At 43.6% G+C, this 72089-nt stretch overlaps 3 protein-coding genes across 3 annotated transcripts; 1 reads left to right on the top strand and 2 right to left on the bottom strand.

Moving 5' to 3' along the window:
* Window positions 1-15845: 15845 nt before the first annotated feature.
* Window positions 15846-16587, bottom strand: LOC137931707 (glycine-rich protein-like). The gene is made up of 2 exons (XM_068775202.1): window positions 16576-16587; window positions 15846-16288 (listed from the first exon to the last, which is right to left on the bottom strand). The coding sequence occupies exons 1-2, from the start codon at window positions 16585-16587 to the stop codon at window positions 15902-15904; spliced, it is 399 nt and encodes a 132-aa protein (XP_068631303.1). The 3' UTR covers window positions 15846-15901.
* Window positions 16588-21988: 5401 nt separating this feature from the next.
* On the bottom strand, window positions 21989-24455 carry LOC137932531 (defective chorion protein, FC106 isoform-like). The gene is made up of 2 exons (XM_068776169.1): window positions 24378-24455; window positions 21989-24310 (listed from the first exon to the last, which is right to left on the bottom strand). Exons 1-2 carry the CDS (start codon window positions 24453-24455, stop codon window positions 22196-22198), a joined length of 2193 nt encoding a protein of 730 aa, XP_068632270.1. The 3' UTR covers window positions 21989-22195.
* Window positions 24456-46133: 21678 nt separating this feature from the next.
* On the top strand, window positions 46134-49952 carry mdu (meduse). The gene is made up of 2 exons (XM_068771834.1): window positions 46134-46252; window positions 47411-49952. Exons 1-2 carry the CDS (start codon window positions 46244-46246, stop codon window positions 48311-48313), a joined length of 912 nt encoding a protein of 303 aa, XP_068627935.1. The 5' UTR covers window positions 46134-46243; the 3' UTR covers window positions 48314-49952.
* Window positions 49953-72089: the final 22137 nt, after the last annotated feature.

Genomic DNA, 72089 nt, shown 5'->3' with positions numbered 1-72089 from the left:
TTAAATTACGCTTTTGTAGATGTGGAAAAGCACGCGCCAAAATGAAAAGACGGGCGCACCGAGCGCGCGCGTCAGGGGACCCTTGCGGTGACGCGCCTCTTGATGCACGGAGTCGCAGCCGATTGTTTCTGTAATCGTGTCATGAAACGACACACCATTGTGTTGAGGCGCTTATGATGTTGGGATTTAGTGAATACACAGACTGTATGGTACAAAAATATTTATTAACAATACGAACATCTTATTCTAAAATATAAATACTTTACTGAGGTGCTTTGGTTACGCCCTCGCGCTTTTCGTGATTTGTGTGTCGCCCTTGACTCGTGTGGCTCGTGTGTGTGGCGTGGGTCGCACGGTTCGCGTGGCCTCCGCTCAAGCGTGCCACTGTAGACGCCTTGATTGCGCCTCCAGGCGACGAGGTGTGCGCGGCATCGAGTGGCGCTGAGGACGCTGCGATCACGGGCGCAGACAGGGAAGTCAGCACGGGTTCGTGCGAGCTCGGGAGAGAGATTGAGGACAACAAGGGAGCATGGATACTGGGCGGGTTGAGGGGGCTTGGACTGTACAAAGAGTACTCCCCTAGCGCACCGAGTGCAGGGTTAAGACGTAAACCGAGGATTGGGGAGGAATAAAGGGAGTCTGGACCTAGCAGTGACTCTGCCGATAAATGAGTGTTGAGTAGAGGCGACGAGTAGTGAGGCGAAAGTAGATCGGCCTCGTGGTGGTTGTACAGCGGCGAGGCGGGGACGATCGGATGTAGCACGGGGTGCACCTCGAAGGCCTCCGTACCCTGCAGGGTGGGGGGCAGGTCGTGGTGTAGGGAAGGGGACAGGGCATGAGGCAGAGTGTGGAGCAGGCCTGGGTGCAGCGCTGGGATCAGCGCGGGCTCGAGTAGCGTCTCCGCCAATAATCCGCGCTTATCGCGGGGCTGGGCCATCGCGACAGCCAGTAGCAATGTCAGCATCTGCAACAAGGTGGTACTATAGTAAATACAGAAACAAAATTGAGACGGGTTGGGAGCGACGTTATGAGACAAGTCCCTGTGGTCGCTCTACTAACCCAAAAGTGGTTGTAGGATCATTCCTACGGATCCGTAGAGGCCGTCGCAGCCGAGCAGACGGCGGTGAAGTATTGCGCACGAGGAATATTTCGGTTACAGCAATTGCGCAGCGCCCAGCGCGCATCACATTAATCTCGATATATTTCTAAATATGGGGCAACAAATGAGTGCGGCTTACGACAGACGTTTTTGTTATACTAATAGACAATCCAGTTTCGGATCGGTCACGGACCAGCGGCTGCCTCGCGATGGCCGCGTGGCCATGAAGTGTGCGGCCCGGCTCAGCTGGAGCTGTCAAACAGCGTTATTAATTAATATCAAATCGCGCGTGGAACGTTCATCCTTTACCTTAAAATATGCTAATGCTATATGATTTATGTGGCGCTGGGCAATCGCTGCGTCAGTACTCGGCGCAGAGGGCTGACACTTGCTGCGTGTAACAGTGCATTCATGTCAAAGCTCTGAGGTCGTGACGCTCCGTGCCGCGGGCCGCACAGCTGCGTGTTAGCTAGATGCGTCGTGAGCTACACAAGTACGGTGTGTTCTGGGAGCCCATGTACGATCACGCTGTGATCAATAGGCGAGTACGAGTGTTTTTGGTTTTCTATTTATTAACTTAGGTGGCAAGAAAATGGTAAGATTTTATGTTGAACGAAGTAGTTGTAGTCTCTGCGTTTCATAAAGTCAATATAAAACTTCACTAATTTGAAATATGGCATAACAATGTTAGCGATAGAAATAACGACAAGCTAGTCAGTCTTTTTCTAGACTCCTTTGTTGCCTGCATATTGCTGGGAAGGCTTTTACAGTGAAGGTCCTAAGAATCATTAAGCAGAAAATGTTGAAAAGTTTATTTTTAAATCCTGTAACTGTGTTAAGGATTTGTTATTAAAGCTCAATATTTCTAAAAGCGGTTGTTAAAAAATAAAACCTGACTAAAGTCGCTGAGGGCCTTTCTTCGATCAGAGCGCGTTTGAAACCCTCCCAACTTAAAGTTGAACGATACCTTTATAGGGGAGCTCGTTTGGATTCTACTTCCTGTCAAATTGGACTTTTTTGGCATCCCCTTCGACGAACACAAGTGATCACTGCAGAAGATCCTAACGACGTGAATGAAATAATAAATATATTAAAAGTATATTACTTTTTATTAAGTTTTTGGTACTAATGTAAATATTAAAAACAAATAATTCGTCCGATACGGTGTACTGATAATACGGGTACATTATAACCGCTGGGTGCCACCAACTTGATCTACATTTGAATTTTTCCGTTTGACCCCTCGCCCCGGCTGGCCTCGTCGGAGAGCTAAAATAAAATAATACAGCAGTAAACACTCACGGGGGTCTTCATGGTGCTGGTCCGGCAGCGGTGGCCGCCTGCTTGGTGTGGTGTCCACGCGGCGTGGGTGTTCACATTTATACCGGGTGATTATTTCAGCAGCACGAGGGTTGTGCAAGCCCTGCCGCCGGTCAGCGGAGCTCTAAAACATGCACAGATTTCGTCTCGAAATTATAATTCGATCCAAAACGGAGGATCATTTCGTAACAGACAGATGTCAAGGCTCCGCTCACAGTATCAACAAAATAAATTAAATCGATAATACAAGAATGTATCGCAATATTCCCGCGTGTCGTAGCTATTTCAGTTGTGTTTACTAAAAGTATAATTATTAATGCTACACTACTGTACAGTGTCATGTTGTCGTCCAACACGTCGGGTGGGAAACAACCGCACGGCGGCCGGTCTTCTGTCAAGGCTCTGAAATCTTTCGGATCCTATGTCATGCAACAACTTGGATAGAGGCGCCGTATTTATTATTTATTTATGAATCGCGACATCAACACACAATCTAACACGGAATGCTAATTAGGAGTAAATACCATTACTGTTATGCACAACTTAAAAACAATATGTTAGCGTAGCGGGTACAATATTAAAATTAGGTATTTAAAAATTATAGATTCGTCTGTGACTGTTATCCTCTCTTTACACTACTTTTACATATACATGGGTTGGTTTGTAAAGATTTATAAAAATAATTCTGAATTACACAATTACGGACTGCTCAGCGCTCCCGCGCGACGTGTACAGTCTATCCTCATACAGGAGAGGGGGGTGCGGGAGAGGCGCAGACCTTTTTGAAAATCGTGTACTATAGTCAGAACAAACGTGTACATGGAGCTCTTCGCAAGACTCACCTCACAGTCTACTGTCTCCCATGGATTCCTCTGCCTTCGAGGCACGCTCGTGCAGATTCAAGCACCATTCCATGAAGGCCACTACTTCACCCCTCCGCAACAGTCTTGACCTCATTCCCATAGAGCCCATTTATAACCCTGATCAAAAAATTCCTCCTAAACGTGGTGTTTGCTTCGCATAACGCGGCCCAAATGTTTTCCGTGGCTAATTAACAACTGCACGAAACGGTTGCCACTGGAGCTGAACTTGGAACAACATCAGCTCATACAATGGGCCGCCGGGCTCTCTCAGTCCATTTACAAGTTATTGGTGTATGTTGTTAAGCTGTGACGGATTAGTCTCACGTTGGTTCGTGACCGTCGAGTCACCAGGAGTTCGCAATATTCTTGCCACCGCTGGTTTTGTTCCTTCTCAGTTTTGTGGAACGCACTTTATTTTTTTTAGTAAAATCGGCACGGCGTATGAGGACCTCATGTGGACATCCAACTCTATCAATAAGTAAGGATGTGATGTAGTCGCGACTGCAGCGGCGCTGATGGGCGACGCGTTCGTCCTGTGTACGGGCACAGGACTTTCATTTACGTGCTTTTCGAAAGCAGCGCAAAAAGTGTTATCGGCTCGCGTCGAACTCTGTTCTCACGCCGCCGACATCCGCTGCGCATAATATTTTTGTTTATATTATTGAAATCATTTTACTAAGTTAATCATAATTTTTACTGCGCACTGATTTATGTTCAGTAGACGGCCTTACCGCTCGCAGCAACTCGTAAACAATCTTTTGACGGGCATTCATTTTAATATAAAATATATACAGTTGTGCAACTATGATTTTTTTGGTGCTCACGCATGTATTTGACATTTACTATGTTCTACATAAAAAAATCACTTAAATAATACTTTTTTTTTTAAAAATATAATTATGCAAACGTAATTGACCATTTTAATAAATTTTATCTTGTGGTGTGTGCATCTGCAATTAGAGATGCGATGAAAATGTAACGACTATATTTTCATGTAAACATGTGCATGTGTACACACGTACAATGTACATACAACGTGTACACCGTGTTTGGTGGCAAATTCATATTTGCAAGCAATTTTTTAAAGAGCATTAAACTATAGAATATAAATGAAGATTTTATTTTTTGAAGATTATGTCATCTAAATGTCTTTTGTCGAGTTGGACACAATATTCAACACGGAGCCTCATGTTCAGCACCACGCGCTGTAGTAACCTCGGCTTGATTGAGCTGGTTATTCGACAAATATTTACTTTTAAATTCACCCGACTGCGGGCGTTGTTATCGCAAACTCTTTATTCGAGATAGCTTTATAAAAAAACTCCCTGTGGAGGTAAGTCGGGTGACCACCGGTGGTAGCCAGGAGATGTCACCAATGCGACTGATTAGTTTTTGTGGGAGCTTCCCTTAGCAAGTTCATTGAAGCTGTGTGTGACGTCGCACTATCCTGTTAGAACTGTGTTATGATTAAGATGGATGAGCTTGCACGTTCGGCAAAAAAAAAAACAAATCACGTGTCAATAATTACCGCTATTGACGTTCGCCGTCTGACTTCGAACAGTTTCGAATAAAAATGGTCCGCTCGCCCTGTTCGTGGATAAGGGTCCCAAAAAGTGACCCCGGGGCAAAGCGATGGTTTTTTGCAGTATCAGTCGAGGGTCGCTGGTTCTTGGAGACCAGTAACGGATGTTTTGCTTGTTGTTGTGGCCGTTTAAGTGAAAATGAGCCTCGCTGCTCCGAAAAATGAACCAACATGGCTAGATAAAAAAAATTGTGTGAACAAAAATCTCATGGATAATCGCTCTTGGAAGTCTCAGCGAGTCTGCCCTTTTCCGTATTGAAAGTCGTGGATTTTCACCCAAACTGCTTTCATCCATTATTCTGGACTCTGACCACGAGGTGTTCATAGCCAAAGCAATTGCGCGGGTCCTTGCCTCCAGGAAGGCATTAAAATTAACACTCGGTTCATCACTTATCCGTCGAAGACCGGGGTGTGAACAAAGTTGTCATCGATGCCAACGGCACCACCTTTTTGCCGCTCCATTTATAGGTTTTTGAAATATTCGCTTTCACAAAAATATAAATCTATCACCAGACACCCTGTATATTTCTATGCATCGCCGACTAAAGCTTGAGAACAGAAATATTGTTTCAGTTTGCCATGTGCACGGTACACGGTGTATGAATTGTTTGAAGGATCAGAGCGCGCCGGCGACGGCAGCCGTGGGCGCGAGCGGTGCCGTCTAATTATTTAGTTTCAATAATCCGGAGGCCGCGGCAGTTTGGGCGTCGACAACATTCTTTAATCTGTCGGGAAATCCATTTTAGAGAAGGCCGGTACAAAGCCTGCTCTATATGCCTTATAAATATATATGGCATCCAATAAAATAAATTACTTGATGGAAGATTTAACATTTGTCATTTGTATATGTATATATGAGATAATCACTTTTTAATGTAAATATGTCACAGAACAACATTAAAATATTGTTTTATAAATAAAGAAACTAATGATTTATTTAAGCAAATATTGTTTCTTTCGCATTCCTAATCTTCGTAACAACATACCTAGTTAGTATAAAGTGTAAATAATAATTTATAGTCATATAATCTATTGCCCTGACTCACTGGCCCGCGTAAGGTTCATAGCTCCCTGCCGCTATCCTCGGACGGGTCTCACCATCATGAGAAGTGTTAGCGATGCAGCAGACTTGCACTGTGATGGCGTTGGCAAATTATATGTAAAATAATTTTGGACCAGTTTTTAGGAGAACAATATAGGGATTTGTTTAAATATTTTTTTTCTTTTTTTCTTAAATTTTGACTTTTTTCCTTAAAATTAAATTTTCCTTTCCCTAAATTAAATAATATTATTATATATATATATATATATATATATATATATATATATATATATATATATATATATATATATATATATATATATATTTATTGTGGGTTTTCATTGCTGCATCAATTGTTTTTATCACAATTCTTTGGACACGGAACTTGCCTGTAATAGATTGTTGCGCTTGTGTAAAAGTATATCACCTATTTACGTCGTAGACTCCACTGTGTGTAAAGAGGTATAGGTTAGTAATTAAATAAAAAATACTCATGACCTATTTAGTCAAGTATGTGTATAAAATCGAAATGCCGCTGCCCAATCAAAATTATTGGTATAATAAGATACACAGAATAAGTTTGGCCCGTTATGGACAAATGCCTGTAGTTCGAGGCTCGCCCAGAAATTTCATTCCGGGTATCGTCACATTGTTTAGTTCGGCTTGGGTGGTGCTTCGTGGTGATTTTAATAAACCTGTTTGAAAACCGACAGCGGCCACATGTCGGCTAATTCGAAGGCAATATCGGATTAAATGAAGGTGTAAATGAAGCGGCGCGCGCTGCACGAGCGGCGGTGGCGCTGCGAAAGCAGGGGCCCGCGGCCGCGCCGCCGCGTCTCCCCGCGCGGGCCAAGTGCAAGGACCGCGAAGTGGAATCTTCCGCACAGGCCGCACAGGCCGCGCCGCCCACGCCGCCGGCCTCTCTAACATTGTCACCTTGCCCACCGTATCGAGGTCGTACATAATTACAGCAGTTCATTGTTTATTCTAATTTTTTTCACAGCACTAATTAAAGACGACCACAGCACGTAATATAAAAGACGCAAGTCGTCGGTTTAACACGGCAGCAACATTACAGACTCTCGCTTACATGTAATAAAACTAAAAAAAGTTCATTAACAAACGTGAAAAAAACCTTATTGAAATGTAAATTAATTTTTAAGTGACAGTAGAAGTTGGGAACGAACCGCTATTATTAAGGCTATTGTAAATTCATTCATCAATCATTGTAGCTTTTGCCAGAGCTTATTATTTTTGTGGGACCCGAATTAGTTGTAGTTCCTTTCAAATTGGGCTTTTCTAGCGTTCTCTCTTCTCATAACGTCCACGAGTGACGTACTGTAAATGTTTCGAAGTGGACAACAATTTAACTGAACAAATTAGAATAAACGTTCAAACTATAAAAAACTTTCTGGTATTCTGAACGATAGCTAAGTTAGTGATTATTGATCCCAGGTTGTAAGATGACAATCGATTGAAATGAATTCCACGTATTAATTAAAACCTTCATTATTCGAAAAAAGAAATCGGCGGCAAAAGAACTTTCGCAGTCGCCCAATATCTGCAGTAGTTTTGTAGAATTTGAAAAATATCAAAAAGATTAAATGAAAAGATTATCTAACTGACGAAATAAAGTACCCAACGCATGGAAAGTATTTCACCCACAAATATTGTGCTCCCAATCTAGTGCATCACGTCACAGCAGGGATGCGGTATTTGACCGCATACGATCTCACTGTTCCGCAACACAACTATAACTGTGGCAAAAGCTTCACTTGATTCCTGAAATGTGTCACAATCAATCATTAACGTCAAACAAAAAAAGAATATTTCATTTTAGATTTTAAACAAAAGACATAATCATTAAATTAAACTTTATTAAATACATGTAAAGACAACTGAAACAATAATTAACTATTGGTCTTTGAGAGCCATCGTGAGTAGTTGCAGATATGATCTGTGATTCACACATAAACCCATTTAGGTTTCAAGGAAGCTAATAATGTAACTTCTTGTGTCTACATATTTAAACAGTATGTAAAAACTTATGAAGATTATTGAAATTAGTGCGTTTACGATTATAATTGAAAATATGAGCCGTTGCCACCGAAGTGCGAGTTCTGCGTGTTTACATCGGATGTAGTGTTACAGCGCTTTCACGAATATTCTGTTTGATGTTGTTCAAGTAAAACAAAAACGATTTCGGTATGTGATAGTGGACTAATCACGGATGCACACGCCTGAACCAAATAGTAAAAGTCGTTCGAGCCGACAAAAAACTCAAGACTCAGCCGACGAGATTACAGCGCACGTGTTTGTGACGCGCAGGGAATTGTGTTTGTCGACCATCTTGAGAAAGGCAACACTGTCAATAGATAATATAAGACGGCATTCTTGGATCGCTTGAGTGCAGAAGAAAAATAACGACAACTTAAAAGTGCCGTTTCACCACGACAATGCCAAGGTCACGAGCAGATTAAAACATGATTAAATTATATAAATTATACTTCGAGTTATTTCCTAACACCAGAGAAGGAAAATTGGGTCAAATGAAGATTTGATTACCGAAACATTTTTATTTCGCAAGTAAAGACAAATCGTTTTACATGCAGAACATTGGAACGTTGAAGAACTGTTTGAGTTGAAACGTTCCTTATGTTTATAAATAAATATGAAGCCCTTTCCGATTCGGTCGCCACCGTTCATTGTAACTGCCATAGTATTCGTGTAGCATAGGTTTGGGCACTGTTGAGGAGTTGTAGATCATAACTGGTTTTTATTTCCTCAATATGAAGTAGGAAGAAATATATGCGCAGGTGTTTTTTATTAGACCAATTAATGTGCAATATTTATGTGGAAGTGCTGCAATTTACGAGGGTATCGAACTAGGTTTAGTTCGCAAGACAGCTGCGGGAGAAAACGCCTGTTAATAAAAAATAGCAACTTCGTCGAAAAACTAATTTGCTCCAAACATTGTCGTTCACGTCGACATTGTCCTGAATGCTCGGCTGGCCTTCCATAAAATATATAATATAACAGCCTAAGTGTAAACGTAAGTAACGGGAGATCATCAGGAATATCGTCCTGATGATCCCCCGTGCTTAGTAAGTAGGTTGAGGGTAAGCACTCTCAGAAAATAATTGCTCATCTGCAGTGGCAGCGGGCAGAGTGCGTCGCTCGGGCAAGCATCGGCCGCTCGTGCCGGCCGGTATTCGGGTGGCGGCCGAGAGCTGGCAGGTGTGTTGTGTTCAGTTTCCTAATAATAGAGGCTAATAGAGGTGATTGCAGCGATTTTTGTGAGAGGCCTATGCGTTGCAGCGCGTCCTTTGGCTGACGTGATGATGATGATGATGATACGGTGCAGATGGCGCTGCGGCTGCAAGTTCGGTCGCTGCTATTGACTACAGTCCTTATCAGAGTGGCCGCTGTAAGTTTAGGACCTTAATTAAATACTGCAATGACAACGCAAAAGTTACGTGATAATCATATTACGTAACTTTAGCGATAAACCAGAGCCAGTAAAATATACAGCGGGCCGAAATAAACCAGTAATTAGAAATAGTGCATTACTAACGAAATATTAAGTTAGCGTTAAACTTTAAAAACAATTTGGTTAAAAGTGATGAATGTCCATCGTATTATCGATCAAATTCAGCGGCTAACTGTCTGATAAGACCTTAATTGAGAATTAACTGTTCGAAAAACTGGAACTTCTGTTTATATTCCTTTAATCGGTGTTAATATGAAAATTGAAATTAACGTATTGTTCCAGCGTTTGCAACTCAAATCACGTTAAACTACGGTTTACGTGAGATTAATCATAATGTAGTGGTAGAACTCTAAATATCACGTGGTTGCCACGCGTTAACAGAGAGCAATATCGAACAACAATTGTTACATTTCATTTGTCACGTTGGACTTTTGCTACACAGTTTACACAAATTAAAGCAGATGACCTTCTTGAACTGGCCACAAGCCTAAGCAGTTACTTGCCTGTAGTGTCACCTGCTGATCTAGTGTGCAATTAGCGAACATTCGCACTAGAACAACTTACTCCCAAAAGACTTAACGTATCCGTTGTAATATTGTTAATGTCGATTATTATTGAAGTTCCTGGGTTTTCCAATCAGCGCGGAAGACGACCGAGGCTTAAGAGAGTAGAAATTCCACGTTACTCAGCCAATGGCAGATGTAAAGTTCCTAAATTTTCCACCTGACACCAAAGACCGTGGTCTAAAAATGTTTTTACGTTTTACTGAAGCGCTACTGCCTCACCGCCTATTGAAGTATTGAAATAATAACTGCGATCCAATCATGCGCACATTGCGTTGTTCTTGCGCTCACTCTCACTCACTCATCTGCAATATCGATAGCAATTAACAATTATAATAACATTAGTGTAAAACGTTAATAACATGAAGTAACGGCCAACACCAGGAAAACCGACTGCGATCTTCTTTTTATAAGTTATTTCGGCAATGTAAAACTTAACCTTAATATCTCCAGGGACGGCGCAGAAGTACACTGTAACTGTGGTGAGTGTAAAGGAAGATTTGTAGTGGCCACTATCGTCAGGCGGGCCTGGCGCCAGGTATAGCAAGATGCGTGCGCTGTACTTATCCGAATATAGCATAGAACCAACACACCGTAGTAAACGTAATCTATAGTTAACCTAAATAGAGAAATAGACAAACAGCCGCGAAGAATGGGCGACATATTGTTCAGTGCCTTGAAATGGTATTGCCGATTTTTGTAAGTGAATACTGCACGCGGTGTCATTGATAAACAGATAAAGTAAAGTCCAGGGTGCCCGGCTAGTTACCGAAGTGGGTGTTCAGATGTGTGAGCATGTGCGAGCGCACCGGGTGCACCGGACGCACCAGACGCACTGCACGGCTCGCGAGTGCATTGCGCGTGTTCGGGGGCCGCGGAAAATTTTGCGAAGGCGAAAAGAGAAAGGAAAAGTTTATACGCATTACATAACGCGCGCTGGCGGCGCGGAGTGGGCTGGTGCACTAGAAGCCGGCCTCAGAGCTAAAACTAAAAATTTCCACTTGTGAATAACAGCTAAAATCTTCTATCAATTTTATATTCGTGACCTTCGCGGTGGACACAGCGCCATGTATGGATTTATTAAGTTACTCACTACCTTGGCCTTAAACTGGGATGATGTAACTGTATCAAAGTTTTTATTAGATAGATAGAGCAAGAAGGCATATGCTCGGTAGTGCTTTTACAACGCGTGACGTCAGCGCGGCCGACGTCGGTTTCATTATTTAGGCAATTGCTCTTTCTTGGATAAAATACAGTTTTGGGGAATCTATTTTTATATACCGCTAACAGCATCTCGTATCGTCGAGACATTATTCTTGACAGATTCATATGCAGCGGTTCCAACGACGACTGTCCCTGCGACGCCGGAACGCCTCCGTTTATATTACCGACAAGACTCATGTAACATTTTTACACCTTCAGTAATACATTATTATTATTTATTTATTTAACGATACAATATATAGAAAATAGATAAAAATACTCAATATCACCACTAGCCTTGTATTATTGTCTTCAATAACTCGAAAACTCAAAATTCTCTTGAAAATTTCGTCTCAAAGTGATTATATAATAAATTTAAGAATTTCATATAAGAAACTGGTAAATAACGATATATAAATGGCGATAACAGAGCTTGGAAATGAATTGCTCTAACTGTTGTGTCATACAGTAAAGGTGACCAAAAAACCGATCCGAGTTTGTGGTGGGCTCTTCACAGAACAGAACGCGCTTGATGCCTTCGTAGCTTTAAGTTGAAGAATGTCTTGGAGACTTCAATCTGATTCTAGTTTATGTCATGACGTGCACAGACGGTCATTTTAAATGATATTATTTAGATTATTTAAAGCCGTGGTCAAATTGCGACTCTTTGAGTGATTATCTTCGGCTCCGATTGATTGCAGAACTTCTTCAATATGTGAATATAGATAACCTGTGTCAGCTCCCAGGATATCGAAAATTATTGGTGTGAATAATTATTATTATTATTATTCTATCATAAAATTAGCGTAATCCAAAATACCGTTCATGATTATTAACCGGCATCTTAAGTATTATTAGGAGTGCTGTCATATACGTGTGCCATTACGTCTAACTTCAATACATATATGTTGTACTTTTATTAAAATAATTTCAATAAATATGATTCTTGTAAAAAAAAAACATTCTTCTGCGTTCTTCAAATTTCGAGAAATGGCTGGCACTATCAAAGAGCTAGGACACTCCTGATACATGTGTATATATATATAATAAATCTCTATTGACCATATGGCTTCATAAGAGACTAGAAGCGGCTTGCATCCAGCGTCCTCATCATTAAAGACTCGACTTGTAAAATTACTGATAAATACCTGATTTGCGTCAGATCGTATTACAATAAGCAATTACAGCGCCGGGGGAAGCGGCCCGTGCCCGCTGAGGACGCGTACAATTAATGAGCGGCGCGGGTGCCGCAAGAGGTCTGCGCGCCGGACAAAAAGCTCGCGGCGCGCGTGTCGCAACGGACGCCGCGGTTTTTGCTGACGTTGCACAGAGCGACGGCACCGCGGCACCGCGGCGCGCAGCCTGTACTCACAACGCGCGGCCCGACTCCTGAGGAGGGTGAGCTACGGTACATTAATCTTCAAGCAATGTACTTTGCATTTGTCTGCAAAGAGACGACGAGATTCTGTACAATTTAATCAATAAAAGAACTTCATGTCGTCAACTATCTAAATATATCAGTCTGTCTGTTCTATGCAACGTAACCATAGCGCAGTAATTACCATTTTTAAAACTGAGTCCAAGAGGAAACACCGAGGTTCGATCGGTCCGTTATCTGGAGCACATGTTCTCTGCAACACCGCTAGTTAAATAGACGGAGACACACCTAACGATTCTCTTAAAATACGAGTATTTGAAAGTAAAATGGTGCATTACCTCGAACATTATAAAGTTGCAGTTGTGTAATATATTAATAAGTTATAATAACAGCGCACTGGTTTTTTGCTTACTCAATGAGATCTCAGTATTTTCTTTGACGTGTTAACTATAAAAAATATAATTCGTTTGATCATTAAAATTGTAAGCGATTTTTATATTAATCTTGTACATTTAATGTATCACTAATTTTAATTATGGATGTTAAAAGTTGTAATAAATGCTTTTACATGTAATCTATGATTTTTATGGACTTGTTTATCGAATGCACAAATCTTTAAAAATGTAAACGCTAGTAAGCAAGGAAATATCTATTGTTAATTTCTGAATGTTGGCAATGCCTGCCGTTATTATTTACAAACAAGTGCTTAACTTAAACTTTTATACTGTCTTATTTAATCCCCATATTAGTTGTTAAATAGCTTAGTGATCCGTAGTAAATGCATAACATTAAAAAGCATTTGTAAAATAAATTGTGACGTTATGTATGGCAATGTTATGACATGTAAGGTTGTTTATGTAATGTATATCTAAATAAACTTGATTCCGATAGTCACTCCGCTACAGATAGAAGCAGCCGATGCCTTTGGTAAAAGGTTACAAGCAATTACAGATTCTGATTATTTGCAGTAGCTGCTGTGATTTGTTCGAAATAAGAACGATTGTTGATTGGGTTGTGGTAAACACTCCCAAATGGAAGTTAGTGAGTGAGCTGAAGTCGTTGCTACACGAACATATTAGTAGCTAAACACTTAACAGAAATGAATACAGGTTTCTTTAGGAAATTTAATGAATATGTAGCCTTCGTTATAGGCAACTTTGTACGCTTCTTATAATAAACTCTTATGTAATGCCTCAGATTTAAAAATAATGGTTAAACATCATCTCATGATGAAGGATCTCTTTAAATCATTTATAATGTTACAGCTCAGGAATGAATTGCTTCAACTAATGAATGAGGGTCGTTAGTAAAAGTAATCGCAAAAAAATCAGATGAGCTTGTTGTGGGCACTTCTCAGATAACCTTGTAACGTTGTACTGCATGTCGTCGTATGATTAGGGTGGATTTCAATTTTATTCAAATTTCTGTCAAATTGTTGTTTATCGTTGTCTTCTCTCAAAGTATATAAGCGATCCTAAGCTGGAGATAATGTTAATAAGCATTCGATATATTCCCGCGGCGCCGACGCGAGCGGCCGCTGCGTGTGCCAACGTCCGGCCGGCGTGCGCTTGCGCTGCGACGACGGGACGCACGGTCAGACATTGCAACGCGATGTCATGCGTGTGTATCAGTGCTTTACCGCAGGTGTCATAGGCGGCGAACGTCTACTTTGACACCAACACAAACTTAAAATTGTAGCAGCCCCACGAGACCCACGAGACGCAGGAGTCCCGACCGACGTCATCTAACAAATAATTCCATGATAACACTCCGCATGGTGCAGTCTTGCCTTTAATTACACACAGCTAATTATTTCGCCTAAATTTCTCTACACCTAAAATGTATAATGACGCTGTTGCAATTGAGCAAATATGTCTGATCAACTTTGAAGACTCATCGTTATAATATTTTTAGAATTTAAAACATTGAACCCGATGTAATCTGTGGGCCAACTTAAATTGTTGATTTTCATAATGTTACAGGTAACGCCATCTATCGACTTGCTTCTCTCTTAATAAATGTCAATGAGTCATAATAACGTAACGTAACTGTATTGTAAGTTCCATTTATAAGAAATTAACAAACTCAATGTGCCCTAGTTTATTAATATGAACGAACAAGGCGTTCTAACAGAACTTGTCGGTGACGTTATTTAAAATATTAATAATAAAATTTAGACTACAGTATGTTTGTCCGGCCGGGGAGCCGCGGGTGCGCGTGCAGGCGGGGCGACGCCGGCACTTAATTGTAGTTTAAATAAACGTGAAAGTTGTCCCGCGCGCGCTCGCACTTGCTCCACATGGGCCCGCTGCGTGTGTATGGGCTATACATCCGCGCTTAGGTAACAGTTCAGTGGGGGAATTTGTTATGCGGGAGCTGTCCAGTTCGGGTGACAAACGGACCGGGCCGAAGCTTCCCAGGGTGCTCTTAAAGTTAGTTTCTAAATCCAGATTTCGAATAAACGTCCTGTGTGCCATCCCTCCCATCTGCGACAACTATAAATGCTATTAAAACAAACTGTGAGCTTTCATGATAAGAATATCAATAAAAGCAGTGATAGGATGGCGCGTAGTACCCGGCGCTTTGTACCCATGCCACACTTGACGGTACGGCCACGCCGTCGGTAGAGCTAACGGATTACACGAGAGTAGGCAAAGAAATTAGGCGGAGGCCAAGTGGTGAGATTGCAATCATTCTTTGTCGGGAAACACACGAACATTCGATCATTCAGCTGCCGCAAGTGAAGCCGGCAGGTACGAACCGCAAGTGCCAAACTGACCCAATTATGTCAATTGCTTTAGATGCGAAATCAAAATTACAGGTACGAATGTAGTACACGCTGTGTGGACATACTAATCAGACTTTTTTAGCAAGGGAATGGACACTCCCTGCCCCGGCCGCACGACGAGAGTACCCGGTAATTGTTGTAACTCGCTAACACTCCACACGAATGTCGGCTCAGGATTGGCAACTTCATGGTTATCCGCATTTGTTAAGGTTCGAGTCGACCGCTGGAGCGTAAGTTATTATTTTTATTACACATGAATAATTGATTAAAAACCTTCACACCCTGAAGTGACCACGGGACTACACCGAGCAGGCGCACTTGCGGTCTACGCCTGTGAACAACGTTGTTGCTAATCCAATACAGAGGTGCTGATTGACGTTAGGTAATGATAGTAATAAGATAAAAGTTTGTATTTGTATCAGTTTATTGAACTTACAACGAATTAAATCAGCGTACACAGTAATTTGGCACGGGGGACCCGCGCGGTCGCCTTGGGGACATACGGGGTGAAGGAGAGGGTGAGGCGAGCGCGGGAGCTGATGCGTAGAAACTAGTATGTACCGATCACGGGATTCAATGCAGGTAGCCGTGGCCGAGGCCCAGCAGTGGCGCGCCGTAGCTCAGCTTGCCGCCGTACAGCCCATGGTCCAACACGGGCGCGCTGTACACGCTATGGCTGATGACGGGCGCCGCCGCCACGACGCTGTGCCCGTAGCCCAGCCCGCCGTAGCTCAGGCCGATGCCGTGGCCGCCGTAGCCCAGGCTGCTGTAGCCCAGGCCGATGTCGTGGCCGCTCAGCGCCAAGCCGTGGCCGCCAAGCCCGATTCCATAGTCCAAGCCGACGCCGTGGCTGACGATCGGCGCGGAGGCCAGCCCGTAGCCCAGGCCGAGCAGGCCACGCTTCTCGTTCTTCTTCTCCTCAGCGCCGTACGCCACGCCCAACAGCAGCAGTGCACACACCTGCCGACAGCGCGCGCCCTTCAGCCGACAAGAAACCGTACCTCGCAGCGGCTGCACTGCCGTCAGCGTGTGCTCACTCGGTACGGATTCTTATCTTTGACAACATTAATGCGATGTGTGTCTTAAACTACAGACGAATAAAATCGATGGAGCTAAAGATTTAATAAGGATGAACAGGATCGTTGTCGTTACGGCGCGGGGCTCCAAACCCTCTCAGCGACCCTTATCCACTTTTTCGTAACTGTAAAGTTATTAATTGATAGTACATATGTGAAGTTAGAACTTACGATAGCCTTCATATTGCGTGGGTGGTCGCGGGGGATGCTCGGTGAACACTGGATGCCGGCTGAGCTCGCTCGCGGCTTATATAGGCGGCGGGCGCGGGCCCCGGAGTGCGGCGGCTAGATTTAAGGTACTTAGGGCGGATATGTTAGACTCGATAGTGTCGCCGGCCCATGACTCACGCCCGCTCGCCTTACATATTCACTCAAAGTTTCGCACGGTGCCTTCAAATCCGGTAAATGCAGGTGGTAAGGGACCCTTTCGGACGTCGTTCTCAGATCGATTTGCGTTCTCGACTTTCCGAAATAATATACATTAATCAAAATCCGGATAAAAGTTGTATTCACGAGGTGAGGCTGATGACGGTGCCGTCGAATTTAAATACTAAAGCTGAGGTTTCTTCTGAGTGCAAAAAAAGCCACCTGGGTCACCAAAAACGTATGTCGCTCAGTACCGTAGTGTTTCGTCGAGGGCTTCCGGCAATACTACACAGGCACCAGTTTTCAGATAGGTAACGCCAATAATAAAGACAATTTTAAAAAAATGACATATTCAACGTACACGAGATTAAAGAGGCCGAAATAAAATATGAAAAACAATTAAATTTATGCGGGAATGTCCTACTGATTTGAACCCGGCGACGATCCAAATTTATTTATTTTGTTTATTAAACCAACAGTTAACACACGGCACAGTAAATATAGACACATTAAAATATGTAACGATTTACAAGGATTTCATAGTTATGTTACTTAATAATTATAAGTGAAAAAATGAATATAACGCGTCGTCACCGACATTAGCGAAGTTACTTCATAAAGAACGGCTCGGCAGCCGTCGCACGGCAGCAATACTCGCATTAAACGGTCCACGACGAATTTTTCACAAATTGTGTCAAAGCACCTGCTTACTCTTATCAGATAATAATTTTATCCGTGAGCGTTAAAAGTTTTCTCGAACAATTTAATTCTAATAATATTTCTCACCAATTGTGTCCGAGATTTCTCTGCGAGACGGGGACTGCGGGCGTTGGTGATGCGACGCGTACGGTAAAAGTCAGACATGCGATCCGCAGCTTCCTGCTCTCGTCGTCACGCTGCACCGCTTCGCAGTTGACGGAGCGCAGCGTGCTGAACATCGTGTAGATAAAAGGCTCCGGTTGTGGCCTCCAGGTCACCAGCGCTTTCTTTTGATACCGAAACCTTGCATCTCAGAGCTGTGGCAGTGCGGCGGAGTCTTTTAGATGGAGCGGGTGTTACGACGAATGCGACGACTCATTGATGCACTTGTCAGGATGTTCTTGTAATTCATCAAACTCAAATTGAACCCGTTTAAGTGCTCACTGTAGCGGGGGCAACTCGCACAAAGATTTCAAATGAATGAAAATTTCATGATGTACATTTCATTTCATAATGTACATTTCATTTCGTCATGTACACTTTATTTCATGATATACATTTCATTTCATGATGTACATTTTATTTCAAGATGTACATTTTATTTCATGATGTACATTTCATTTCATGATGTACATTTTATTTCATGATGTACATTTCATTTCGTCATGTACACTTTATTTCATGATATACATTTCATTTCATGATGTACATTTTATTTCATGATGTACATTTCATTTCGTCATGTACACTTTATTTCATGATATACATTTCATTTCATAATGTACATTTCATTTCGTCATGTACACTTTATTTCATGATATACATTTCATTTCATGATGTACATTTTATTTCAAGATGTACATTTTATTTCATGATGTACATTTCATTTCATGATGTACATTTTATTTCATGATGTACATTTCATTTCGTCATCTACACTTTATTTCATGATATACATTTCATTTCATAATGTACATTTCATTTCGTCATGTACACTTTATTTCATGATATACATTTCATTTCATGATGTACATTTTTTTCCACATGTACATTTTATTTCATGATGTACATTTCATTTCATGATGTACATTTTATTTCATGATGTACATTTTATTTCATGATGTACATTTTATTTCAAGATGTACATTTGATTTCATGATGTACATTTCATTTTATGATGTACATTTTATTTCATAATGTACATTTCATTTCGTCATGTACACTTCATTTCATGATGTACATTTCATTTCGTCATGTACATTTCATTTCATGATGTACATTTTCCTCTACCGCAATGGTACAGACTTTAATCCATGGGACAAACGAGTTTTGCAGTGTAGTTTTTTTGTTGTATGTACAATTTTTCATCTTACTAATTCTTTGTTTCAGTTTTTAGGTGCAACGCTATTTACTGTCGTCCATTTATCTTATATATATTCTTTGCTCAAATCAAATACTTATTTTATATAGTTAAATACTTTCTGCTTCAGTTGTCTGATGCAGCTGAGTTATGTGCGGCGTTTCCAAGCACCACTCTACTACCCACAACAAGACCTCTTGAAAGCGGCCTGGATCCAGAGCTATCGAATGACTTTAGCAAGATCGTATGTTCAACGTGTTAGAGGAAGTGTTACTTTGTGCTCGTCATGGTCTCACTCCAGAACCTCAAGGCCCAGTGGTCATCAGTTCTGCTCTATGTACTACAACTAATGTCACTTGGTGTTTTGAACATGTATTTTTTTTCTCTTATCGAAACGCTCAGCCGCTGCCTTTTTTACAGTCCTACTTTTAATCAGACCTTCATGGATTCCTCGACTACAGGCTGGCAGGAAGTGATTCGATCTGCCAGCCGGTCGTCGCGACTATCTTCAATGTTTATAATTCTTTGTTATATTTGCTTCCTTGTGCAGTGCTCTTTGTTATTTTACTTGGGAGAAGTGCCTTCACGACTTTACTCGTTCTTGGTTGCAAGAGTGATGCCAGTCAAGAACGAGTACAGGTGGGCCGACACAGACTAAAACCCGACGACGCTGGACATGGGCCGGTCGTTCACCCGATTCGTCCTCCGCGCACTGCTTTTGGGTTTGCGCGTGCATGCAGGTGCGCGCCTAAATCGTATTCAAATGGCGCGTTTGAATTATTTTCCGGACTTTAGCAAAAGGACATTTCCAGTATTGCACGCGTCCCGCGACCGGTTGCAGCCCGCTAATTACCTTAAAGAAACCTTGCCGAAACTCGTTTCGAATCCTAACGCGATGGGGTAAAAACCATTATCACCTGCGTTAGGTAATGAGGCTGTATTCACTTTCCCTAATTACTCAACACCAAAAATAATTAAAGTACCTTGCACTGTGTGCGTATGCACTGGACTCGAATCCCGAGGCCCGGGGCACCGCCGTTTGCTTGATTTTTTCGTTCGCGAGCCATGTCGCTAGTGGCAGCTGCCAAGCACACCACTCGCATACGAAGAACACTTTATCTCCTTTTTTATGCCATAAACTGGAAATTATAGACTGTTGGTAAGAAGTAAGTCGCTCCAATAAATGCGGGATGACAAGAGTCATTACGTTGTAGCAGTAAGTTTGATTTGGTATCGTTTTAAAATGAAACAAAATATACCAAGAAAGCAGAGAGTAGTTTAGTGGCAGTAACTAGGATTTCTTGTTTTTTTTTGGCCCCCTTTTTAGGGACCTCTCATCCCCTCCGTCGTGTATGGAGCAGGGAAATAAACTTTCAGGTAAATGAGTTTTTCAGGTTTTTTAATTTTCATTTACAACTCCTTTCTGCTTTCACAATATCTTTTACGCCTTCCTATTGTCCTTCACATGTTCTATGATTCCTCCTTTTCAATCTTCTCCCATATGCCGCCTTTCTTCTCTCATCTACGTGCTCTGGTCACAATAACACATTACACATCACAGATTTTTATGACTCGTTTCTACATAACATGCTTCATTTCTAGTTTTACAATTAAAGTTTAAAATCATTATTTTGCCTGTATAGCTTTTTACGTGATATTTATCACAATTTTGTTTATTTCCTGCGAGTCTTTATATTTACGGTCGAGTCCTATATCTATTTATCGTGATCTGCGTCACGTTTTACAATAATCAAGGGATGTATGATGTGAGGAATGAGTAAGGGAGAATGCTCACTCCCTCCGTCGTTCTCCCTACCTTGGCCTCGGAATCAGAATAACTAGACTATAGAACCCCTCCGAGAAATTTTTTGACGAATACAGAGGCCAATTTTAAAAGCCGCTTGGGCGGTGACGGGAAGTGACCAGGTGCAGAGGCCTCAACGCCGTTAGCGCTCTGATTTAAGTGCGCCCGGAATAGTTGAAGCTCGACTTGATTTTAAAGTCAAGCTTTGTAACGAGCACACGAGAACGCTCCGTATTACTGACCACTACGGCCTCAATACTTTTTACGAGTTAAACACTTCGTGGGCGTTAAATTTCGAATTTAAACGCCGATTTGAATTCGGACGTTATCAGTGAGATAGTAGCTGCGCGAGTGTTCGTGCCAAAACCATGATTTGTATATAGCCTCTGTAAATACACCACCTTGACCGTACTTGGATTCTGTTTTCTTTGAATTTTTTTACATTTGGACCTGACTGTGGATATTGGGAGAAACTCCAGCAACGCTTCTATCCAGTATGAGGTCTGGTATGCCGGCCTCGTATAGCCTGTATACGAGTCCATTATGCTTGACTTCGTAGAACGCTTAGGCAAAACTATTAAAAATATTCCAGCTGTAGCGATCCTGTTGCACGTCTAAACTTTTGCTGTGTTTAAAGTGACAGGCGCTATTTTATAATCTCCAAATGTATAACTTCGCCTGCACTAGCTCGGAAGTGAGATAAGGTTTGGCACAGCGTCTGCACACAACTTTATTTTTAACCAATGGAGTTTCATATTTCTTTTCAACCAAAAATGTTTATCGTCGTCACTTCAATGACCAAAATTGTTTAGTAAAGTAACGTAATTTAGAATTAGTCCATTGTCTGACGGCCAGGATATAAATTTGAAAACCAACTACTTGAATACCTATTTAATGTAAAACTAAGGAAAGAAGATTCTTTTTATCTGTAATCACAATAAATGTATAATGTTATACAAAAATATGCATCTTCACCTTCACCTGGAAAAGGTAAATAGTTGTGTAACGACTCGATAACAGGACGTCGATGCGCAAGTGAACGAACGAGCCTGAGCTGAACAATTAATTCATTAATACATCTAAATGTCTAACACAGTCCGTGTTTCAACTAACACCCGTTTATAAAAATGAGCCAAGACAGAGACGGCGCGCTCTGTACATTTGCTTCAATTTAAATAAGCAATAATGTAGTGCAATGAAAATATTTCCAATTACAATTAAAAATCACTTTTCTTATTAATGGCTAGATAATGAAAAATTAAAACTCGTTCAGTTATTTATTGCAATATAAATAAATAATTAGTCCTTAAACTATGTTAATTAAAAACTTGTTCAATAAGTTAGTACTATTAGGCAATATTTACATTCGACGGAAGCTTCGATGAGCGTCCGTGCCGCGCGTGCACGCTGACACGGCGCATGCATGGACGCAGCGCGCACGACGCGGGACGCACTGCGCGCGCTCAGGTTGTTTGCGCAATTTCCACACATTCCACGCATTGCTCCGCGACGCACTAACACTACACTAACACGGGTTACCGTCTATGCCGCCATAGGCGTAACTACCGGAAGTGGTCCAGTGGCTCGTTTATGGGAGGTTGCAAGCCCAGCGGGATGTGGTTGTGGAACTGCTGTTCTGACTCCTGGCCGTCGTCCTTTCGTCCTTCTGGTCCTTGCTGAGGCAAGCCGTACTCTTGTGCTGGTTGCTGAGCTACGTCGTATTCCTGACCTTGTTGAAGAAACGACTGGTCGTGCTGGCCAAATTGCTGGTCGTGCTGAGCAAATTGTTGGTCATGCTGGGCAAATTGTTGGTCGTGCTGGGCAAATTGTTGGTCGTGCTGGGCAAATTGTTGGTCGTGCAACCCATATTGATGGTCGTGTTGCGCGAATTGTTGGTCGTGCTGCGCAAATTGTTGATCATGCTGTGCAAACGGTTGGTCGTGCTGACTAAATTGTTGGTCATGCTGCGCGAACTGTTGATCTTGTTGGGAAAATTGCTGATCATTTTGTCCAAAATGTTGTTCGTGCTGAGGAAATTGTGTATCGTGCTGTCCGAATTGCTGACCGGGCTGCGCGTATTGCTGATCCTGGGGCACATACTGTTCCTGACCAAAGTTGTGCCCGTTTTGAACGTACTGCTGATCGTTCGGTATGTAGTGCTGATCATGTGGTGCATATTCATGGCCGTGGTATGCGTATTCGTGTGCCTGCTGCTGAATTTCTTGTCCGGGGACTCCATATTCTTGCCCCGGCTGGTGCGATGCGGCATACTGGTGGTGTAGCTGGTGCTGCGTGTTCACGTGCTGCTCGTACTGCGCTTGCTCGATCTGCTTCTGTATGTGATGCTGCAGTTGATGGTGCAAGTCGTTGTACTGTCCATCTCCGGTATGTTGTTCGTAAATTTGAGTACCCTGTTCCTGTGTGAAGTGATGATGAGGATTCGAAGAAAACTGAGTTTCCGAGTTGGGAGCTGCGGCAAAATCATGCGCTTGTGGAATAACTGGAGACCAGCCTTCGTGGTCTACTGGGGCTGACGGTTGAGCGGGCTGCAGGTGCACCGCGGGTGGGGCGTACGCCGCTGGTTGGATGTGCAGGGACGGTGCGGGTAGCGCCGCGGCCTGGGGGGCCTGCAGTATCGTGGGCGTCGGCTCCACTGAGACGCCTGCCGGGGCCTGTTCAACCACACTGCCTTGCACACCAGCTTGCGGCACTAAGTGGAACTGTGGGAATTGGGGCCTCTCCAAGAGGACTTGTGGTCTTTGCAATAAAACTTGAGGTCTATTTAATACAGCTTGGCCGAGACCTTGAACGCTGGGAGTTGGAGCCAGAGGTATCAGCGGAGATTGGTAATTGAGAAAAGGATATCTCGGGTAGGTGGCAAATACAGACGTCTGTACCGCGCCGCCGTGACGTAGTACGTATGGAAACTGCTGTGCGTATTGGAAAAGCGGCGCGTGCAGGGCGTGAGCCGGTTGTACGGGCACCGGGGCGGGGAACAAAGGTTTTAGATGCAGATGATTCGGAGGGAGTACGTGAATTGGAGGGGCGGCCACGGGTAACGGCGAGGCGGGAACGTTATGCCCGGACTGGATTAGCACCGATGGCAGTGGCGCTGGGTGCGCGACAGCCGCAGTAGGCTGTGCAACCGGCACGAACGGGGCTGCGGGGACTGGCGCCGGCAGCGGCAATGGCACTGGCGCGGGAGCGGGCACCGGCACCGGCGCGGGAGCGGGCACGGGCACCGGTGCAGCCGGGATTAGCGGTACCACCGGCCGAGGCGACACGTGATGATGGTGATGGTGAAAATGATGGTCGGGCTTAGAAAGCACCACTGACTTAGTCACATGCGGGAACTTGAGGCCGTAGTGAGGATGCGGTACGGGCACCCTGTGCCCCACCGGCACGGGGTAGCGCGGCACTAGCGGGTTGGTCAGCGGCACCTTGACCGTTGCCACGGCGGCAGCGGGCGGGTATGTCACCACCAGCGGCTTCAGCACAGAGTGCGACACGATCGGGATATCGTGCCCGAGTTTGTATGGGGGCAGGGAGGACAGCACGCCGCGCTTGTGGTGCTTGGCCTTGGCGAGCAGACCGCCCAGCAGCCGCGCCTTGGCCGCCTTCAGGTGCACGGCGTCTGCGGCTACCGCCCACGCGCACGCGCACAGCAACAACGCAATCTGAAAGAAGCGGCGCAGTGAGCATGCGGGTGCAGCGCACGCCGAGCCTCGTCCGTGCCATACTTACTGCAGTGAAGTTCATGTCGATCGGCCGCCGGTCGGCGCGACGCTCAGCACACTCAGGGGCGGCGCGCCCGGCGCCCATACTTATAACTTAAAAAAGAGGCGCATTGGCATGCGGCCCGCGTGCGAGTTTCACCCGCCCGCTCGGGCCTTCTTCTCTTCCGCGGCTTTCGACTGTGCCTAAACGAATCCAATGCGTCTATCAAAATACTTCGGAAGCTTAGCTGCCATTTAAAAATAAATCTTAAGTCCACGGCACAGAATTCAAACTCCGTCCATAGCTTCTTTGTGTCGTCTGGACATGGAAGGCGCTGCCGTCATTCCCGTAACACACATGTAACGATGCATACCAATCGATTAGGAAACGTAATCGAGAGAAAATTGTAGCGGCCAGGCCAGGGACGGACTGCGTTGCGTATAAAAACATTGCTTTAAAATAAAACAAATAAATGTCTCTTTTGTATTTAGTGAAAAATGCGAATGTAAAAAAGTATTAACAATTAATATATACTTAACTTACTAATTATATACTTATATATATATATATAAATATATATATATCGATTATTAACAGCTTTGTGCAAAGTACATGACTTTATATTTGCTTCGAGCGTCATCACCGCCTAGATATTAAGTTCATTGACCTTTGTCTGCACATGCATTATTTATTATAAATTAAACGACTGCTCAATTAGATCTTGATCGGATCGCTTTGGTTTTATTCGCCGTTCCCGGGGCGCGGCTAATTTGGGCACTCACATTGACATTTTCATTTTGCATAATTATTGGCATTTTGACATCTTGCATTGACAGTCAACAGTTTTTCCTATTTTAAAAGATTGGTGTCAATTTAAACAATACACTTACCTTGTGAAAATGTTGTATTATTAAACGGTTTTATTTAGTTCGACCCGTATGAAATTTATTTGGGTCAAAATTAGAAATTGAAATTTAAGCACCTTCCCGTTGTCAGATTGTTCTGAAATTTGGTACACACATTTAATTTAGATGACAATACAATATAATAAAATCAATAACATGATAAATCTAAGATGGCCGCCGATACAAAATGGCGGATTACATATTTTTCCACAACCACCAATATATGGGTATCAAAAAACCGTTTAACTTAAAAGTTTTTTTAAATGTATTTATTTTGTATTAAATTTTTCAAATTCCGTAGAGTGCGGCCCGGCGCGCCGCGGCACGCGTCCGTCGCTACCGAATAGAGTTCACTTTCCTTAGCTCTCACTCTCGACGAGCTCCCTCTGGGAGTGCGCGCTCCTGGCCTCTAGAGGGCGCGGTTTAGCAGGACGGAGACCTTTTTATTAGGATAGAAATAATAATATTTTTACTGCACACACACAATACAATTATAATTATTTGACTAATTAACGTAAACAAAAAACACGCTTGTAATGAATACAAACATAATTTTTTAAAGGGAGCATGTCACATAAACATTAGCTAGCTAAGCTAAAAAGTATAGTTGTTGTGTTCTGTTTTTGTGTATGTGTGCATTCAGCACGGGGCGGTGCCGAGAGCGCGCGGTCGCGTCGCACTAACTGAATGCTACTGTAATATTAATCAAACATCAAAAATTTTAGACGTTAAAAATAGACCGCCATCCGGCCTTCAGCATGCACACCTACTATAATGTCAATCGAATGACGGCTGTCAACACTGACGTCATCTTTACAGCTATAACTTTTTGTACAATATTTTTAAGAACACTGTGGGATTGGATGCAGTCGTAAAAATTTACAAAGGGGTGAACGGATAGTCGTACAGTCGCTGGGTGCGAGCAAAGCGGGACGGTCATCGTGGTGGTCTCAGAGAGGGAGAGAGGCTATGCCGTCAATGACCGTGTATTAGTCCAAAAGAAGCAGAAATATATGAATATACAGCCAATTAATGTATGGTACACCCTATCCCAAGCATTGGTAGCCCGGCGGTAGAGAAATGATACTTGCAATTGCAGGTCGCGGGCTCGATTCCCGCGATACAATCTTATGTAATTCACATTTTGTGCATTCGTTATATAGCATTGTGAGCGCTTACAAATAAGTTTCCAGAAGATAAGTAGCAGCGTCCTCTGCGTACCATAATAATACACTGCGATCATCAACTCGCCTGCTAAACATAGCGATTATGGTATATCCCCCCATAGATATCTTTGACGGAGACCAATTCCTTGCAGTGGGCGTCTATGGGCTGGTACGGCAACTTCCTATCTAGAAATCAACGGATTCAGAAATAGCAAATGACGCAATGCTAATACAAGTAAAGAACAAAGTTTTCGAAATTACAATCACTGCTTATTGAAATTAATTATCGTTAACTGTCTGTCCCTGCAGACTTTCTTTGCCAGAAGTTCACGGCCTGTCACATTCCAACAGGAAAAATAAATTTTCATAACTTATTTCAAGCGATTTTAATCTTTTTGTTGACAAATGGACCGCACATTCCTCTCCTTAAAGCTCTTACAACTTTAACCAATCACTTTGCGTACGGTGCACTGCGACAAGCAACAACCAACAACAACGAAAAACATACGCAGCGTGTATTTGATACTGAACAACACCTACCGTCTGCAAGTTTCAGATCTATTCGTATAAAGCTCCAGCTTTTCAAAAAAATGAGATCTTGCGGCATAACAGTCAACGACATGTTCCTATGAGGTGTCCAGTACGTGTTGGCTAAGTATGACAAGTTTCTCTCACACTGGGATCTATAGCGGAAATATTACAAGCTTCCCCGAACCTTTTTGTACAAAGAGTGATTCATATTGTGTAATTATTTAATTACATTTAGTGACGTCACAAATTACCCAAGACGGCCGACTAAAACCTCCACCGAAGATTGTTTCGGACAGGAGCAGGCTATACGGCACCGGACTCAATACTGCTGTGCCCAGGTGGCCACACAAATTTAGATTGAAAATATTTGAAAAACTACAATTTGGAGTGATATTGGCTAAAATAGCAATACATGTGAAATATTCTTTACTCATATTTTATTTTAACCGCTTTGATTTGAAGTGATTATTACCTATTATTAATAAAGCCTAAAGAAATGCAAAATTATTAAAATAATGATTATCTATATAATTGTTGAAGTGGCCAATCGTGGCGGCGCATAGTAGCCGCATAGTCGCCGCCCGTGTGCTTCGCCGCGGTCGGTAACGGAGTCGTGCCGGGTAACTAGTAACTAGGCTGCGTGCCGGCAAAGGGCAATAAAAGATTGGCAGCGCGCCCGCGGGTATATCTAGTCGAGACAGCTAATCTTAAGCAACGATTGCCACGTGCCTTCAGTGGCACGGCGGCCAGCGCCTCACACCCGCACTGGTCACGTCACTGGTTCATTCCCCGCTCTCCTAAATATGCAATAAAATAAATTGTTTTGTTTGCAGAACTATTTCCCGATCACGAGCGCATTTGTATTCCAAGTAACAATATTTCGTGCCGCGGTTTCAACACGTCGTTACGTAGCGACGGTTTAGGCAAATAAACGATTCCAAAAGTTTGATTTGAATCCGTTGCGAAGGTGAAAAAGAAAAGGTAATGATTCATTACGTCGCCACGTGATTTCACATCGTACGCGGTGGCGACAGCTGTGCAATGAATAATTACATGGCAAATTGCACGGCCACGTTCATTATCAAGGCGGGTATCGGGTGACTGCGGAATCCGGCTCATCATCGTATCCCCATTAGACTCGCATAATTGCACTGCTAAGAGACGTAGAGTAAGTAGAGACTTCTCTGTAAGAAGTTAAGAGCTCTACATCTCCTCGACAGGAGTGAGTAGCGACAAGGTAGTGAGCGCGGCGCGTTTCTCAAGAAGGCGCTGCAATCGCTGCCCCGCGCTCTCGCGGCTGCTGCGACGGAACGCAATAGCACTGATGCAACGGCCCGGACAAAACAACTCGTAATCCCAATGGACTGCAGAGAGCGGTGCCAGCACCGCGGACACGGCGCGACCCATGTACTCCGCTGTGGCGCGTCGAGGGTGAGCGCCCTGACGAGGTCGCGGTTGCCTTATTCAAGTCACTTAGCTCTGCCCGCACGTGCTCGATCATTGTACATCTCTCCCCATTACATCTGTTACGTTCTATTCAAAAATTAATAACTTCTTAACAGGGGAAAATTATACCGATCGGACTATTAATTTAAGCAATGTTAGAGTTTTGGTTCGACCTTTCACTGGCAACACATAATTAAGTTACTGAATGTTATTGTACAAAAAGAAAGTTTTGCAAGACTACGTTGCTAGATCATTTGTTCTGTCACGATTGGGGTCAATCTTTGTCGTATTTAACTCTTTAACAAATTGTACAATTATTGTAAAATAATCTTGCGTCAAATAGCTTGTATTAAATACGCACCCGAAACAAAAACGTTACTCGCTTGAACCAAAATGTTTTTAGCGTGGGCACCAAAAAAACAGTTTCTAGTTCAAAGCAGCACCGCGGGTTGCAGACTCCGAATCTGTTTTCGCTTTGGTCGCGCGGACCTTCACCCAGTTGGGCGACAGAGGTTGTCGTCGGCGCGACGAGGAAATCGGATTTCACGCGCCGCCCGCGCCGGCAATGAAACCAAACATTTTACGAAACGCTTTATTTAGAAACTTACAGCTATGCTATAAAAGTAGGAAAGACCCGCGACCGTGCGAGGCTTGCAATAAATAAGTGGTATGGCGGCGCAGCAGCGCGGCAGCATCACGCACGCGGCGCCTCCACGCGCAGGCCGCGCGCGCGCACGTACTGGTTGCGGGAGGCGGTCTCGTGCACACGCGCGTTCGGCGACAGCCGGTCCGTGCGCTCGCGCTCGTCCGCGCGCCCCGCCCCTCCGGTCCTCTCGTCCTCTCCCGAGGAGCGCCCGCTGTCGTCAGCTCGGCCCGTGTCGTCGGCCCTGCCGGAGTCGTCGGCGCGGCCATCATCATTCACACGCTCGTCCTCCCCGGCTGTTTCTGGGTCCTCCCTGATGCGCTCGTGATCATCTAGAAAGTGATCGTCGTCGGAAGCTTCTTCCAAGCGCGCCAGCTCGGCGTACTTTGTCGGGGGAGGTACGGTTAGTCCTCTAAAAAACTTCTCTTCGTCCGATATGGGCAGTTTGTTTCCATAGTAGTCGTAGTCCCCGGCGCTCAAGGAGTCCTGCTCGACGGAGCGCTTGTCCCGGCTCTGTTTGCGTCGGCGCCTGCGCTTGGCTGGGCGTTCCGTGCGCTCCACCCAAGCGCTATTCTCGCCGTCCGCGTCGGCGTCGTCGTCGGACTCCGCGGAGGCATCGCGCAGATCGCGCTCGTCTTCGCTGTCCGTTTGCTCGCGTTCTGAATGCTCCGGTCTTCGGCGACGCTCGGGCTCCGGTCTCTCGCGGCGCTTCGAACTTTCGGGTCTCTCGCGATTTAATTTCTTCGGTCGCCTTTCCTTATAGATTGGCGGCACGCGAACCGTAACGGTGTCGATCTGCCCCGGGTTGTGCTCGGTCGGAGGAAGTACCCGTGGCTTTAACGGCCGCTTCGGGTCTTCGGTGGTCGTGGTCAGCTCGGCGTCATCCTCCGGCTCAGCTTCGGGCAGTGGCAACGGAACTCTGCGCGGTTGCTGCCGTTCACGTTTCAAACTCTGATGCGTTTCTCCGTCGCTGCGCCTACGCAACTCATCAGCCAGTCCACGATCTCCAAAGTGTACGTTCCGGTAGTCGTTCGCCGCCAGTTTCTTCTTGGGTAGTCGCTTGGGCTGCCAAAATTTATCCACAGCATCGCCGAAGTCGCGAACGGCCTTTGCTCTGTCTCGTGACTCCTGGACATCCTCGTAATCGTCTTCGAGGATTTGCTGAGTCTCCTCATCATCATAAACGAGGTAGTCGTCCTCCAGCGGCGTCCTCTGAGCGTCAAGGTGGCGCGCGTCGACTGCAGCTACCTTACGCGCCACGCCGCCACGGACCACGAAGGCATCCACGAAGACACGGGGCTCGCGCGCGCGCGCCGGTGGCAGGCGGGCGGCACGCGGCTGGATGGCCACGGGCGCAACCGGCTCCTGCTCCAGCTCCTGCTCCTGCTCCTGTTGCTGTTGCTGGTCAGCTGGGGCCTGTTCAGCGGGCGCGGACGCGGCGGCAGCGCCAGCCGGAGCTCTGTTAAAGTTGAAGTCTAGACGCAAGTTGGAAGTTATAGTTTCTAGATTATCTCCTTGCTTGGGGGCAGGCGCTGGCGGTGCCGGTGGAGGTGGGGCGCATGGAGCTGCAGTGGTGGGGTTAGCACGCGGTGCTGCGCACGGCGGCGGTGGTGGCGGCGGCGGCGGCCGGGGTTTCGGGCGCGGCGCGGCGCGCGTCTTAGGGCAGGGCGGCGGCGGCCTGGGTTTGGGCGGGGGAGGCGGCGGGGCTTGCGCCCTGCAGGGGGCGGGTGCCGCCCGTGGCGATCCACAAGGCGCGGTGGCCGCTGCGGGAGCAGGGGCGGGCGCCGGCGCGGCGGCGGCCTGAAGCGGCAGGTCGATGCCGGGCACGGGGGCGAGTGGCGGGGGGAACGCCACCTCTGGCGGTTTCCTGGCCACCCTGTAGCCCAGGACGTCGGCAAGACCTCTGAAAACTATATCGCCGAAGGTACGTTTCTTGCGCACGACTGGCTCGTGGTCGCCGTTGGCTAAGGTCTCGTTGTCTGCGTCGAAGATTGTGTCATTGCTGGCGATCAGTATGACAGAAGTGGCGGAGTCAGAGTCGGCGAGCGTGTTGTTGCTCTGCGCGACGGCCGTGTGCGGCAGCAACAGCAGAAGCAGCAGAGGTAACAGCGGCAGCGGCGGCAGTGTGCGCGTGCGAGGCGCGGCGCGCGGCATTGCGCGGGCAAGTGTCGCGCGGGAGCGGCGCGCCCGCAGTTTTGTCGCAGCGCGCGTTGCCCAAGCCGTCGTGCTTCGCTGCACTCGTGATTATTAATAATAGCTGTTTATGTGTTTCCTTATTAACATTATCGCTAAGATCAAAGATTGGTTTGGCAAGACTCGCCTTTTACATTTCGTCCATGTCAGCGATTGTTGGCGCTACCAGACCAGAGGAGGACGCACGTGCGAGCTGCACCGCTTGCTGTCGCGTGTCATAGTTTAGTTTCATGAGCATACTTCAAAAGCAATTAATATAAAGTTTAGAGATGCACCCGATATCACGTACAGAGGTGCTCCGGTATATTTAATCAAGTCGTGTGGATGAGTCGCACACGGTTTTGTAGCAGCCCGTGCCATTGGCGTAGCGCCGTGCTCACAGACGCGCGCCACTTAAACACAAACACAAGGCAGCTCCGCTGCCGAACTCACTGAAGACAAATAATATATTTTTATCAATGAATTCGACAACAGTGTTGACCAGTTCCCAATCAGTACAATAACTTATTTAGCTTATAATTTATTGCTACCGCCGTCCTGTAGCCAGCCACTGCGGCGCCTCGTCATCAATGTCATCTTTCGCTCGTCTGATGATACATCAGATGATAAAATCAGGTCACAGCTCAAAGCCTTTCTTCTTCTGTCCAAACTTATTCAAAGCTTCGTGCCAATTTTCAAAAGCGCTACTATTTCTTATTTCACAATAAGAACGGAAAATTGTTGTGCTTTATTCTTTTTGCGGGAAACGATAATTTTAGAAACAAACGCCAGTGAAATGCGCATTGACTATGAGACTGTTACGGAAGGTGGCAAATAAGCCTTTGAAAATATGTTGGTAAAGGAAAGGGTAGCGGATATCGTGGACGCCGCGTTCGTGCAATCATTCTCTCAAGGTTCAAGAAGAATCATTCATGGCAGAATTTTGAAAATTTTATTATGACCACGCTATGTCAAAAAAGATAAGGTATTCTGTATTGTTTTCTAAGGTAGAATAAGCAGTCCAAGATCCAAGAGTCGCTACGAGGCGTTGCGATGGAAAGATGCGATGGGCACCTTTGCAGAGTTGCCCTAGAATTAAACCGTTCGAGAGGTCGCGGAGCAGAAAAGTTGGCGTGGCACTTTGAGGAGGGCTGTGCAACGACCCATACGACCACAACTGTTCTATTACGAGTACACATTTAAGAACAGGAAACACTGACGCACGTTCCTGTTCTAAGAAAAGCAAGTTTAGTGCGCGCGGTGATGACGGCCTATTCAAATATTTCCTCCTTTTATTAAATATGGGAATATTTAATAAAAGGAGGAAATATTTGAATCATCGCCGGTGTGCATGTTTACCAAGTCGTCGCAACTTTTCCTAGCTATATGACTAAACACATTGCAGCCAGTTCAAAACACTAGGATATTTTATGAACAGGTGTACGGAGGACGTTGGCTCACTGCTGCATTTTGTTTATAAACAATAAAACATTAAAAAAGTTATGTTTTTACAAGCCGTGAATTTTATAATTTATGAAATATTAACAAGGCAAGTCAAGTGAAGAAGGTATTGGCTATGCTCTCGCCGTCGCTTGGTACCTAAACAACATAGAATACAACCTATCTCCGTGCGGTTCCTGGTTCCATGGCAATATCGATTTCTTTATAGGCAACGGTGTATACTTATGTGTTCGTGTAGGTTACGAATGTAAATCGGTTGTGTAGGCTTTGGTATAGAATTTGAGGTCAGAGTGTTTTGTGGCAAATCACTTCAGCCGGTGGAGTTCGGTGATAGCGTGGGCTTACAGGTCTAATCCCAAAGAGTTTCTTCAAGTTAAGATTGGTTATTTGAGTTACTTTTTAAGTTAAGTTATTTTTAAGTACATTGGTGTAAGGGAGCTCATCACACTAAATCCAGTACAAAAATTCTACTACAGTTCCAAGGTTTTTTAGGCTATAATACATGTGGCTTGTTTATAAACTTCTGTAACTACTGGGTGATGGAAGTTTCATCAGAACGCTTCTAAAACATTCAAAGCTTCTTTTTAAGTTGAAGGATGTTATTATAGTGAAAGCTTGGGTAATTGGGTTCTCCAGGCGTTTTTCTCTTGTACACGTTAGTGATCAGTGTTAATAAATGAATGAAAATAACGTGCGATGACGTGAGGTTGCAATGCGTCGATGTGCGTCGCGAATGGCCCGCGATGCATGCAGTTTGCTGATTGACGTTATGACGTCATTGAACATTGCTGCACAGTACGAGGTGCATGAGGCCACAACAGCTGATTTAAATTGCGACGTCAAAATTAGCGACGATTTGGCGCACCTGGTTTTTCATTAACGCTTCGAGATAATGCCAGATGAAATCAAACGTTGCGCAAGCGGTCAAGGCCCGGGCGGGCGGGCACAGGTGCGGGGTGCGGGGGCGCGGGGTGCGGGGTGCGGGGCGCGGGGCGCGACCAATCGCGACCCCAGCGCGCCTGCCGCCGCCGCTAATACCTGGAATAAACATTCGCTACAAACCTTGCTTCCAGAACATTCCACGGCACCGAGTGCAATCAATTACCAGTCAAATACTTGTACATGTCACATCGGACGTATTCATCTAAATATCCATTCACTTTTGTCATGTATCTACTTGATGCAAGTGAATGGATTAGTAAAAACAAGTTTAAGCACAAAATGCAACAATACAAGTCTGCCTTGCCTGAGTCAAAACCTAGACACTGTCGCGGGGATTCTAGTCCGCGTTCTTGTAAACTCTTGTCAACATATCCGTAGACCGAATCTATCACTTACCATTCAGTAGGTTTTTTTATCCGCGTGTCAAAAGTCCTCAGCATGATTTGACCAGATTTTGTCATAAACTCGATATCATTTAAATTTATATCCAATTTCTTAGGTAGTTCGAGCTATTGCAGTTACAGTTCAGCTCGTTATAGCTAAAGCTAAGCTGTAGTGAGAACAGGCAGCCTGTACGCTTTCTAATCATTTCTGCTCGACATCTATGTTGTACTATAAGAACCTGAGTGATTTGTTAACCGAAAAATCGTAATTTCGTGTAAACATAATAGATGGCAGTGCAGACCACTCGTCGCAGCGACAAACACATTCCTTAACTATGTACTTATTACGATTCGGAGATAATGCTAAAATATAGGCGTTTTATTAAAATTCATTTATTTTTTGCTTTCGTGCAATTAACATTTACATATTGGAGCTTCGGAAAAATTCTATTATTTGAAGCCTTCACAGTCGTGCCGGAAGGAAGTACCGCACGCCGAACCTCGTCGGAGGAACAACAAATATTCCAATAATGGTTTCTAATAATCGTGTGAAAAGGAAGCGTTTCACCTAAACCGACAGCAGATCATCAGTCCGGCTGGGCCCGCATATCGTCTTCAAATCTAGTTAATGATAAATACTAACGAAATAATTGCATCACAATTCACGTAAATTCCGTTAACAGTAATCAAGCAAACTAAACATCTTTTTTAAACTAATTAAAAAAATGTCCCGTAATTGTTTTTTATTTTATTTTATTATAACTATACAAATTAATATCAGGTAGTAAATTAATAATTGAACTTAGTGGCATTATAAGCAGTGTGAATGTTGCTTGAACATAATTTATACGTATACCACTAGATGGCGGTTAAATAAAATATCTTGTGTTGGTATTTCTGAATGGTTTCCATAGCCTATTATATTTATTATACAATGTTTAACAGCGTATTTGCAGAATATTTCAAGTCAAATAATCAAAATTTTTTTTGCAGCAACAGAAAATTTGAGAACAAAGAGAAATTTAAGTTTGCGTATAAAAGAGTTAAACGCGACACAGGGGACATTCCTCGGACAGAATTGTTTTGCATCGGTCGCAGGTGTGTAAAGAACTACTACTACTCTTTGTAAATTTGATGCTCTAACTACTACATCAAAGACTCGTTGAAGTGATTGCCAAAAGAAACCGTCTGAATTTGACATGTATATTTTTCCTAGATCAGAACGTGTTTGGAACTCTAGAAGCTTTAAGTTCGAACGTCAAGAAAGTAGAGCTTTGTGTAATAGATAGTATCAAGTTGAGCTCTCCTGGCATTCGTAATCACTTTAAGCCATACAAAGTGGAAAATGATTTGAATAGATAAATGAATTAATTGTAGTCACGATGTGTATGAGGTGCGAGTTGCACCTTATAAAAAGTAGCCGCCGCCGCGCCCTCGCGCACTGCCCTGCCAGAGCAATCGCGATCGCGGGCCGCGCGGCGTGCGGTCGCAAGGTAACTGCACTAAAAAAAGGGGACGTCCGGGTTCTGTAACGCAGGCCAGTTGTCTCGGAAACATATACGTCATTAGTGGACTTTCCTGTAATAAAGTTTTTAAGACAAAAATACGAATGTTACAAACGCGTCCTAATCTGAGCCGAGCTCACAAAAAAGCTTCGTCTAGCATTGGACATGGGACAATGACTTGGGAAATCCACAAATAATTAAATTATGGAATACCTACTTGACGCGCCTAAACATGCGTTTTATCTTGATCTTTGATTCATATATGTAGACTAAGCGGTGCCTACTCGGTAAATGGGGAAAGAATGGAGCTCGTGTCTGATTGTCACCTGTGTCTTATTTGTTGTAAACGAACAGCTCTCAATCACCTACTATGAGCTGAAATATAAGCTGAAGCCGGGTGTCGAACGCGTGGGTTGTGTTAATCAGCAAAGAGTGCACACAGAACGCGGGGCGCGGGGTGCGGGGTGCGGGGCGCGGGGCGCGTCGTGTGCGCCGAAAGTCATTGCGAATGAGTCACACGTGCACTTTACGTAAACACTTGCTTTTTTGGTGAAAGGTTGTGCAGCACGCGCGCGGACTGTCACTCTTGCTGCCACTGCGGCTCTATGCTGCAGAATTGTCAGAGCTGCAATCATCCATCGATCTGATCATCTGTTCTTCCTTTATCTGTGTCCTCTCGCTACCGTTTGTTTGCCTCCTGCAGCTACCATATGCCACGCGGTTTGTGAAACCGGAAAAATTTAAGGATTTTCCAGTCTTCAGTTAATTTGCTTCGTTCGTGTGAGTTATGAGAGGAATGGGCGGGCCGGTTGAGGATATCTTTGTATCCAGGTGTTATATCACAGAGGAAAGGTTCACCATGGAATGTCCTTGGAATCCCTTATAAACTAAGTCAGGATTATTAAATTTTTGTCAGTAATTTTAAAAAATTCAGATTCATGAGCATAGATTGCGTGATCGCAGCCGAAACAATCCGGCGCGCGGCGGCGCTGCCGAATAAATCCCTCAGAGGAAACAATCCACTTACTCGCAATTGGATTTACAGTTTCGTTTTCACGTCAGTACGCTCGGTCACAGGGCGGGCGCGGGGCGGCGCGGGGCGGCGCGGGGCGGCGCGGGGCGGCGCGGGGCGGCGCGGGGCGGCGCGGGGCGGCGCGGGGCGGCGCGGGGCTCGCCCGCAACAAGGCAACGACGGGACGCGACCCGTGCGCTCGGGGGTACGCGCGTAGCCAATTAACTTATTAATATTAATGTAATTACATGAAACCACACGCCGAGCGGGTCCAATTTGCAGACCTGACGTGTACTAAACAATATCACTTTATGAACACTCTCTAGCCGGTAGGAGCCGGCGACTTGTTGCTTCTGACAAAGGAATGCTGCGAACCGAACTGTGAAGTAACGAATAGAACTGCACGCTCTGCTGCCCGACCCGGCGCGAGTGAAGCTTGACAATCGAAATGTTTTTAATTAGGCCTGTGATGCGATTGCGTGTCACAGTCTGATGATTCGAAGCTAAACTTAAACCTTACATTCACTTAAAAAAAAAAAAAAACAAAAAAATCCAAACAACCTCTATCCACGAAAACCGAAATATAACCACAAGCCAACAATACAAACATTTCATTTAATTTCAGTAATTCTTTTTTAGAAATTTAGACCCTTCGTTATGATAAGTATCGAGATGTTAATGTAGCAGACTCGTGTTTCTTCTAGTAATATGTATTTTTTAATTGATTTAGTGTCAATAGACTGTTTTTTTTTCACATTAAAAATTTTTGCTTTTTATAATTAAATACTTCAATGTTTCACGCTGTATCTTATATTTAATTTTTCGTCTCCTTAGACTTGTACACATTGTTTCGATCTGTACTTAAAATGTTAAGTAGTAATCATTTACAGTTTAATATTTTTATAAGACTGAATTAATATAAAACATGACTACTAGTGATTTGTCGATGGGATCTGACCAGTACCTGCAGGTATCGCAGCCGGCTCCCGTCGGGACCGTTGGTGTCGTCGGTGACGCAAGCCAAACGCGTTCACTTTCATCCGCTTTTGAAGCGGTTTTTTTTTCTGCTTGAGTAACAGATGAGCACACGCAAATCACTTCAATACATCCGCAGTTTCTGTTTATCATATTAAAATTAATTTCGTTTTAAAAAAAAGGTTTTTGTTATAAAACATCATCTATAAGGTAATACGGAATCCTTCAGTAGATGTAAGCGCAAGTGTGTACTTAAAATTAGGTCCGTAACAAACTGGAGTGACCCATTAATAATGTCTTTAAATATTGTAATAAGTTTTGACACAGAACGTTGGCAACGAAGGCATGAGAATTTTTTTTCTTTTAGAGTCTATATTCCACAGATAAGGGTCGTGCTTTATGTTTATCTGTTACCTATTTTGCTCTAGTTCACTCTAGTAGTCATGTTTTGGCGTCTTCAAAACACGAGCATCACTATGTTTATATGTACTTGTTAATGCTTCTCATCCAAGTCCCTTCTTAAAGTATTTAAAAAATTTTAACGCATTAAGTGTCCATGGCTCGGATCCGAGTGGAGCAGATCTACAGTAGCGGTGCCTGCTACTCGGACCCGAGTATACGTCTCGTTCATTTTGTATTAGTAAAAAAAGCTCCGGCGTTTGTGACGAGTGAGCATTGTTTTGTCCGTCTACTCTGATAATATCTTCAACTTAAGAAAATGATTATTGGCTTTAATTTTACAAGGCAGTAGAGGTTCGTGTCAGCCTTTAAAGTGAACGTCAACGCGAGCTTTGTGTGAGTCAGACGGTACTCCTTCTTTTTCGACGTAAGCAATTGGAACCTACGTTTAGGGAAGGCTCCGTGGAAGTTAATACGCCACATACGTGTGATGAGCTCAGTCTCCAAAGTGGCTGCACTTGATATCGATTCCTCAGCACACAAAATAGTGGTTTGGCTACTAGAATTCTACTAGAAACTCACTCAAGAAACCATATAATCAAATCTGTAGTATTGGTGAATAAACTATAGCAGTACTCGGATCCGAATATTTGGCACCCAGACGTGCTGTGTGTCAGTCACTTGTATATAAAAAATATTAATATTAACAATTACATACATACATGCATATACATTCACAGATATTTTCAAAATTCATATGTACTTAATCAAAATTCACTATAAAAAATTTTAGCTCTCGCTTATTAATTTTTATAGCGGCGAATGTGTTAAATATAAAATGATTAGTAATACACTTTTATTTGACACGAAGTTAAAGGGCTATAACAGTTTGCTGCTAGGCACGCAGTGCGCGAAGTAAGTACCGAAGTGCCAAGTGAAGTGTTCCGCGGCGGCCTGCGCGGCGGCCTGCGCGGCGGCCCGCGCTGCGTCGCCGGCACACGACTGTCGTCAACAGCACCAGCTCAGTTTGAAAGTCGCGCTATGTGCGGCTCGCACGCCGTCAAGTGCGATGCTCAAGTTGGCTCGATTATAAAGACATTTCCGTCGAGAGAGCGGCGCCGCTGCAGGCGGAAGGTCGCACAGGTCGGTACATTTCCTTCGCAAATGCCTTTTCCATACTTCCTATGTGCGGTGGTCATCACACGTTACGTCGTTGATTGCGCGCACCGTTTTACCTGCCGAGTAGCGCTCGCTCGCCCGGAAGGAGTGCTTGCAGCCGCAGCTCAACCGCTTCTTACTTGACTACCGCTGTGTGGCGCTTGAAAGTATATTGTCTTACAAAAATTTGGTCCACCGTATTCTTAAGTTCCATAGTTTATCAAGAACACTTCGTGAACACTACTTAGCCTCGGTCAAAATAGACAATACGATATGAAAGCCTCTCAAAGCGCTTTTTGTATTGTATAGTCCTCGACCGGGGTGCGCCGCGGACTTATGTGGTGCACACCATAGAGGTGATAGCGTAAGCTCTGTTGTTTAGTTCACACTGACCTGAGAAGACAGCGCTAAAAGCCTGACATATGTACCAACAGCAGGATAAATATTTCAATGTATGACATGTTAACAATAAGTGAACTTCTGATTGCAGCCTTGAAATCCGTTAAAGTCCGACTGATAACCAAGAAGATAGTGGTAGAGAGCATCAATAACATTACGTCACCGACGATCGAAAGTTTTAGGGTCGTACCAATATACGTTCATATGCTATGCCGGTGGGATATCCTGGGACCAAAATGTTGAAGTTCAGAGGGCGAAATAAAACAACGTATAACTATAACTAGTTTTATATGAAAAAATATTTAGGACCAAGAGGTCCGCGACACATTGAAGCCACAGACAGTATATAACAATAAAAATCGAGCAGTTTGACAAAGATTCAAAGATGTTCGAGCCTTGCGGCGGGGTTTTATATTATATAATATTAGGTGAGGATCCTTTCAGAATCTCCCCTGACGCATGCATGCACGCATTGACGCGTGTGAAGTACTCCGCCAAGGAAGAGATGGAAGTAGACTGTGAAAAGCGCTTTGCCGCCTCCTCATGATCCACCACTACTCTACCTAAAACACACGAACACAGGAAATAGAAGGAGATTATTACCAATCTTACGTGGATTTCTATAACTTGTGACGTGCTTGCCGCGTGTTTGTATCACGTGGTATTACAGACGCATTCAAAGTTTCACACTCTCTGCATCTGATAGCACAACTTACTACTTCCAACTTCCAGCAAAATTATCACCGAAATTGTCCTTAAAATTTGTTAGTCGGTACCCAATTCACGTGCTTCCCAACAAGGCTCGCTAATCAGTGAAGCCATGAAAAGGAATCCGGGCGGCGTCCTTGGAGTCTAGACGCTAATGGCTGCCTGTAATTACGCCGCCGCGTAGGACCTAGTTTTTGTTTATTTGCACATTTGTTTGATATTTTTATGTTTCTATTTATACCTGCATTTCCAATAAATGCATGATAACAACGTATTCACATCAACGAGATATTCAAAAAGTCTTTAGTTATTTTGAACAGTTACAATGGAAATAAATATATATGATAATTTATTTATATTATAAACATAAAGACTGGCTATACCTTTCTCTAGGCATCTTAAAGCTAGGAAATTCTTTTTAAGTTTTTACAACTGTGTACGTTTTATTATCATAGGTTTCCTTGTATCGATACTTCGGGATTTCATGCAATAAATTTGAAAAAGTTCATCGAGCGAAAACTGGTATAATCCTGTAACAGTAAAAAAAAATTAAGCGTCAGTAAAATTTGGTCGCGGGCAGTCGCTCCAGCCGCCGCTGCACGCGTGCGGACAGCGCGGGACCGGTTGTCGTGGTTTGGGAGAGGTACCTTTGGGGGAGGCCTGTGTCGTGCAGCGCGCGTCTGTCGGGTGGAAAGAGAGAAGAAGAAAGATCTCTTACTATAGAGCTATAATATTAAGGACATTTATGAAAGTGGCCAGAGAACAAAAGTCGACTGCGTTTGTTTTGTAATTATCCCAGACCAGAGTGGTATTTACCGTAACTTAGTAGCATTCTAAGCAGAAGAATATCAGTAATATAATAATCTGTAAATTAGGCTATTCTGGCGGTTCTTCTCTTGACGTACAATTAATACGAATCATCCAAAGAGGGTAATAATACGAATGAATTGCTATATTTCCGCATTCGACCGCATGCAGGCTTCTAGCTCAAACGAAAGCCTATTCTTTAGCAAGCGCAAACAAAGCCCCGCGCGGATGGAATGTGACCGCGGTCGGCGCAGTGCGTTCACACCGCGGCGAGCTGCACGGTTTTATTGTATGCAAGTGTACTTACACGACCGCGGTACAGTACGCGACCGCAACGCGGGATCGCTCTCAGACAATCATGAAACTCAACACGCTCCTTGTTCACGGAGAACTTCATTATAATTACGACCATATATTACCTTGAATGTTCTAGATACGACTCTACACAAAAAAAGTTTTTGGTACGCCCGCCGACGACCAGTATGATACCCAAATAATAAAGGAAGGACATTCCTGAAACGTCGCAACACTGTCCATAGCGGTGACGCAGTACACAGAGGGCTGAATCCAAAGAGAAATGACACGTACAGGCACAGGAGATGACAAAAAGCCACGTCGTCATTTTATCCTGTCTCCGACACATAGTACATAAGTCCGTGGTAAAGTAAATATGTGATGACCCTTGCACGCGCAGTACAACGCCTTAGCTTGTGTGTGAAAATAAAACGAAATCGACAAATCGGTTCCAAGCTCACAACTCGAGAAAGCGCCCAATCGTTCGACAATGTTTTTATTTTCGTTAAGGCAAAAGGAAGGTTTTGCTGAAAACATTACCAAGAAGATATTAAAGAGTTAACATTGTTTTTTTTTTAATATAACACTTATCCATAGCTGTTAAATATTTAGAGAAATAAAATCAAATAGATGAGAAATGTTTGTCTGTGAAACATTACAATTAAAATGAATCTTTACTAAAATTTTGCAGATAGAAATAGATATTTTTAAGTAACATTTGTTTAATGCTGATGAATTAATTCAATTAATGAAGTAGTAACTCTATAATTATTATATAACTATTATTAAAGGTGATGGAATGAACTTTAAACCACTTCGCTCTTATACACTAGGACTGTAGCGATGGGAAAACGCTATCAATTTGCGAAAATTGCAAATGCAAAAACACGGAGGTTACTTTTGAACCAAAACTCGACTCGAAGAAATGCCTCGTGTACACAATTTATAAAGTTGAATTAAGAACTAGATATGAATATGTACTAGCTTCGCTAGGCTCTATAACGAGGCAAATAAACTTTTCATATATTTACACCACATTGAAAGAGTAAAAAGACACTCTTTGAATAACTAATAAACCTTACATGTTGATACATATAGATTTTGTACAACAATAGTTTCATTTGTTTCAACTTTCTTCAACAATAACAATTATAAGGATCAGCATTTGCGTCAAGCTAGTAGCTTTTACCAGTTCGGAACGACTAGTAAAAGATAAAATTCAAAGGCGCCGTATTTAAAAAGCAAGCAGTTCTTGCGGCGGCTCATACTGTACATGTACAACACGTACAGGACGACATTTGCATCACAAAAGTTCAGGCAGGCGCGGGGCTGCGTGACGTCATTGACACTGCCTACTTAATAATAGCATTCTTACACTGACTTGTTGACACGTTCTTTTTGTACCGCGCAGTGTGTAAACGGGTGTGTGTGTAAACAACAACGGGTAAAGCGTAACAAAAATAATTACCAAATAGCGCTCCACAAGATAAAATCTAAAGAATATAAGAATATTAGTGGTGTTAATAAAAAGTATTGTAACCGCGTTACGTCCGGTGTTACTTATTTCAAGTTCATTTCAATATGTAACGTTGGCTGTCCGCGAACAAACTCGCTGTCCGAGTGAAAAAGTCTCGTCTGCGTGCGCTGTTTACCTTCAGACACGAAAAGGGCGGGTCACGTTTGCCTTAGAGATGCGTTGGCCGCGGCGGCGTGCGAAGCGAAACAGAGGCCGCGTGCACTACGGACGCCGCGCCACATGCTCCGAGGAATGCCACGCTCCACTTTTTTATTAAATGCTTAACGAGGCACCGAAGTAATTATTTACATTTGTTCATATCTAAGAAATCAAATCATCATCATTATTTCAGACATAGAACGTCCGCTGCTCTAACAATATTTTCTTAGAGGCTTATATATGTATGCCTCTAAAAAAATATTTTAAGAAATACCCGTGTACCTTAGACAGGATAAGTACGAGAAGCCAAAGGGCCATTAAAAAAATAATCAACGCGGCTGAACTGAGTGACCACAACTGCTCACTGTTTTCTTAACGCCAACGCAGTGCCTTTTTTTTAATAATCTGATCACTAAAGTTGGTGTCCACAGTCAAAATTTTGGTTTTATAGTATCCAATACATTCTAGGAAAAAAGTTTCAAAAATCAATATTTCTTTACCATTATATATATGCAGTGTGCTTTTCACCGGGAACCGAACCAGCGACTTTGAGTCCTCGAGCGATGTTCCGACAAGAGGTCGAATGTTTTTGTCAGCGTCCCGGTGTTGGTCGGCAATAACTACTGCAAAAACGTACCGGGCGGAGGTTGCGCAGGTTGCGGCGGCTTGCGCAATTAGAAAATGTGAACCGGCAGGCGCCCGCCGCCGGTGCTTCGTCGTGACACATGCTGCCGTTGCAGGTGCTAGCATCACTCTGTGTCGCGCTGCAACTGCCCATACGTGCACACAAACACCTAAGACGGTTGAATTTAATAAACTCCGCGAGGACAAAAAAACGTGAATATTAAGATAGCGGTTTAATAATAGACTTACACTAGATTGTACTGAGCGGCAGCTGAGTTTGGGTCGCGCATGCGGTGCACGAGCGGGACCGGACTGGCAACCGAGTGCCTTTACTCAGCCTCCGTTAGCTTTAAAATAGCTTCACTTCTACAACCTAATTCGTTTGTTTTATTGTATTTTACGTATGGCGGGGCCTCACTTTTACGAATCCGTAGCTCCGTCTCGGGGGAGAAAAACCCTCCCGTTCTACTTGGAACTAAAGGTGCACTGCAATCTAGTGCCCTTTCGCGGCCTCTCCACGTAACGCGTCGAAAGTGCTCCCCCGGGTGCAATTTGGAGAAGAAAAGAAATAAGAAAACAAGTACACGCACGCGTTTCGCGTTGGATCTCAAACTTTGTGAACTGGTGATGAACTGGCGCAAGCAAGCGACAGATCTACGTTTTATTAATTATCTACGTCTCACGGCATCAGAAGCCAGGACTTATCTACCGTCGAAACCAGCCGCGACGCGGAAAATTAAAGCGATTAACATAATTCGCGACTGGGTCAATATATCTTCCGGTACTTTAAATGTTAATTACCGGGTAATGTTGATGTTATATATTTAAATACTGCACTACTCAGCAGTATGCTTTTGAATAGTTACTTTAATTAACTAACAGTTTCAAGGTGGCAGTACAGATATATATTACGAATTAAATCATTTATTTTAATGTGTACGTTAAATTAAGGAAAAAAAGATAAATTATATAAATTAGGCGAAAGAGTTCATGCTGTTAAAAAATAATTGAATGAATAAATTAAATTCTAACTTTTTATCAATGCGCAGTGGCGGTCAAAAATTGTATTTATAGGAGTTTAACAGGTTCTTCTGGAACTGTGAGGTACGGTCCTGTTTCTAAGTGTAACGTGTGCGTTCATCGGGCACATTTTGTCGGTCGACGATCAAAAACCGTCTTACCTCCAGGTTTGATTACGAATATTTATAAAATCGCTAAAAATATGCAATTTGTCTTGAAATTGTTTCCTTTGTTTTGTATACATTTGCACTTCAACTCCGCTGTGTGGGTGCAGCGTAGCGCGGCAGCGGGCGATGGCGGCTGGTGGGATTGGGGATTGGGGCGAGCGGGGTGTCCGAGTAATATGTAAGGGAAAGGCGCGGCCGCGACGCCGGCCGCAGGGCTGCCTCTGCCTCCCGCGACGCGTCGCACAGCCGCGGTCAGAACTCATGACCTCATTAAATTAAGCGTTATATAACTGCACGTTGCATTTGTTTGGAACTAACAAAGAGCTTAGCTGACCTTTAAAGATAACCGACTAATTAATGAAAAGTTTTTGTTTTATTTCGTTTATTTTGGTGCGCTTTAGCCGGTCGTGTGGATGGTTCATGTTCCAACGGTCGCCTCGCTCTATGATGGTTAGATGGTTTCCTTGTTATCCGTGACCACGTGTACCCAAAATGTTTGACGCGGTGTCGCTTTGGGTAGCCCTGCGCCCGCGTGGTGTGGCCTCGACCCGTTTCCTTGAGCCGAGCTTCCGCAGCGCCCCTGCCGCGCCACCGCCACGCCACCGCCGCAGTCTCTTAAATAATTATCATTCACATTTCTCTGTTTACATTTGTCGTTCCATTGTTCTTGAAGAACCAGTGATGATCAACCCCCGCCCCCGCGCGGGTGGATCGCACTGATCACACCGTATGCCATGAGGGTATTGGACTTCTTGAGTTGCTTAACCGGCCTCATTAGTGATCAGCTTCTAAATAACTTGTCTTTTGTAACTCTTCTTGCCTGTAGCGACGAGATTCCTGAAGCGTTCGTCCTTTGTGCGACGTGACGGCAGCATCTGAACAGCGAAAGAACGAAACTCGTAGCGGTGACTCTATGTTTACATATAATGTATATAATATATTGAGTGGAAGTAAAGTTAAACTATTATTTAATATATTAATATTTAAATCTATACTCTAAGTAAACAGATTTTTATCCAATTCTATCATAGTTTTTAATGTAAATGGCTCCCTATGGCTTCTCATCGCCCGCACGCAACAGACACCGTGACCGTTTCAAAGTGAATTTGAAACGAAAAGGATGTTACGTTTGAATGATCCGTTGTTCGGAGGCGCCGGGGCGCGGGGTGTCGGGTTCCGTTGGCGAACGAGTTTGGGCGCGCGTGTGTCGGAGAGGGCGGAGGTCCATCAGTCACACGCGGGTTGCGCCGGCATCCCCGGGCGGCGCTCCCTGCGGGGCAGCGGCGCGTGAATCCGCGCTCGCGTTTCAATCGGCCCCGTCGGTAAAGCAGCGCCTCCTTTCTCTTTTGCACAGGTAAAGCGCCTCTCACTCTCGCGCCGATTAGCGGAGAGGTGATACGCGAGCGCCAGTCGCCCACCGCCCCGCGGCCGTGACGGTTGTGCGTGATGTGTCAGTGAGGTGCCAGTGACGTTTGTACATCGCTCGAGCGCCGCGTCCGCCATGGGTGAAGTGAGTATCCGCACGGATGTCGGCACGCGAGTCCGCAGGTCGTCGCCGCCGCGCGCGCTTGCCGTCCTGTGCCGCGCGCTCCCATATGCGGGATTGCGTGCGTGTGTACGGGCCGAGATGTCGCGCGGTGCCGAGATGCCTGATAATGACCGCTTATCTGTCGAAATTCAACTTGCGACCAGTTCCCGCGGCGGCTGTTCTCTCGTCGAAAGCAATAGTTGTCAATCATTAAGGTTCGCTGGAACAAGGCTTGCTCGCGCGCACCGCGGGTAACGTCCTCGTACCCACATCTGAAATATCTACATAAACAGTTACCCGAGCGAGCACTCGAGACGCGTGCGTTGTACTCGTGGGTTAATACGCGAGCGTGTTGTTACAAAACGCGTGCGGCTGCGCGGCGCTGCGCGGCACTCAGCGGCGGCCGCAGCGCGCCGGATGAAAGTGAGCTGCGGTCCGCCGCGTGGGTCGCCGGCTGACCCGGTTGCGCGGCCGGCGGCTGCGCTCAATTGATTCGTTCCTCGAATCCGATAGAGATTTGCTCGCGGAAAAGCCCTGATTTCTTTTTCGTGATCGCGGCTGGCGACGTCCGGTCTGGTCCAATCGTTCCGCGCGTTACGATTGCCGGTTAAGGCCGACTCTTAGTGTTCATACTGTTTAAAATAGATCTCAATAACTGCACCAATAAAACATGATTCAGCATTTTGGCGCCGGCAAGTGTCCGTTCATATTGACAGCTGGCCGTATTTAATCTTGACTTCATTTCGGCAAATTGTCGGCCGTCACGTTGGCGCCGCGCGACCTTTGCGAGCGAAATACCTACAAGCGAGTAAAACTGGCGCGACGCTTTTGTGTTTACTCGAGTCGAAAGAAAGGCAGGCTCCGTCGAAAACATCTGTTGTATTGGCTGTTCTGCTGTTCAGTTTATTTAATCTACTACATGACTCATCGGTTAACTCTTTAATTCGTGTGCGGTGCGGCACGCGGCCGCTCGTGGCCAGCGCCGCGGGCCGGTGGCTCCGCGCGGTCTATTTTTAAGGTCAGCAGAAACAAGTACACAGCGCCGCGAGACCAAGACACACTTAGTGCGCGGGGACACCGCGTGCCGGTGTGTGCGAGATGACTAATATAGCTGACTTATTCGCATTTTCTTTATTCCAGTCACTGCTGAAAGAAGATCCCCTTTCGAGGATACAGAGGGAGATTATCGAAGTAACGGAAAGGGAGAGAGAGTTCAAGGAGGGCCATTTTAGAATGAACAGGCTGCTGTCCGAGTCCACGGCGGACGTCAGCGAGCAGAACGGCCACGTGAACGGACACGCGGACAGACCCGCGAAGACGCTGAGCAGAGCAGTGTCCACCTCCCAGCTGCTGGGGCCCATCGCGCCCTCGCCGCCGCCCACGCAGACCCTTCTCAACAGTAACGGGTACACGCGCCGGTTCACGCCGCAGACGGGCACCAAGGGTATCATGCAGAGATTCATCGCCAGCAAGGGCAAAATGTCAGTGACGTCCCCGGTCTCGCCGACCTCGCCCGTCAGCCTGAACCCGCCGCTAGCGCTGTCTCCTACGCTCGCGACCCCTGCCACGCCCGCAGCACCCGTGGTGCTCCTCCCCACCGCCATCACGCGCACTCCCGAAGGAAAACCGGTCCGCAAGGGCTACGTGCCTGTCGAAGAAAAAATACAGAAGGAGCTCCGGGAGATGAAGGACAGGGAACACGAACTCAAGAAGATGAGAAGGAAGCAGAGGCCTTTCGACATCGAGCTGAGCGACAACGACAGCGGCTCCGAGTCGGACGAGTCGGACGTGCCGCTGCCGGGCCGGCTCAAGGCCGCCAAGTCCATCGGCGAGCTGTACGAGTCGCTCAACGAGGAGCTGCGCTCGCCCTCGCCGCGGCTCAGCTCCGGCAACGACTCGCTGGGCAGCCTCAAGCCAGCCAAGTCACTGGCCGAGCTGTGCGAGCTGGCGCCGGGACAGGAGTTCCTCGCGCCCAGCTCCACGCGACTGATCGCGCAGTGGGAGTCCATCATACAGCAGAAGCAGGAGGCGGGCGCCGCCTAGTCGCCGCGCACGCGGACTCGGTGCCTCGCGTCACGTCGGAGCGTGTCCCCGCGCGCGTGCGGTCGGCGCTGCGGCGGCTGTCGTCACCAGATCTGGGCCACTGCAAGCGGCGGTGTGCACCGCGCGCGCTGTTGGAAAGCGTGCGGCGTGTGAGTGCAGTTTCTTCCTATTGTGGCGCCAGTTTTTGCAGATTGGTTTTCCCGCGCTCCGGCCTGTGAAACCGCGCGAGATGTAAAAACCGTGTAATGGCCTTTCGATCCGCTCCCGGGGCCGCGGCGTATTGTTCGCGGTTTCCGACGCGACCCGCCCGCTCCGAGCACTGCGCTCCGCAACTTTCGCGTTCGGTACAATAATTGAACCCGCGATTATCACAATCGCCTGCGACCTCGCTTATCGTGAGTTCTTGAACATAAACGTACATTTATTTCCTCGAAGTTTCATGTTTGTTATCGTGTTAATGGATACGGTTCACATTACCCGAGATAAGACTTTGTTGTTTATCATCTGTTCGGATTCGCGTTGAGTCCGATATCTTATTGTCCGCCGATGCCGATATTGCTTGGAAACAAGTAAAAAGGCGAACGTACTTAAATTGTTGTTAGCTGAGTTATTCAGACTGCTAACATTCCCGCTCTCGATCTCGTCGAAAGTTTTTAATAACAACTATGTTCGTTATGTTCCAGAATAATCCGATACATTATGAATAATACATCAAATATGATAAATAAAATAGCGAGTGTGCGATGGCCCGGGCGGGCGGCCGTGTACGCGCGGGGATACCTCGGGCGTGTACAGTGTAAAGTCCTCCGACGATCGAAACTCGGAACGGTTTTGTGGGACTGAATTTTGTTTTAGAAGTGTTAATTTGTAAATATCCACGTTTCGCATGTAGTGATTTATTTATTTTTAATCTGTGAAAAAATATTTACATATCGTAGGAAATGAATTAAGATAATTGATTATGAATTATAATATTATTTATGAAACGAGCTGAAATTGTATTTCAGATGGGTGCGTCGCGTGCGCTCACCAATGTAATATCAATTTTATTTATTCGTTTAGGTAATAATAGAAGTGTCAAATGGTGTGCCTTATCAAATTGAATGCCCGATTCAAATGTAATCCTATACTTACTAAAACTTTACAGTCTGTGGTACTTGCACAAGAGTTTTGTTGTATGCGTGCTGTATGTTTTTTAACTTTTAATGTTGACTCGATGACAACCGTTAACTCGTATTTAAGTCAGGATTCAACTTTTAGATACGATAGAACAACGATAACGTTCTTAGCGTAGTAGGTGAATAGTCAATTGTAATTAATACTTATTAGGGATGTTCTTAAATATTTATCGAGGCAGTGGTTACTCGCGTTGCGCCGGAGCCTGAAACCGCTCCGCGTGATGGATAGTGCGTTTGTTTTGAAATATTTATATGTATACATAATACTAACAATGTGATATGAAGATGCCTTGAATGTTGTTATAATATTATATGCGCGCGCGCCGCGGCGGGGATTTTAATGAATGTTTTAGCCACAATTGTATTTGTACACGAACGTTGAATGTTTATATATTGTGCATAATAGGTGAAATGATAATTTATGTTGAACTAAGGTTTTTGCAATAAATATGGTGTGAAAATCCATGTGTTTTTTTCTTACTAAGCTCGGTGCAGGGCCGGCTTTGTAGGTTCATTTATCTTCAAGGCTTTATAGCGCGGCATGAATCTCTAATATTCATTTATAATGTCACTATACACTTTATATCAGGGGTGACCAACCTTTTTTGGTCGGAGGGCCGCAGTTTCAAAATCAGTGGGCTATGAAAAAAAAAAAGTATATGTTCAAGGTTCAAAACATTTTCTAAACGTAATTTATGTTCGTAATCAACCGATTTACAACTATTTAGACACTTTTATTATCTTTAAAGCCTTGATTCTAGCATTTAAAATAAATTAAAATTTACTTGCCTCGAGGGCCGCGGGTTACTAATCCCTGCTTTAGATAAATTATAATAAACACGTAGAGTACATCACTAGAATGCTAGAAATTTCCAATTTGACAGTCCACCTCCTCCCTGCGTCGTGTGACTTACTACTGAGGTTCATGACTCTCCTTGGAAAGGTTCTGGCGCAGCACGTCGTGCCGCCTGTGACTGCGTGTGTCTTCGGCAGCGCACATTGCGTCGGTCACTGTGACTGGCGTCAGACGCTTAGTCAGCATCCGTCTACCCTTCATTCATACCATTGATCAAGAGTTTTTTTTTTGTTAATTTTCAGTAATTATAACCCCCTAGAGTATAGCGCCTTTAAATACTTGTGGTCCAAGTATTTTAATGTACTCTGTTCAGAGAAGAGCCCATAATGAAATCATTACAAAGCTATGTATTATTATGTTAAAACCATAATTTGTGTGTTGTTGAAAATGGGAAGAGTGTAGAAAAAAAGACCACGTAAAGCTTTTACTAACACACGCTGTCACAGATTGCGCGACATTCACGTTATATTTATGTCTAGCGGTGAACGTGGTGTGATTAACGTGATGACGACAATGTGAGCAGATGAGTATTTTGTATTTTATTTGTGTGGCTCACAGCGTCAATAAACAACAAGCAATAGATAAGCCAATTATGAGTTACGCAGATAGTTTATGAAGTTACTTAATCTTATCGGCCTCATATATTAAAGATAAGTTAGCAAAAGATTAGTAAAATACATTTAAATGTAAATTATATAAAAATATAAACATATGTACATCTAGTTCTGCAGTCATTTTTCAATACCTTCCAGTTTAGTCTTTACTCTACTGTCAGTCTAGTTATCATGTGGATATAAAAAGTAAAAAAAATGTTGCCGGCCAGTGAGACGGCATTAGGAACTGCAACGCTGCAGCCGTCGCCTTGGCGCGCACTTCGTGATTAAATAGTTTTTATTATAAAATCCGTTTTCCTTTTTCCTGTCAGTGCGTTCGCCTATGTGTAGAGTTAACGGAAGATCAACGGGCTACGACAAACAATTTATAATAATAAACTCTACTTCTACTTTTATAAAAAACCATTCTTTTAACCAATAAATCTTAAAAAAAAACTTGTAAAAAGTTTTTACCGTATCATTACAGAACAGGGAATCGATTGGATTCTTATTTCTCTTTCACACAATAGTGCACTTAACTGCAAATATCTAATGTTTTACTTTAGAAATGTTAATAAAAATTATACTACATATTAAAGGACTAATTGAATGACAATTGACGAATGAATTACTCCATTCTCTTTGTAAGAAAAGGACTAATATTTAGCCACTTCCGCGCATGCAGTGGTAGTCGTGCAACAAAGTGCACCGCCCGCTAGCCCGCTAATAAGTGCGTATGCGGCAAACAATGCGAATCACATAACCGCCACCGCCAAATTACTCAACACGTGTTTCACCCCTCCACGGGGCATCTTCAGGAGTTATGTTACACCGATTAGTGCCAAACACAGAGTCCGACAAAGTTTACTATGACGTATGAAACTCTGTATTTTCAATTGAAGAACGTCACTAAAAGCTTTGCTTGATTGTCAATCTCTCCTGACAACCTCCTTGATCACTCGTCTACCCCAAGGTAAACGAGTGATGACTATAAAGGATCTAAAGTAATGTGAATGCATTGTAATACGTGTTAAAGTTGAAAAACTCTTAAAAGGCGGGATACTGACGCTCGAATGTACTTTCAGAGTACTTAGGACAGCGGCGCGCTAAGCAGGCAAGCAAACTCGCGGCGCGGCTCTAAACTCACGACCGCCCAAAAGCACCGGCAGTCCACATGTAACATTCTCTTCGGACAAATATTTAGGTCTAAATCTATGCATACTCTGACTTATCTACCTCGCTTGCAGTCGATGACGCTCGGCTCGTTAACTGTAAAATGCTTTACGACTTTTACAGCTCCGTCGACCTTAAAACCCAATCGAAGCTCTCCGCCGCTTTAGCGGATTTTATTTATGAAAATACTTGCACAGATACCGTTTGTGAATTGATTACTGTCCATCGTTTTCTACTTTTTAGGAACAGATTTCGTTATGTTCACGGATTAAATATATGGAGTCATAAAGATACGCACGCCGTCCGATAGTGAAGGAAACACGATGTCGCCCGACCGCGGGATTCCCCGCGTCCCCGGAACGACTTCTTTGAAATGGACAAATGCTTTTTGCTACTGATTTTAAAATCTTACGAAATTCTAGTGGCATTGCTTTAGGAACTAAGCTCCTGCTGTCCTGCGATCCGCCATCCGCCGAGGCTCCAAATCTTGGCTTTGCCGAGATGAGTCTTGATTTGATGGTTAGCTGTTTCTAATTTTGCAATGACTAGGAGACATTTCGCAGGCAACAACCAGTCACCGGCAAAAGTTTATTGACAACAATTACTTTAATTACGAATTGTTTTTGAAATTGAGAACGGCTGTCATTCCAACCCATGAACGCCCACTAGAAGACATAGTCTTCCCCAAAAGGTATCATTGGAGGACTATATCATAATCGTCACGCTTGGCGGATTGGCGATCGCAATGTGGTATTATGGTACGCAGAGGAAGCCGCTGCCCATCCTCTAATGTGGTTGTATGTTTATAACCAGTGGAATTGCTAAATAATTAAAGTCCAAGATGTGATTTATACAAGCCATATCCCGGGAATTAAACCCGCAACTTACGATCGGGAGGATCAGTCCTCTACCGCTGGACTACCGCCGCTCATTGTTTTGTTTTACGAACGGACTGAACCCGACACGATCAGCTGGTGTCGTCGCGCTGGAACCTCGCATCGACTTTACACAGCGCAGCGCGGAGCCGGGCGGAGATGAGCGCATGGCATGGAACTTCGTTGACTGAGCAAACCATACAATACATGAATTTAAATACTTCAATGTAAAAGTACTTTTATTTATGATTTAAGACTGGAAATTCATTATTTTAAGAGTTAATACATTACATTTATACCTGCACTGTACTAACTTTTGTATGGATAAAATAATTTTTAATAAATAAAGATAAATAAACAATAACGTGTGTGTTATTCATTGTGGCTGTAAACGGAATCTTGTCTTTTCAGTCCAACGAAGCTGTAAAAGCCAGAAAAGCTAACAGCGTTCAAAACTAATCGGATAGTACCGCTGACAAAATTACTTACAAAGTTTAATTCGCCTGAGACCGCCGAGAAGCGCGCGGCGGCGCCGCCGAACGTGACGCGCTTTGATCCAACCCCTCCCCCCGTCCTCCTCCTCCCCCTCCTCCCCTCCCCGACCTACTTTATCGATCGGTGATTTATTATGATTACATTATTAGCACTTGACTCTGCAGCTAATGGAATACAAAACAATCCGCGTATGTACATTGACAATTAAGTCGATTTATGCACGAGATGCGGAGGGTCATCGCTCAAATGTTATTCTCGGACGCAGAGTTTTCCTCAAAACGCAGAGGAATGCAGTCGGAGCCCGCATACTTTTGTAATGTACAGTCTGCCGTGTTTTGGTCATATTGCTCACCTCGTTCGAGTTTGCTTTCTCGCCGTTACCTTAACACACGTTTTAAGATTCTGTGCAAAACATAGCTTTGACGATAGGCAGGGAGATCCTAAGCCTTGTTCTAAAAAACGGCTCGACTCGACTACAACTTCGCTTTACCAAGTTGCGTGAAGAAAGATCGTGTTCCGTTTTTAATAGCGATGCTACCAATGAAGGCACAATCTTAGAGACCTTATTATTCTTGAAAAAAAAAATTCTTTTCTTCGCCGTGTTCACACCCGTCGCGCTCGACATAAAACTCGGCCGGCTAAGCTTCCTAAACATTTGCGATTTCGTTCGACACACATCATGTCCCGTTAGTGCAACCGTTGTGATCTGTGACGTGCGATAAAATTATAAACCTTTTATTCTAATTTTCAATAATGATTTACATCTCAAATTTATTCGTTTTAAAGTAGTGTGTAAATATAGTTTTACTGTGTTTAGTTATTTGTAGGGCTTTACTTCTTGCGCTTTTAACTATCATTGTCAAAACAACCTAGTTTTGGTTTCGATATCATATCGCTCGGTAAAGATGCTTTTACAAAATTTCTTTCTCTCCGCGCTCACCTCCAAGATGTCATGTTTACTGTACATCCGGTATCTTTTTTCCATGAGAAATATTAATAAGGCTTATTGAAATTTTACTTTCAAGACTTTATTCTTATGTTATCCTTATTGTATGGTTGGTTATCATATTTAGGGTCATATCTGACAACCATATATTAAAGAAGTTTTAACAGATATATCGATGAACGACTTTATTAGTAGTTATAGTATAGTCCTGTTTTTGTATTCGGGAGCCGAAGTTTATTTCAAGTAATTTTCATTTAACAATCAATTTGTGTTTAGTTGTAGGCTGCTAACAGCAACAGATTAATTAAAGATTTGGCCCCGCCAGGTGCTCCTGTGTTGCGACTCTGAGAGCGTTCTGAACGACGAGCCCACCCCGACGGGTACGTCGCTCTACACTATGTGATTCTATGGGACGTCCGTCTTATCAATTCCGTAAACATTCCCAAACTTCTGGTGCTCAAACTTACAAAAAACGCGGCTCCAACGCTCTGTCAACTTTAGTTTCCGTAGTCTGTGAACTAAAGCAAATAGTTATTATCTGAAAAACATCTACGTCGTCACTTGACGTATATGATTAGCGAGAAAATAGAATTAGCTCGAGATGTACATCCGGAAGCGCCTCGCGTACGCGACCGCGCCGGCGTGCGTGCGGCGCCGTGACGTCACGCGCGTCACGCCGCGCACAACTGTTCGCGAGCAGCGGCCACATCACGCGCTACACGAGGCCCACGTGCGCTCCGGTGCGACTTGTATTCGAGTCGCGATCACGAATATTGTACAGTCTGCTCCCGTCAATAGAGTTATGAGAGTTATGTTTGTCACTCAGCCAGCCGCTCCTGAAAACAATTAGATAAATGGTAAGTTACAAAGACGGCTAACTTTCTGAAGTGCCTGCTGGTATAATTTAATATCGTAAAGCTTAGTTACAAAGGTGAACAATATATTGTTAACGCAAATTTAGTGCAAGTGCTAGTGGATACGCTTATCTGAGAATGAAAGTGATCTCATAATAATCCGGCTGGTATTGTTGGATCCTCTTGTGTGGGTTCTTCTCATATCAAGATGCGGTTCCAATCGTTGTAGCATAACTCTACGTTAAAGCTCGGAGTTTGACAGTTTTAAAGAGATTTTTCCATCTTGTGGGAGAACGTCCACGAGATCAGTTTCTTTACATCATAAAACGATTAATTTTGCCTTCAATTTAAATTACAAATCATCTCATTAGCATTATTATACCTGTTTGTTCATCTTAAGCCATAGAACTACTATAAGCGAAAATTTAATATTGATGATCAGTCGACTAGTTTACCTTTTATAACGTTTTTACTTCTGTAAGTTTTATTATTTTAAACAAATAAATAATGAAGTGGAGTTTTGTATCGATGTATATATCGGTGTACCACTCTATTCTGGTAATTTACTCTAGCAAATGGTAGGAGATGTATACGAATATGTGGGGGCAAAGAAAAACGGCGTCTAGTTCGGGCGTCTGCCAGAATCACCGAAGCTTTGTTTATATTCAGATACGGAGGTCTGTAGCTGCAGTGCGTTAAGCTATGAGCAGTGAGACGGGGACGCGTGAATGACGAGACGCAAACGAGATATTTGAGAACAGATGGCATTTGTTCTCATCTACCTTCCCGTCCGACTTGCACACCCCAGACAGTGACTTGCACTTTCGCGAATACCATAGTTAGATTATGGGATTAATATGTTGCACGCATAAAGCTGGCAAAATACGGTCCGGAGCGTAATGAAAGCAAAACTAAACAGCGTTATACGAGCAACGCGCGTCACTTACGATCGGGTCAAAGTCACGCTCGACGCGTCACGTGATTATAAAAAAAAGTCAGTAATTAATTTTATTAAGTCAAACACAAATTACAATGCACCGGGTTTCTTTTATTTCGATCAATATACTGTGACCTTAGAGAGGCAAGGTAAGACTAAAAATTCCATCTCACTCAAACCGAACAACCCTCACTTCTAATACAGGCGTCTCTTTATATTGTACATTAGAAAGTTTCAGGGAAGAGTCAAACATTCTCAGCATCCTTACTGTGCTACAGATTATATATTACTTTTTTGTCCATCTCAGGTTTGTTTTAACACACGACAAAGATCCATTTTCAAGGTAAACCAACTGAAGCTTCTATTGGTTAGCTTTTATCACAAGCAGAAGGTGTCGAAGAACACAGGCTTACATTTGTAGATAGTGCTACCGAAACATTTATTAAACATACGCTCCGCTGTCAGCACTTGCGGCGGCTATGCTCATAGTCATGTTCCACGACCCCCCACCCCGCCACGCTTGCCTAAGCCCGGTACAGCGGTTTCGGTAGCATTGAACCTGTAAAATTCTATGCGCGACTTTATTTGCTGGGATTGAGTAGTACACCACATGTATAAAGCGGACTAGAATTTTCTTTTTGTAAGAAGGTTCAATAAAAGTAAGAGCATTGTGTGGAAGCCCTCCATCAAATTTGCCGATCTAAAAAAGCCTACTATTTGGAGAATAGACTTTAGACATTGTTTTAAAATGAAACAATTTGTACTGAACTCGTATACAAAGCAAGTAAACAGCCCGACAGACGGAGCGGTTGCTGTTGCTGGTGGTGTTTGGGAGCTTGAGGGCCGTCGGTGCCGCAACAACAGGCGATGTTGCGCTTGAACTTGCAGCTCGCGACGTGGGAGGTTTTATTGATCCGTCCGCAGCGCGCGGCCGAGCTAATCGCCGGCGCTGCAATCTATCGCGCAGATAACGTTTATCGTAATTTCGAGTGCAACTGATCGGCGCGACGTTGCCGCTCCGACCGCGGGACATTTGGAAAACGCGGCGTTGGCCTTTTGTTTACGCCTTGTTTACACCGCGCCCCGACTATTTGGTTCGCGATTTGCGACGCCTCGTAGGAATCGATCCTTCCAGAAAAAATCTTACGAACCTAATTGTTTACCAAGGTCAATGACAAGACTGACCGGCGTACGCGAAGAAAAGGAGGTAGACGGACCACAGGTGGTAAAATGGTATTAAAATGGAAAGAATGGTACACAAGAAACATTGAGACAAGTCGTGAATCGTAGAAAGCTAGGTGGGAAGAATTTAAAATTACAGGAGTTTCAAGAAGTAAAGCAATCCAAGACCGTCTAATATTGAAATCATAAAAGGTATTTTTTGCAAGAGAAGACAAAATTCAAAATCATTTCATAGGCTTTTTTGTAAAAAAAAATAACTAAAAAAACTGGTGTATTTTAAAGTGTTCTAATAAAGGACTTTATTCTCTTATCTTCTGTTATAATATGAATTACTTGGTCGTAGGTAATCAAACGGCATTATGTCCGTTTGTCGAGTCAAGCGACAATTCATTTGCAGTTATGACTTCCATTGGTTCGCGACGCAAACGACTTTACCGAATGATTCGTCGCATTAAATCTCTCGGTGCACACTGCGCTAATCTTATTGATAATTAATCCAGAGGTGGCGCGACGTGTTGTCGTTAAAATGCTAGTCAGTGTCGGCGACAGTTTTTGTCTCAGGCCGAGAAAAAAATCTTCATGAATACGTAATTCTATATTTATAAATGTATTTTGATGTGAGCAAATTGTATTCATAGTTTGTTACTAGAACTGCTGTTATTTAAAATGTCGAATAATTTGAAAATGTTGCCGCACCGGCACTTGAGAAACATAGCACGGGGCAAAACAATACAACGCATCGGTATCCTCAAAAGGTCGCCGCGATAGCCGGCCTCGCGCTGCCGGTGTTCAGCGACTTTCCGCCAACTTAACTATGTCATCGATCCACCGGCAGCGGAGAGCTCACCCGAGCCGTATGCACCAGCTGGTGGTCGCCACTCGAGATCCTTTCGGACCAAACTTCCTTCCATTGGTTCCACGAGTGATGTGCCACGCCCACTGCCAATTCACACGAGCGTCATAGACGCGTCCTAATCTGGTGGAATTCCACAGCAACAACACCACACTTTTTTGTAATAACTGTCACAAATGAGTGTAGTGTAGTTAGAGCTATCATTCCGAAACTGTGATATCACTTACAAAACCATTGACGCAGCTTTAGGATTTGATTACTGAAAATCTTCTCTTTTCTGTGAAAGTGTATACAGTTATGTTAGTTATATTGTGGAGCCTAGTGAAATGTTTACGCCGATTAGCGCTTATAAACGTAACTATTTACCGCCGCGTCGCATTGTCATTGTTATTGGGCGCCGTTTTTACAGCGCATTCAAATAGATTCGGCGCGCTCGTGTGTCAATGTGGACTGTTCATCGGAGACAAAGGCGCGCGCAGCGTGGGAACTGTTGCAACAGTTCACGTGTCTATGTCGGACACGAGTGCGCCCGAGCTGGACACAAGCTGCGTCGCACGACCCTCTTGCTCGATGCTTCCATTGCTCGCCCGATGTGCGAAGATCCTATGGGCAGCTGAACGTCTGCCCACCCTGCTGCTGTTGGTGCCCCCGCGAGGAATAGCGGAGCTGCCGGTGATTGAGAGCCTAGTCTTTATATAATACATATATAATACGCTATAAATACATATATAACACGCTCACCTCACACATAACGTCCATCGTCCCTTAATAAATATTAATATTTCTGTTATTATTCCTCAAAAACTCGTCTAGAAATGAGTAAATGGCTAAAGAACCTAAGGCTTTATTACCAGACCATTGTAACAATATCGGATAATTCAAAACACAACAAAGGAACATAAATTATATCACTTAAATGTTTCATTGATAAAGTGCACATACTGATATATGCCACTAGGGCACGGCAGCCTTGACTCTCTGAGCTTCCAAAATCAATAGACGGTCGCGTGTGGCCGCGTGTGGCCGCGTGTGGCCGCGTGTGGCCGCGTGTGGCCGCGTGTGGCCGCTCGGGCAGCGACCGTCACGCCGCGTGGGAACCCCCGCGCGCCACGCCGCTGACTCAATTATTCTCTAAGTATCGGGGACGTCCCCTTTCTTGAATATTTGAACAGCGCTTTACTTTACTTGTAAGTCAGGCAATAATAATCAATCAACAACATCATTTATATCAAGGAAACATTTCTCGAATTTTCTAAAAATATGAACTTAAGGTAGTAGCCGGATGGCGGTTTGATTTCAACGCCTATACATTCAGTATTTATATTTCTTCACAATAAATATGTAATCATCTTCACACATATACTTTTTTGTAAAGTTAATAACAAAAATGAGTCGGAGTTCATTGTCCGGTTCGCCTTAAAAAGTGAGAATAAACTAAATAAACAACCGTCTCAACCTTTGAGCCAACACAACGCGTCTTGAAGTATGCAGCGAGTTGTAATAAAATTTAATCTTTTGTAAACATAACCGCGAGATTCTCATGCTATATACGAGAATGTTCAGGGCCCTTAAGTCAAACAATGTAAGACAAAATTTGGCTTCGGTGTCGACTCCCCGAGAGGATGTCGGTGCGATAGCGCGCCCGCGATTGTGCGCGGGCCTCGCGCCTCACAACCAGTTCGTTTATTTCCCACGCGAGACCAGTTGTAGGTTAATAATTGAACACGGCCACTGGCGCAGTTAAGATAAGTTCGTTTCCTGAGAGGCGAATGATTACATAACATATTCATTGCTCACTAATGAGGGACCCAAGTGGTCCCTAACCGACGCCTTCGCTATTGCCTTGCAGGATTTGCCTGATCGAATCTATTACATTACGCACTTGAAGAAATGACACGAATACGCAATCGAATGATGTGTTCGCTCTCGGACTATTTCAATGTTTTTAAAATATGTCGTCGTCGTCGGTTCAGCCCATAGGCCTCCCCCAAAGTTATCTATAAGGGGGTTATATCAAAATCGCTACGCTTGTCAGACAAGTTTGGGATCGCAGTGTGCTAATACAGTACACAGAAGACGCTGCTTCCCATCCTCTGGAAACTTCTATGTGAGCAGTGGCATTCTTATATAATTAATGCACAAATTGTGAATTGTATGAGATTGTATCCCGGGAACCGAACCAGCGACCTAAGATCGCAAGCCCCAGTGTCACGGGCTGTCACGGCACAGATTATAAATATGTATTTTTTTCGCCTTTTCTTCTCAGATCCGGGTTATTTTATTCGAGCTGGCAGTAGACACAACTTGATGTCAACAAGAGATATAATCCGTCAATCATATGTTGAAAAAAGAATTTTCGAATTTCCTTTTAAACAACATACGAAGTCGAATCGAATAGGTTAAATGTTACGTAAAGCTCCTGACCGCATCATAAAAAAGCTATGAATTGAAACCCTCGAGGAAAGCATATAATAGCTGACCCAAGAAAACCTGATGCTACACTCACTAGCAGACGTGGACATGTAGAAAGGTAAAGTGCTGGGTCCAGATAAATCCAGTTGGAAGTTCACGGTAGACGCCCTCTGCTCCATTAAAAGGCGCGCAGGAACATAAGCAACGATGAAATCATTGAGAAAATACCAACTTATACCCCTGGACTATAAATTGTCACTACGCGCACGATATTAATTATATTAATTATAGCCCTTCCTCTGAGATATCGCTTGTACCCTTGCAGTGGGGAAAATTGATGGATTAGTAATAATTATAAATTTCCTGCAAACGCGGAATTTTTACTGACCTACAGTCAAGTGCCGTTAAATCTGTTTTACAAATCGTTCATCGTGTATAAGGTACATTAGTTTTAGTAAATTCGCTAGCCCCGGGGAATTACCACGGGGTCATCCCCGCACTGCGAGCGGAACGCGGGCGGTATTTTGCTGACCTTATATAGTCTTGCCATTTACTTGATGAGCAATAAAATACTTGAATTTATTTCCATAAACATTCATGTTTTTGTAAATGTTCACCTGAAGCGGCTGCGTGTCGATGCACGGAGCCTGTAAAGCAATCTTTAAGAAATCATAAACTGCGCTACTTCAAATTTCAAATAGACGGTTTATTTACTAGAAAAAAACATAAATTAAATTCCTGTTTACGTTAATTGAAAAAATTAATAAACTTGATTATCATCATCTTAGACATAGAACGTCCACAGCTGGAGATAGACTTCAGTCTTATATTTCCAACAAAATATATTGGAAGCGTCGCTGACTGTCAGCATGTACCGACGACTTTAACAAAGCCGTCTGCTCATCTCCTGGACGCAACTCCTGCGCTGCGATTGGAGGTCTGTCGTCTTTACTCCAAAAAGTGAAGGCCCCGGCTGCTATCTGTTCTATGCTCTACTTGACCTACCTATTAACACTTAATGAATGGAAAAAAGTATTTACGTCCTAAAAATACGCTAAGACTGATTTCAAGTAAACTGTGAAGCGGCAAAAGAGACAGAAAATCCTCAACAGATGCGTCGCATTGCTTTACTTCGTCAGCTAAAAAACTAGTCCTTTCACTTTGTGATATAAAATATAGAATCTTACAACATGAATAGAAATCATTAGAATCGAATGTGATTAATTATAATAACTGGTTTTTAATAATTATTTGATATTAATTTGCAGACGTCGCGCGCGACCATTAGTGTAATTGATTTCAAATTAAAAACGTAACGGTGAAGTGGTCGCGCGGCAGCCGCCGGCGCAGGAATGTCTGATACAATCGCACTGTCACCTTTCGCAATATCCCTCCGTAGAAAATAGTCATGATCTCGAGCAGGATTTGTGCCGGCCCTTGTCCGGAACACAGCGATCATCCGTCTCCAGCAGCATCGGACATCAACACACTGTCTTTTTATCAATCAGATTCAAATTATTATCATCTTCAATAACATGTATCTCTCTTAAATCGCTGCGATGACCAGTCTCGCGCTGCCCGTTCCCAGCGACTTCCCGCGATGGGAGGCTTAGTAACGCCGCGTCTACCAGCTCGTGGTCGCCGTTCGAGAACCTTCCCACTCAGGTACCGACATGACCACTATGTCCGTAAGTCCAGAAGCTGGATATTTCTGACCTTATATCGACCGTAATGTCCTGCAGTAAGCGAAGTGAAGCATTTACGCATGTTTATCATTTCGAAATGCTAACTCAGTTCATCTCTATCCTCGGGGTCGTTCCGGGGAAGCATTTCTATGTATGTTTGCCCCGGCATCAGTTTTTGCGTCCAATATATCATATATATCCTACTAAGTTGTACTTGTAATGCAATTTCTTAATATATTTATAGTGATTACTTGTGTATGTCACGAGAAACTTAAATGATGCAACCTTGAACTTGAAGCTGCGAGTTTGCGATCGCAAACGCTATCTGACAAGACTATAACAAACTCCGACGGTTTTTTTTGTGATCACTTTCACAAAAAATATTTTAAAGGTAGAGCGATTCATTTCCAAGCTTTCTTAATATTACTTGAAAATCCTTCACACTGTGATTGTTTTTTACGTTTACATTTACGATAGTTTTAATTTAATAAACTTTTTAAATATATTATATGATAATTATAAGACACATACAGAATCTTGTTGTGCGTCCGTACACAACTGTGAATTGTCCATAAAAATATATAATTGTAATGTATTATGTGTGAAAAAAAACCTCGCCGCGCATGGCGAGCGGCGGTCGTCGCCAGCTCCGTTAACTAGTGCGAAGCCCGCGCGCCGCCTCGCGTGCGTCGCTAAGATTTTCGTTTTCCCGGACGACATATCACGCGATTATATAAACATCACTTTCGTTATAAGTGCATAGATAATTTATCTAATTTTGAGCACAAAAAACAGTAAAAAGAGAAATAACAGCGCTGCCACACACGAAATGCTAATTATCTGTTTTGGCAGAGAAAGTGTTTGTCAAATATGCACTTTCAGCGGAACCTGTTCATTGAGTCGTGTTTCAAAGAGTCGCTGCAAGCTTGCGACCGATTGCCATTTTTATTAAGATTTTAACTTTATCTTGGTGTAATTTTGTACTCACTTGTCTGTACGTGCTATTGTCATCTGCTGATCAGATGGAACGTATGTGTATCGGTGCATCGCCGTAAGCTTCTTTGTATTTGTGAAAACGTAGCGCAGGAATTTCCAGTCCGAAATATAATTTATATATTAAAAACATTATAAACTTATGATCACATCTGATTACTTATGTATATAATGCGAAGAATGTTAAGAGAAGCTAGATTCAAATTGAACTTCCCTACAATAGCACCCTAGTTAAATTACGATGGTTCCAATTTCTCTCTGACCTGAAAAATTTAGCATACTCAGACATTACTTTTCTTCAGCACTTTTTTCGTCATTAGCTGTTCTTAATACATAAGTCAGGGCAATTCGTTCCCATTTGATAACATTTTTAGCGAGACATTGACAGACATGTTTGCACTGCTTGTAGAGAGTTCTTAGTCATAATAAACTTTCCGTCAGACATTTAGTTGCCGGAAGTGTTAAGTGGATGTATTGCGCAACCAAGTGGAGGCATGGGGTGACGTGGGGCTCTGCAAGCCTTGCTATCCACGCTGACTCACCGACGCACGCGCAGCTCGCAGCTGGCTTCACTATGTGCGGCCTGCGTCAACGTATTAAGAATAAAGAAACTAACATTTGAGCATATTCTCCCTCTTGGACTTTATTTGAAATAACGCGTGTCGATCGAACGGAGAAGTTCGCGAGAGAGGCTACAAACTTAGTTTCTGCGAAGAGGCCTGCACTAAGTGCCTTCAGCGCTCTGTAACCTCACACCCACTAAAGTATTTAATAACAACTAGCAAACATCTTCTATTAAAAAAAAACACACACACACAGCGAGACATTACACTACGAGCCCGTTTGTTTGACGGGCAGGCGAAGAGAAGAGAGAAGCGAGAGCGTTTTTAGAATAAGCACATAGACTACACGTAGGCCTTCGCTATAGATTTCCAATAAGATAGTTGGAAGTTTCCAATAAGATATTTTTAGTTTTTATTTTTATTTTGCTTTCATCTCGTATGTTTCGTTTTATTTATTAAATCTTTTGTAATCCCATTTCTTAGGAATTGAAAATGGTCGTCGATTATTGATCTTGAGCTTGATTTTCTACACCTGTAGGCTGTATTATAGATATTATGAAACCTTATAAAAGAATCGTATGAAATAAAACAAAGTAAGACAGTTGGCAAAATACCGGACATAACAATTTCCTGAAGTAAGCCGAAAGCATTGAAGGCCGGCGCTTGCGCAGATAGACGCGGTCAATGCGCCGCTGCAATGAATTACATTTGCATGAGTAAACGAACTATTGCTCGCAGTATCTTGGCCTGTTACCAGGAGAACCCTACCTTACAGGCTGTCTTGTTTATCTCGATTAACTGGTACATTTGATGAATGCAGAAACTTCCTTATCCTTTTAAAAAGGACAATGATTTCCAATTAAACCAAGCGGCGTACGCCAGCGGAGTTGGCAACAAATCGACTCAGTTGTTCCCACGACATGCGTGCGCGATCGTATGTCGTTACGATATCACGTTACTAGAAGTATATATTTTTTTAAACAGATGTATATGTAGTGCAGAAAAATGTGCGTTGCCCGTTTAATAAACCTCCCCGTCATTGTTTCTTGTAGATTCAAATGACTCGAATTTCATACAAATTACTCGTGTGCAAGGCCTAAAAGTCGATTTATTAGCGGCATGATAACGGAGATTGACGTTCTATAGCACGAGTCGATCGCAGCTGCCTTATTTGGTTCTCTCTCGAACTAGTTCCTGCCTTGTCGATGTGGTGGGTTTAAAAGTCGTGGCCGAGCTATCTACGGTAAATCTAAAAGGAATCTACACGGTCGGACAGAAGCAGGGCTGACGCGAGGCGGCGTCTCCTAGAGGGGACGATGAGCCTACTTCAGAGTTTAGCAGATGAAACACCTTTAAGAATCAATGAAAAGAACTTGACACTCTTTCTATGATAATGATTTTATATACAGTTCCTTCGCCTCGTGCTAGAGTATAGTACACTACAATTTGTTCCGCTGTAGTAAATGGACAGGTCTTTGCGCGAGAAGCGGAACAAGTGTTCCGTTTGATTATTGGTCAGCACTTAATTGAAGCGTCACAATAATTTGGCGCCGGACAAATTGTCCCGGCGGCCGACAAGGCAGCCTTACTTCCGACGCGCGTTCGGCGTGTGCTCACGTCCGGCGCAACTGTGTTACGTTGCTTATTACTTTTTAAACATTTATTAAAAAATTGTTTTCACCCTTCACTCTGTTCAAACTCAACTTAAAACAGTGGACATAATGTCTTGTAGTATTCTTACCAACCTTGACCTCGAAACAAAAAAAAAATCCCAAAAATATATTAATTTTATCCATTTTTCTTTTAACGATTCAACTATTACTTCTCTTAGGAGATATTCCTTTCTAACAATAATCTCTATATTATTCCAATTAATACTTCGAATGTAATCGCAGTCGGACTTCGTCTCTCCGCATTCAGCTCTACCTTTGGCGACGCCCGTGTGTTCTGTCAATTGAAGAGCTACATTTCAAGAGTCGACTGCGGGCATCGAATTTGAAAACCGCTTACGCACCGCCTCTGAGAGTACGAGTACATCGTATCATATCTTGCAAGTAATAAGTTGTTTACATTACCAGTAATATCAGAAATAACGAAATACACGTGTTCACTTCTTCTATATTTGGTTTAATTCTTGTTAATAGTTTGGTTTTGCCATAAACCCACATTAGGCTAAACCTGTATCAAGAGTATCTTGTATACAGCGTGTTCTCTTGAAACCTTCACTAAAAGACTACTACTAAAATGCGTAATTGAAGCTAAAAGCAAATTGATTTAGTAGTTTTCTTTTTTTTTAAATATCCTTAATGTAGTTGGTAGCAGTGAGAAGAATTGCTCGTGTGAAGTGGCAGTGATGTTAGCACCTAAAGATTCTCAAGTGGCGACTACAAGCAGGCGGGCGGGGCATGCATATATCCACTGAGTGGATCGATGACATTGTTAATGACAGAATCGCTGAATGCGGGCAGCGCAGGACCGGTCACCTTGGTGTTCTTCGGGGAAGACTCACGCCCTGCGGTGAACGTTGGACATGATAACAATGATAGTACTTAGAGTTATTAATACTCAAACTGCGTTATAATTTCAAATCGTTGATGAAGAAGCGTCGATTGTTCGTTTCGGCTACCCGACGGAAGGAAGCCAATGCTTCCTCTGCGTCGGAAGCAGCGGTCGTTTTTGCGATAGCCTTCATGAGCCCGGGCTCGCGCGCCGGCGGACGGATTTTCTTTAATTGCTTTATTTCAGCCGCGGCCGACCAAAATTAATTATAACCCGCCGCGTAAACACGCGGACGTCAAGGTCACATCTAATCTTGATCTCCTATTACCCTCTGGTTTTGTATTTATCAACCGAAAGTTTGGACCTAGGTCAAGGGCTGACAAACCGCGTAACAAAATAAAAGAGAAACTAAATCAAAGTAATTAGACCAGTTTTAAAAAAAAAAGTAATCTCACGTTTGTTAAAACCTGTGGTATTTTATTTCTCTTTTTAGTCTGTTTCAAGGAAAAATTAACTTATGTCATATACATATAATAATAATGCTCTTTTAAAAGATATATAAAACATTACGAATAACAGTTACAAAGTGGCGGTTATGATCTTTAACAATATGAATACGAATGTATAACGACGACTAGAAAGTCCTTGTAACAGTCTATTTGAATAAAGAATATTTCAATTTAAATTGATTTAGTTTTCATCATAATTATTTCAAGTGTAACACTTTCATTGCTGCCCCCCCCCCCCACCTTTATAGATTAACAATAGGTTGGAAGCTACCGACGTCCAGCGCCTTGCGACGACCTTGAGAAGGTCATATATCCATCATGCCAGTGGACGCCTCACGCTATGCTTGCCGGTCAGCGGTTACTAAATGTATTACGCAATCTCTGGTATGTAAACTTAACATAACCTGTGGTCTCGGATACTATAAACTCTAATGTACACAAATGAGTTCCTAATTTTATGGAGTACCGCGAGAGGCATAACAAGTTTCCCTATACTACCATTGCCAGCCTTGTTTCGTTATTTTTCTCATATTCACAAACCAGTAGCGAGGCGCCGCGAGTCGACGATGCAGTACAAATATAATTAGATAATAAAACAAAAACTACCTTCGACCGGACGGCGAGGGCACGGGACCCTCCGTTCACTTACTATGCGATATTTATTTGCATAATTTAAAACAGAAACACGTTTTTAATTAGAGAGCATTACGCGTTATAGTAAAGTCCACTTTAACTTGTTTTAAGTTATAGCAAGTCCAAGTGACTGTGGGTAAGCTATGTGGCCTGCTGAAAATGCCCCAGATGCCCGCTGGATTAAGGTTCTGGTGCGAAGAACACAGATCAGTAAGCGCAGAGTAGGTCGTCCACTCACAAGTTGGACAGACGACCTTGTACAGGTCAATCCGAAACAAAGGACGCGGACCGCTTCTTACTGGTCGTGTTGGAAAATTATAGGGGAGGCATATATCCATATATATAGTATGGAGGTTCTACAGCTGAAATGATGATCATGATGATGCGTTATAGTCTTCGGCATCAACACAAACACATATATTTTTGTAAAATTTTATAGAAATATTACAACAAGAAGAATAATAGTTTTCGATGCTGACCATTATACAAAGAAATGCGCGGGAAACACCCGCATTAGAGAAAAATTAAAACCGAATACCGGTCGCAGTTTGAACACTTTAAGATAAATGATACTCTTGTGTTAGGAATAACTTAAAATCGGTCTAATTGAAGTAGAGAGAGCTCACCGTTCCCTACGCAGAGTTATTGTCTACCAAAACTTTTAAACAGGTAAGTGCACCATACCAGGTCAGAATACTAAACGATCGTTGAGCGACAATCCAAGCCGAGAATTACTTCTTAAGGGCCCACGCACTTGGTCACTCAATGGACTGCTACCCAAGCAACCTCAGAGTTCGGTGGAATCTTAACCAGGAAACTGGGCTTTGTAAAAAAACGAGCTCAGCGCCTTACGCTCTATTTCCACGAATGGACGGAAGAACAAGGATTCTGGCCGGTTCCTTTGGGAATCTACAGGCGAGACTTGTGTCCATCAGTGGACGTCCTATGGCTGAAGTCATGATTCTGACACGTGTGTGTGATCATGAGTTTGTTTATGCGTTCGTTATCCTGCGGCGCGCGCGCGGGGCTGCGCGTTACGTAAAATAAAAATGGAGAGAAAGGCTGCGCCGGTTTGCGGTGGCGACAACTTATTTATTTCACTTTCAATAAAAACGAAATTAATTAAAAATTCGAAGGAATTGTGAAAGTGGTACATCCGCCTTGGAAACAACGACACCACTCTTATCGATATCACATATGTTACAGTGTATCCGCGTTGAGAAAATATTAACACATTGTTGACACTTAGATTAGCTGCGCCCCTCAATAAATAAAATTAGTAAGCCGTGTTCACACTGACCAGTTGAGACAACCCTTCAGAAAGTATATACACGTATCTCTAATTTTCCAGATAAGCGGTCAAAAAGCGTAACGGACATGAATGACAATGACAAATCGCTATTTCCCCAACGCACTGCTTGGACGAGGTAACAATAAAAATATAAACAACAGCACGGGGCTCTAATCTGTCGATGAATGTACTTTAAAAATAAATGAAATAAACGCACTCGCGAGCTACTAGTTCACTCACAGGCGATCACTGCTGCCGATTTATTTCCTGCATGAGGTGCTTTCATACTTTCAGCATTAGTTATTTCTGAGATAACTTTATAATTTGCTGTTTTTTTGAATCCATTAGTAGTCTGCCTTTAACCACCAACACGCATAGATAATGCACACAGACTCAGTGAGTTGAGTGCTATTCACACTGACCTTGAAAAGACCCGGATTATATTTCCCAGAAAAGAAGGAAGCAGGCTGATTGTTCTGTACTCGGGCTGTGCGGATCAGAAACATAGAATCGAAACGCTTCTTACGCCTCTAAGGGAACTCTGCCGTGTAAGGGTGGTAGTGGGTTACTTCTACTCGTCCTGTAGAGAAAGAGGGATAGTGGGATAAGATCGAGCAGTTCTGCGGCGCATTCCACAAAATGAGTCCTGTAGAAAATTGACAGACTCGCTACTCGCCGCTCGTGTTCAAGGCTAAGTTTCTTAGAAACGAAGTCATTATCACCTATAAGTCGCATAGCACGACATTCTGTCGAGTTAACAGCTTCAAGTCGGTATTTAGCCGAGCCATCCCAAAGATGGAAGCAGTTTTCCACATAAGACCTGTATGAAGTGTCTGCGTAAAGTACCGCTTAACCTTGTTCAAGATACCCTAGCCACGTCTAGTACTTTAGACCCAGTCATGCCAGCGATCTCCCAATCAGATAAAGTAAAAGTACAGACCCAAGATTATCTTTCTGGGGTTCGAGTTACTGCTTACTTACTGTATACCGGCCCAGGCTAAAAATAACTTTTCATAATGTTTTTTTTTATCTACACGTAGGCCAAATAGTGCGCAGAATATATAACCGCTGTGGCATTAATGTTCTGGAGTGAACACCGGTAAGACCGCAGCGTAGAACGTCCACCAACAAGGTGAACTTACTACGCTTATTTTATACTTCATAACGTTGTTGATCAAAATATTGTTTATTCAAATAGCCAGTTACAAACGCTTTCAATCTATAATCGACATAAAATATAGGCATTGTTGTATATAACATGCATACATGGCATATAAGAAGCTATCACCGGCTCGGAAGCCAGTTCTGCTGAGAAGAGCCAGCGAGAATCTCATCAATTGCTTTGCAAATACAGTTTTATTGAGAGTGCGCGACGATAATGAGCTTCTTGAGTGAGCATCGACAACATTTAATTGCACGCATGAGTATAGTGTTCTTGGACACAATAATATACGTTTTTCAGTAATATTTGTTTGAAATCTCGCCAGTGGCAGATCTGAAATTGATTTAGGAATTTTATTGTACATACATAAACCTTGTGCCACAAATGAAATACGCTGTAGAGATTGCCATAGACGAGAGTTCGATATTTGGACTTGGACGTCCAATGGTTGAAATGATGATGATGTTACTTAGTAATATAATACGACGAGCCCCTTTTCAAGCAGCCATTGAAGCGGATGCTGTCGAACATTCACATCTTTACTCTCTCCGAATTATATGTCCGCTAATTACTCTAAATAGTAAAACGGTACCGCCGTCCCCGCCTCCACCCCGCCCCTTCTCACCCCCTGCAGCGTCCGCCGCCGCATTCCGTCGAGAGTGAAGCCGGGCCGGGCTCGCAGAACACGAGCCACCGGCGCGGAGTCAGCGCCGCGCGTAACAGTACCGCGCGAAAGCAACGCCGCGACACCCGCCGCGCGCGCAGCGACATCTGTTGACAAATATTAAAACTATACTAATTTCATTTGTATTTATAGCATGACCAAAACTTACAATTCTGTGCTAAAAAATTAAAACACAAGGACGCAGATCCAAGCAGTGGACTGACCCAATTCTTGCTAAACTTTTTCCGAAGCTCCTACAAGAGCAAGAGATCTTGACACATATGACATAGGTTGAGATTGAGTGTAACCATCGAATTATCATCTAGACTGGCCTTGCTTACCCCGAGACCTCGGACATTGAGACGATCATTAACATAACGGAGCGCCCTAATGATCTCATACAATACAGGAGAACAAAATATATGCAGCAGTTGTCATCTACAGACACGCAATGATGATGATATCTCATCTCCGGAGATAACGCGTCGGCGTGAGTCAACGCAGTGGATCTGCTATCTTAGCGCCTGCCAACCAACTAAAATGTTTCCATTGCCTAGAATAAAATTGCAAAAATAAATAGAAAAATCCCTGTACAACTTTTTCACACTTCCTTCCAAATATACCTCGAAATCGGCAGAGCTAGAGACGAAGAACTGTTGGATGCGTACTTTATTTATTGCGTTGCTTTTGTTTTCACAAAAGTCCGTAATGCAGTACTTGAAACAGTTCCAAGCTGCATTCTTCCTAAAAGAAAACTTTACATCGTTGAAGGATTTTTAGTAGTTGTTTTGAAAGATATAACAAGCTTGTCTTTATTTCTACTGATAAAATTATGTACATCGCTATTTATATTTATCACGTATGCAGGAACTACATTACGTTATCATCAGCGGCACCTCGAAAAGGGGAATTCTACAGAAATAGAGTTCTTTATATTCATCGGGCGAAATAGAGCGCTCTGCTATACTTTTCGACGCGTGATTAGCTTTTCTTAAATATGGGCTAAGCTTGGTAAACACACACGCTTCTACTTCGGACTTCATGTTGTTATTACCTCCGAGACCTACCGACCCTAGGAAAAATCCCACGAGTTCTTTTGTACATTTATAACTGTTGTTATGCTATAGAGATATATAGATATATTGACTATTAGCACTCTATTTTACAATTGTCTGTAGTCTTTTGCTCTCATACCATAGACACACCACGAGAGTAATCCGCAGGACACAATGCTGCGAAAATAATTAAAATAAACTAATCTCATAGTGCGTATATCAGTCAAATAATTTTTTTTGGATCGCATCTTAGTGTAACAACAGATACAAAGTCATCAGCTGTCCACACAAGTCGTAGCCCGAGAGGTTCGTTTTCAGTGAAAGAATCGTGCGGGCCGCAGCTGTATTTTTTGGTGCATTGCTTTGGA

The sequence above is a fragment of the Battus philenor genome, unplaced genomic scaffold, assembly GCF_028537555.1.
Source record: "Battus philenor isolate CCGP_79_NKW_IND1 unplaced genomic scaffold, ilBatPhil1.0.hap1 SCAF_11, whole genome shotgun sequence".
NCBI lineage: Eukaryota > Metazoa > Arthropoda > Insecta > Lepidoptera > Papilionidae > Battus > Battus philenor.
This window is presented reverse-complemented; position numbering and strand designations above follow the sequence as displayed.

Bases quoted from the DNA above. Each gene is read 5' to 3' on its own strand.
- LOC137932531 (XM_068776169.1), bottom strand. From the start codon at position 24,455: ATGGGCGCCGGGCGCGCCGCCCCTGAGTGTGCTGAGCGTCGCGCCGAC. The intron at 24,311-24,377 runs GTAAGTATGGCA...CGCTTCTTTCAG, and splicing joins TCGACATGAACTTCACTGCA to ATTGCGTTGTTGCTGTGCGC.